Source organism: Pimephales promelas, chromosome 4, assembly GCF_988280905.1.
Source record: "Pimephales promelas chromosome 4, fPimPro1.hap1.1, whole genome shotgun sequence".
Lineage (NCBI taxonomy): Eukaryota > Metazoa > Chordata > Actinopteri > Cypriniformes > Leuciscidae > Pimephales > Pimephales promelas.
The window spans coordinates 2280089-2332500 of NC_142772.1; the positions used below are offsets into that span (position 1 = coordinate 2280089).

Sequence of the window (52412 nt, forward strand, 5' to 3'; positions counted from 1 at the left end):
TAGAAAACAGAGGTAAGATGTTTTGAGACTCTTTGCAGAGACAGGTTTCTGAGACACGTTTGCCCTCTTGTGGTGACAGAGAAAGACGACAATATTCAAAAGCAGCTGTTTATATTTCTGGGCCAGGTTTATCAAAATAGTTTTTACATGACCATTTCTGCACATGCTAGCCGGTATCATCATCTGTATTTTGGGTTACTTATGAGATACCAAGTCCGATCAACATGCATCCCTGCTCCGTTTTGTATGAACTAAATTCTTAAAGTCACCATGAATTGTATATATATATATTTAACGGACTATTGCAGTGTTTTATATAAATTATCCGCGCACGTCATAATTCACGTGCCTCGTAACTTCCCCTCCCTTGCAGCGACATTTCTTCTCTGATAACGTGTTTACTGGCGTGAGGGCGGGGCAACCCATCACTCACATGAGATCCACCAGTGGCAAACCACAAACCATCCAATCAATGGGCTATATGCACGCATAAATTCCACATTTGACGCAAGGATGCTCGTCCATTTCCGGTTGTGGAGATTAAAGCGGAGGAAAACCGAGGAAAACGGGATTATGGCAGAGTCTTCAAAATTTACTGTCCTCCCGCCTTTGAAACGAAACGTACATTTTAGATGTAATATATAGTTATATTTATCTAATATAATTTTAAAAAGAAGCATAAACACAACGAGGGGTGTCTGTTTTATCTGTTTTTGTGACTAACGTTTCTTTAGTTGGAGTATAAAATTCAATATAAATTCTCGGTAATGCATTGGACTCTACGATCGGCGGAAGTTATCGAGCATCCTTAATGCTTCACCGGAAATACCGCCGTGCATAGAGCCCATTCCCCATAGAGTGCCGTCACTCTGTAGGCAAAACGTGAAAGGGAGTTAGCATTTTAGCATTACGGTTCCCTCGCTCTAAAGCCTATGGGATTTTTGAATGGGTTTTTGCTAAATCGCCTGAAATAAGGTCTCTGGTGAACAGAGCCTCTAAATATTTTCACGTTTTGATCTCTGACATAGAACACACAGTTATAACCTGCTTGTGTTTTTTTTTAAACTTTATTGTGTCTGATTGTGTTTTTAAAATCTTTACATAGACTTCAAAATGTATACATTTTGGATTAACTTGTAAAGATTATCTTGCTAGACAAAACGTGTAAGGGTCACAAACCTTTGTTAAACACAGATCTTATTTTTTGCGATTTTCCAAAAGTCTATGGGGGAAATGCATTGCTTTTCGACCGAGGGAACCCATGCGCCGCTAGCTTCCGGGTTGTCCTACAAAGTGACGTCATCCCTTCGGCACTCTATTGGCCTTTTTTTAACCGCGTTCCAGAAGCCGTTTCACTCGGATAGTCACAGTAGGTTAGAAACTACTATTGCAAATTCTGTTTCATGCTAACTTTTAGCAATTCAGGTCCTACGGCTGCGTTCACACAATGGTTATGAACACATTGGGGCTAAATACGGTTGTTATTCCTTTGTTGAGTGCTTTGTGTTGGAGCCAGACTGACAGACTCCTACTTTGAAAATAATGACTGGAATGATGCTAAAAGTCAGACATCAGTCAACCAAGATCAATGGGCTATATGCACGCATAAATTCCGCATTTGACGCAAGGATGCTCGTCCATTTCCGGTTGTGGAGATTAAAGCGGAGGAAAACCGAGGAAAACGGGATTATGGCAGAGTCTTCAAAATTTACTGTTCTCCAGTCTTTGAAATGAAACGTACATACGTTTAGATGTAATTTTATATATAGTTATATTTATTTAATATAATTTTAAAAAGAAGCATAAACACAACGAGGGGTGTCTGTTTTATCTGTTTTTGTGACTAACGTTTCGTTAGTATAACCATGGAGTATAAAATTCAATATAAATTCTCGGTATTGCATTGGACTCTATGATCGGCGGAAGTTATCGAGCATCCCTAATGCTTCACCGGAAATACCGCCGTGCATAGAGCCCATTATCTAATTGTCTTATTAAAAAGATATTTCAAAGATGACGAGCATAGCAAAACATTTAAGTTATAGCCTAAGGCAATATACAAAGATTCCTTGATTTTGTTTGTTTCCACTCGTCCTTTTAAAGATAACCCAAGCATTTAATGCTGAGGTCTTCAACCTTGCTCCCGGAGATCCCATGTTTAAAGGAGAACACCGGCACAAAATGAACCTTTGGTGTTCTGATAAAACATCGGTAACTAGTCAACCGTTCTCTGAGTTTTGTTTTCAAGATAATCGAATGTCAAGAGTTTAATCTCTAAAAATTGTTTAACGCTAGTATATGGGGGCATTTACTAAGTAAAAAGAAATCGCTAGTTTATACCACTAACAAGGCTCAAAATAGCCCCACACTAACACGGTAGCATAATGAGGGTCCATACATGCAAAACGAAGCATTGAGAACATTGTAAGTGTACAGACCGTTTAATAAGAAGATACTTTATGAAGACAGTTCACTTCATGTATTCAGACAGGAGCCAACACGACAAGTCAAACCACGACCGTCGTGCTGAGTGAGCAGCGAACTTCTGAACTGTACGAACGGCGTTCGGGATCGACTTATCGAGACTGTTTTCCAAGATGGCTCCTCCCCGGTGGAAGTAAGTGAGGCAAGGGCATAAAAAAGTGGACTTAAACCAGGCCACTGTCCCTGCAGAGTTTAGCTCCAACCCTGATCAAACACACCTACCTGTGAGTTTCTACTGATCCTGAAGACCTTGATTAGCTTGCTCAGGGTTGGAGCTAAACTCTGCAGGACAGTAGTCCGAGTTTGGGGAACCTTAACTTAAACAATTCCTATATCCAACCTGGTTACGCTTGTGATTTTCAATGATCCTGAAGAGCTTGATTAGCTGGGTGTGTTTGATTAGGGTTGGAGCAAAACTACAGGACAGTTGATCCCCAGAACAGGGTTGAAGACCTCTGATTTAGTGTTCATGACTTTTTTGCCATGTGAACATGAAATATTCACGTTGGTTCATGGCACCATCACCGTCCTGTGGTTCACATTGAGGTCAGAAGCAAGAAATTTCAGTTGTCACATCTGAAACGCAGTAATAATCCACTTTACAACTGGAAAATATCAGGTATTGGCAACAGCATTCCCATTAAACCCAACTGGTACTATGTACAAAAAAGGAAATCAACAACTTGGTAAAGAGGTACATGTTTTGACTCATTTGCACATCTTGACAAGTCTCTCTCTCTCTTCGGCAAAATAAACCTAAAAAAGGGCATGCCATTTAAAACCAGCAGCTTCGCAAGTATTAAGAACACACCAAACGCCTTTGTCAATGGTGGTTTAGTTAAAATTGCACAATATTGTGTGTCTTTGGTCGCCAATCTTTGGTCAAACATAGCGGACACCAAATAGTTCAAACTCTTGTTATACATGTTTCTTGTTCACAATCATGAGACTAAAACGAGTGTTTGCTATGGTTATCTCAGTCAATTCCAAAATGTTGGGGTGCGTACCTCAAGTGTTTGGGATTAACAACCGTATTTGGTGTGACTTTTCAAAATACCAACAACAGCAGGGCATAACGACAGGTAACCGAAGTCAGTCCCCATTTAGGCATGCAAATATCTTCAAGACATTTGAATTTACTTGAAACGATTCATATATGTGGTCAAAAACTCTTCAGTTCTGTTGTCCCCCCTTGTAGACCCACACGCACACCTCACGTTAAACCCATTTCAGTGGGATTGGCAACTACTCGACTGCGGTTTTGTTCATTTAGCTCACATAACTGATCTCTCAATTTGGTTGTGACTCCCTTTTCTCATTCTTTTATAACTGATCAGTGAACGAACGAGAACCAGATTTAGCACTCAAAACAGGACTGACAACTGTATTCTGCTGTTGTGTGAACGTAGACTATACGTCTGTAGCTCTCTGCCACTTTATTAAAGATAAAAAACTCTTATATTGTCTGCATGCATATCTGTATACTCACATAAAGATGTTCAAGGCATTAACAAGACAAACTATATAATACTAAATCACACCTTTCCTTGGAAAAACTACTGCAAAATACTCTTGAAGATCGTTTATTTTATCATGGAAGTGAAAATTGTTACTTCTGTTCGTTGACTAGAACAATATTGAAATAAACAGTTGTTCAAAGGCAGTGGGCGAAACAGTATGAGATAACTACAAATTTGTTTGGAAATGGCAAATATTCACAATGACAAACTATACTTTGGTCCTAATCTAGGCATAGTTTTCTCTAGTAGTTAATGTTATCTCTAATCTAATTACCTGCTGAAGATAAATGAGGAAAACAAGAGAAATCCAGTGCATAAATAATGAAATACTTGTTTAGCTTTATCCTCTTCAAATGCATTCAAACAATAATGCAATCAGCCGCTTCTGTTCAGCGAGGTCAATACTGAGACAGTGACAGACAGTTTCTGCATTTCATAGCCCTATTCCCACTTTTTCAGAAAAAGAAAACAAAAAGATAACTGGACCAGAACTTTACACAACATCAGATCATTCCCATACACTTCCATATCCCAATATCATTGGAAATCCAATCTTGGGGTTCAAGTGGCCGTTTCAGGTATTGCAAGGTTGTATTGTTGAAGGAAAAGATCCCAGTGAGCTGTAATGGGGGGAAAGGTTGCTACAAAAGGTGCAAGGCATCGAAGTCAGCTTGAGAGTGTAACTTCTGCTACGTAACATTTATTGCGAGAACTGACAAAGAAGTAAAATAAATAATTGCAAAACAGTTTACTTAAGAGTGACCCAAGTATAAATTTGAGCTGAAACTCCTGAGTCTGAACAAGAGCTTGACACACTCAAACCGGTTAACTGAGATTATTGAATCAGGGCCTGCCTAAGACAAGACTTGCACCTCTACAGCTTGACCTGCCCACCGATAAACCGCTAAAGAGAGGTATTGTTCAGCTGTCACAGCAAAGAGTGTTTGTGGTTTTCATAAAGGCGTAGTCGAAAATAAAATGGCTTTTTCTAAGTACCCCGTTTTTTCCTTCTCTAGATGGAAAGTTGAAGCTGAATTTCAGAAAGAAAAGGATGGACGAACCACATACTGTTAAAAACGTCACAAATTTAAACCGAAACATCGAAAACACGAGTTCACGTCCGCGCCCACCGGTAGACTGTATTTTCACCGAGTTGCTCTGTCGTCCTCGCCAAGGCCAAGCTATGGACTGAGAATTAGCTGTCAATGTACCTTTCCTTTGTAAATCTCTATCATGTGCCACATTTACGGACACTTACGGTAAATCAAGATGTTCGGAAGGGGTGCATCTGCTTCAAAAAGTCTCCGTTTCAAACAAACAGTCTATGGTGCCATTAAGCCCTGAGCCGTCTCAAGCAAAATTACTCTTGAGGAAGACCAGCTTGTTCATCTCCTCCGCGGAGACCTGCTGCTTTTTCTTCATGGCTAAGGTCTGCTCGCAGATGCGCACGCACTCCCCATGCACAGCTACAGCCGGTACAGCCAACAACCACAGCGCTAACCGCGACAGCCTGGGGTATCTGTCCATGACCGAACTCCAGTACTGCAGCAGGTCTCCCGTGTCACCGAACAGTGGCTCGCCGAGGTACTGGAACAACTCTTTTCGTACCTGTGGCTCTTCAGCGTCGCACGGCGGCCTCTCTAATCCACAGTCCAGGCGGCCACGCTTGGGTGCCGGCGGCCCTTCGCTATCCCGCTCGTCCACAGACGTACCTCCAGAACCAGCGGCTCCCGCTTCCCTCATATTAGCAGCCATGTCACACACCCTTGAGATAATATCCTCGTGCTGGTACGCGGGGACTGGCCTCAGCTTGAGCTGCGGGTCCAGGATCATTGCAACCTGATGGATCCGTTCCACCTTGAAGTTCTCCTTCAGGGCTTCTAGGAAGTAGTGGCAAAGCTTACTGCCAGCACCCACTTCGCCGGCTTTAGAGGTGAAGAGTTTTTCAAGACGGAGGTAGACGGGAAGGACGTGTTGGATCGTTGGGGAGCGTTCCACACTCAGCTCCTGCGCCGCCTGTCTTAGCGGCGCGAGCAAACACGCGAGCGTGCCAAGAAGGTGCTTATTCAGGCCTTGCAATAGTGGCACTGTGCTCTTGGAACGGCCGTACGCTTCGCAAGTGGCCTCGAAGTTCTCGTGAACCTTGAGCAAAGCCTCTGCGACTGAATCCCAACAGGGCGGAGCAGTAGACTCTTCCCCAGCTTTCCCTTCATTGCTGAAGCTGGTCGTTGCAGCGATGTCGCGACACGTGGCCAGGAGCTCACCGAGTTCATGGAGCCCTCGTGCTTGCAGGCTGCGACGACCGAGGACAGCCTGAACCGTGGCTGTTAGAGAGCAACCCGCGCAGCGGAGGCCGACTCCGGTGCGACCGCAAAAGGCCAGCGAAGACAAGCGCGGCTCGGTCACGTAGACCGTACGGATTTCTGACATGACAAACTCCGACAGAACATTCTGGACCCAGTGGTGTATCTGCTCAGGACTTTCCCTTAAAGAGGCCTCCTTGAGTCCCAGCACATAGCGTCGGAGTCGCACGCCCTCTACTTGATACGCTGTGAGCAAATAGCAGGAGTCTGGTCCGATAGTCTGAGAATGGCAGGTCACTGCAATGCCCAAGGACGAGTTGGAACCCAGGGCGCAGGTGACTTTCACTTTGACCTGATTGTACATACGGGGGAGCTGTTTTAATGCCAGCGAGCTCATATCTCCCAGGGCTTCGCGGATGGAGTATGCCCCATTGCGTGAACCCGTGTCCACCAGGGTCTGTGCAAGTTTTAGGAAGTCTTTGCTGCTGAGTACGCCAAGAAGGCCGAGGTCTACGCACATTACTCTCAGTAGACGTTCAGCCACTTGTTGTCTCTCCTTTTCTGGGAGTAATCTGTTCTCTGCAAAAGCAGAACAAGACCATTTGATTAGTTCGTTATCTCGACAACTAGTTAAGTGACCATAAGGTCATCCATACATAACAGCAACAGTTGCAATCCATCATTTGAAAACAAAAGTACAGTACCTAGGAAGTAGGGCTGGGTAATAAAAATCGATTTCTCGATATTAATCGATTCTCATTTTTACGAACCGATATCGATTCTTAAATCTCAAGAAGTAGTCATCCTGTTTCATTTGAATGAATGGATCATTGTATCGCGGCTGCGCGCATCCAAAAAAAAAAAAAAAAAAAAAAACGCAAAAATCTTTGTCCTTCGTTACTATTGATATGAAACAAAGTCTCAATTTTCAAATTACGTCCATTTTCTTTAGAAATTCAAAAACATCAATAACGTTTTGGCGCTGTGGCGTGAGATCGCTCTGGAGAAGCAGCAGCGCTGATCTCTCTTCCGGCTTAATAATACCAGTCACAGCGCCAAATAAACATGAATGAGCATCTGAAAGTGTGTTAAAAGATAGAGTACAACTTATCCAAATCCGTATCATGTCACATTGATTCGCTCAATCAGCGTTTCAACCGTGGAAAGACGTCAACAGCTTGTAATCAATGTCATGTATCGTCATATTTACCTCAGAAAACCCACATCAACTCGTTAGTCAGCTAGAAAAAATAACTCTAGAGAGGAGCATTTTGCTAAATATATACACCATATTACATATGCATTATAATCTTAATGTTCTTCAATATTTAATGCATATTTGAATAAATCTGGCAAGTTTTTATGACAGCCACCATTTAAATGTTTATATTTCACATAATCTTCTTATTATAAAAATAAATAAAAGTGTAATTTAAGTGTTTTTATAGCTACATCACAGTTCATTGTTACCTTCATATTAGGCTAATGAAGCCTATTAGGCTACAACTAGACTCCCATAGTTTACAGCATTAGTTAAGAGATTTGATTTCCTTGAGAAAATTTGCCATTTATTGCAACTGATATCCAAAATAATGAATATTGAATCGAAATCGATTCGAATTGCAAGCTTGTGAATGGAAATCGAATCAAATTGTGAAATTTGTGTCAATACCCAGCCCTACTAGGAAGGATATATATGGCATTTTTGCATTTTAAAAATATGTAGATAAATCTTGAAAAGTGTGTGTTGTGGATTAATCACCTCAGATTTTTAAATAAACATGTCGAAAATCCATAAGGACACCTACATTAAAGTTGCAATAAGCAATTTCTGAGAAACACTGTTGATATTTGATACAAACCCAAACAAACACACCCCTCCCCCCAAATGCACAAACACACAATGCAAGATTGGACGTCTCTTTATAATAGCTGAAGCAAAGCAAACATTTAAGTATAGTGTACTAGTAGGGTTGGGTATCGAGAATCGAGTATCGATTGGAACCGGGACTAACTTTTAGTTTTTCCCGGAATCGTTCAAAAGTTAAAATTTCAATTCCTAGTTTCGATATTCACAGTCCGCCGAGTGGAAGAAGAAACCGCTGAACAACACCAACGAAGAAGCGTCTACCGGAAGTGGTGGCATAACCGCGCGAGTTAAACATGAGTAGCTTACGTCGGCGGTCCAAAGTGTGGCTTCACTTTTCGAAATCTCGGCAAAATGCAAAATTTGTGACAGAAGGAGTATTTCCTTCAGAATTTCCGTATTTCCTTACTTTTTTGACCCTGCCTCTTAAAAGAATCGAAATCGAGAATCGTTAGGAACCGGAATCGAAACAAGGAATCGGAATCAGAATCGTTCAAATTCAAACGATACCCAACCCTATGTACTAGTACAAGTTTATACAAGCAATTCCGTATTAGCCGCTCCAGACAGACAATAGCTATGTTTCCATCCCCTTTTTTAAATCTTTTTTTTAATAAAAAATAAGTTTTTACGCTCGTTTGAGGTGGTTTTTGACTTGTGCGAAAAAGAGTTAACGTGAATAATGGAAGATGGAAATGCATTTGCTGAATGGGGGCGTTATTATACTGGTACTGGAATGGTTTTAAGTGTGATTTGCTTGAACATTGTATTTATATTGAACTATTCTACTGAAAATAAAATCAAACACATTTAGACCCCAAAGGTTGTTAGTCCGTGCTCAATATGATAGTTTTACCTTACAAATTCTACATGTCGTCTATTAAATTAATTTTAGTGCTTGGTCCGATCCACTTTCCACAACGTTTCTCAGAAATAGCTTACTGCACCTTTAATTTACTTTGGAGCAAACAAACTTTAACATCAACACTTTTCCTGATTCTGGTAGTGGTGGTAGGAAATAACTCACGAAAAGACGGTGGTACGTGGTTCCTCTGTTGTGCCGGCTGAGGAGGAGATTTCCACATCTGCTCCTGTGTGGCCACAGGCGCTTGGGAAGGCTTCGGAGAATCATCTTTAACATGGTTCTCATTATCAGCTAAAGGGAATAAAGACAACTCGCTATGTACTCATTCTTGGAAAAAGTGAGGGTATTCAATGAAAACCAACAAGAGAAATACACTGAGGTGAAAACAACTCAGAAATTATGATTAATTGATCAAGGTCCACAAAGAATAGAGCTGATTTTGACAGAAAATCTGCATATTTGACCTATGTATTATAAAATTAACCAACATATTTCATAGATGTATAGATTTTCCATAGATTTTTGTTTGAAACAAATTAATTTGAAATTTTCATGACTTTTCCTGGCCTGGAAACACAATTTTCACCTAGAAATGAAAATGTTGTCATCATTTACTCACCCTCGTGTCGTTCCAAACTTATTCTTTTCTTTTCTTCTGTTGAACACAAAAGAAGATATTTTGAAAATTGTTTCAGCTGTTTTGTCCATATTATAAGTCAATCTGACTGAACGTTCATCTCCGAAATCAAAGTAAAGGTAGTGTGAAATTGATCCACAGTCTTCTGACGTGACAATCACTTTAACAGAAACAGAAATGTAAGCTTTTATTCACTCCCAAATCAATGCATGCATACAACAGCTGAGATTTGAGGTTGCCATATTTGTTGGTGTACGTGTACGTTTGTGCTTTGATTTATAAATTGAGGCATACATGTCTGTTTGGCTCGAAAGCTTGAACATTTTAGGGATCCATTGACTTTCATAATAACAAAAACAGCTGAAACATTCTTTAATATATATGATAATATATCCTCTGTGTTCCGCTGAAGAAAACATCATAGAAGTTTGGTATGACACAACAGTGTTTAAATGATGAATTTGATTTGGGTGAAATATTTTGTGATGACAGTGTTAAACAAAATGGCAATGTCGGGAGTGTGCGCTTGAACAAATGACACGAGAAAAACAAAAGTGGAGTTTTTATGGAGTTCATGCATGTCTATGAATATCTGATGTGAAGATAGTTAAAGGAGTAGTTTTCTGATAATTTACTCACCCCCAAGTCATCCAAGATGTCCATGTCTTTCTTTCTTCAGTCGAAAAGAAATTAAGGTTTTTGATGAAAACATTCCAGGATTTTTTCTCCATATAATGGACTTCAATGGGGTCCAAACGGTTCAAGGTCCAAAGGTTCAAAGGACACCAGACGATGAATAAGGGTCTTATCAAGCGAAACTCGTTCATCAAAATGAACAAATCTTTTTTCGAGTCACTTAGTTCATTTCGTTCGTCGAATGAACCAAATGACTCGAAAAAAGATTCGTTCATTTTGATGAACAAGTTCGAACAGGAGAGTCACGAATGCTCATCACAGAACAGAGCAAGGCGACCATTTGAGCTTATAAAACTTAAACTTTGTTATTTATTTTTGAAATGACGGATCATTTCGCTAGATAAGAGCCTTATTCATCGTCTGGTGTCGTTTAAAGCTGCACTGAAACTCTCATTTGGACCTTGAACTGTTTGGACCCCATTGAAGTCCATTATATCCTGGAATGTTTTCATCAAAAACTTTAATTTCTTTTCGACTGAAGAAAGAAAGACATGGACATCTTGGATGACATGGGGGGTGACTTTTTAAAAGTGAACTACTCCTTTAACAGATGTAAAAAGCACATGATGCAAACAAACTCAATATGCAGTGCACACATTATACTGTCTGTAAAATTGTGCCCTTTGCATTGAACCGAGACCCAAGTGGTGATGCAAAGAAATAACGGCAACAAAACAGAGCGAGTCCAAATTTGGATGAGCTCAAAGCTGAAAATGGTTTTCATTTTCTGGGCTCACTCACCAGCATGGGACTGCATGTGCTCCAGGAGGTTGTTGTAGAACTGGAACTGAATTCCACAGGCTCCACACGTGTAGGTTTCTGGAACGAAACGTCCAGTTTCTCTCAGAACACAGAAATGTTCTCATAACAGAGCCTCACTACATACAGCTAACAAATTTAGGTCAGCATCAGGCATTCAGGAAAAAGGTTTTTACGTCAAGGTTAAGAGACCTGCATGTTTTGAAAGCCATGCAAATGGGCATGAGTGAGGTCAGTCATGATTTACAAAAACCAAAAAATGGACTGTATGGAGCATGAAATGAGTGAATCAAGTGAAGAAGGTAAAACTGATTTCCACAATACATACTCTGAGGGCTGGGGAGGGAAGCATAGGTCCGGCTGTTTGGAGTATCTGGAAGACAAATAATTCATGTCTCAACACTGGGACTGAGTTCAATAATACACTGTAAAAATGAATATGCTTTATCTAATCAATAGAATTGTGGAAACAGATTACAAGCAATATTATTAATTAAATTTAACAAATTAGAATTGAGGTTAAAAGCGGATTACACCCAAAAATATCTCACTAACAGACAGACGTCAAAGATTAATTAAGAACTCTTTATTTTATATTGCCAACATTGAAGACGCCTGATGATAACGAGCAGAATCACTGAAACCTAAAACAAACACCGATCACCATAATGGCGACTTCAATTTATGTTTTTTTTTTTTGGTTGTTGCAAGTTTTACTAATTTTTAATGGTTAACTTTTAAGGAATTAATTTGTTGCCACAATTTTTTTGATTAGATAAAGCATATTCATTTTTACAGTGTACCATGGCCCAAAATTAACAGGACACTTAAGTCGGACATTAAGCCTCCAGTATCATTTGATCAAATCTCTAAGGAATCTAAATTATCAAAAATATTGTTGGTTTAACTTAAAACAGTAAGTAATCTGGTTGCCTTAAAATTTTAAGTTGATTGAACTGGAAAAAGTGAGTTAATACAATGAAGGAGATTAATTTAAATCATCAGAAACTCAAATTTATATGTTATCTGAACTAAATCAATTATTTAAGTTGATTTGACAAAAGAAAAAAATGTTGTGATAACTGCACTGTAAAAAAAATATTGTTGGTTTAACTTAAAAAAAAAAAAAGTAACCTGGTTGCCTTAATTTTAAATTGATTGAACTGGAAAAAGTGAGTTAATGCAACGAAGGAGATTAATTTAATCATCAGAAACTCAAAAATAATAAGTTATCTCAACTAAATAAAGTTGATTTGACAAAAGAAAATATGTTGTGATAACAAATCTTGAAAATATGTTTTTACAGTGTAGTAATCTACAACAAACTGTTGTTTGATTGATAAATCATACCTTAGAGCAAGTTAAAGTGCAGAGTAATTATAAAAACGTCCAAATTCAGCTCGTGGTTCATGTCTTTTTGCTGTAAAATCTTCACTTATCTTTATAAAGCAAATGCAATCAGAAAAACGTAGTAACATTACATTTGTTTTTAGAAAATCACATTCAATCGTGAGTCTCTTGCTCATCTCTCAATCATTGTATTGCATTGAGTTATGTTTTAAAATGTTAATGCAAGTATCAGCCATACTGTTATGAAGATTTCACTGCTTTATATTACAGTGCACAAAATTGCACACAGTTTGAGACTAAATAAATTCAGGGTGTTTTTTTCTTGCGTTTGAGTTGCATATTCTCACTATATGACACAATACGAGTCATAAAAAAAAAGCATGATGCATATGCATTAAATATGCATTTTTTGTTGTTGTTGATTTTGTCTAAATGCTCAATAAACAATGAAAACAGGGCAGGATATTAAGTGTTTGTGTACATTATTCTCTACTTTCCCAGCTTTGATCAAACCCATTTTCTTTGACACTCGTATTTGAATAGTTGAAGCTCATGTTTATATAATTTCATTTTCTACATTGTAGAGATGTAATATTAGACAAGTCTGTCAAATGGTGTGCCGTCTTCTGATCTTTTAGTCTGATTTAGTCACATTATATTGGACAGCGCAGCAAACCCACAACCGGTAAGCAAATGATGTTACACAATTCACAAGTGAAAAATTTTACCCAATCATAACAATAATTGAAATGTAGCCTGTTAAATCTTGGAAAATGTACTTTGAAAATGTAATTTGACTGTTTTGAAGCAATCAACCTTGACAAACATGAGAAAAAGAAAAAGTGTTGAATATTATGTGCCCTTTAAGAGACATTATAGTGAATACGAGGATCAAACTCATTTCCAAGTAAAATGCATGAAGATTGCTTAATTTAAAGGGGAAACTGTGTGATTGCGGAGAGAGACACTGCACACCTGCACATTATGACAGTAAAATATCACTCTGAGCAAAGTGCAAACACTTTACGAGACTCAAATATCAAAGGTGAAAGATTTCAGAGATTTCAATGTCACTCACCACTGGAGTTCTGGGAGTTGTTGATGTCGGCGCGACTGGACTGGCCGGACTGGTTAGACATTTTCCCTTCCATTTTAAGGCCAAAAGTTCCTTCTGCAGTGCAAAAATCAAAAGCAGATTAAGTAATACATATACGTCATACAGCCCGACCGATAAAGGATTTTAAAGGCTGATACCGATACAAATATTTTGGGGTTTTAAAATCCGATATTCCGATATATCGGCCGATATTTTTTTTTATTATTATTAAATATTGTTGGATTTCACACGTGTAAAAGAAAAGCTAACTTTTCTGCACAAGATACTCCTCGCAAGTCTAAATTACATTTTACAATGCAGGGACTGTAACTAGAGATATGCTAGTTATAAATACAGTAATCATTACTTTATTTAGGCAGAAAAAGTATATTGTGGTTTCCAAGTTCATTAATGTTAACGTTAGCGGTCTTCCACTGATATATATATATATATATATATATATATATATATATATATATATACATATACACACACACACATATACATATACACACACACACATAAACATACATATACATCAATTATCAATTGTGTGTATATGCATGTGTCAAATACATCAATTGTGTATATATGCATGCATATATGTATATATATATATATATATATACACATATGCATGCATATACACACACACACACACCAAAACTCATTCACGAATCAAAATATGACATATTTTGGCTTCAAAGTGGAGAAAATCATTAAAAACCCAAATATGTTCACACGAGTTCATTAAGTATAAAATATTAAATGTATGCAATTTTTGTTCAGAGGTAAATGTTAGGATATCCAGATGTTTTTACTGAAAATGGGAATGATAATTGAGAATTATTTTGGCAGTTTAGAAAAAAATGCTATTGTTTGACAGCACGTGATTTATAATATAAAAAAAAAAATTAAAAAGGTAATTGGGACTTTTTAATCTCAAAAATTGGACTTTACAACTCACAATTGCATGTTTACATCTCAATTCTGACTTTATATCAGAATCAGATGGGTTTTATTCTGTGGCGGAAACGAGCTATAGCAACTTAATCATGAGTTAAGAAATCTTGTCATTAAAACGTACATCTATTAAAGCTTATATAATTTTATAACGATTGCTGAACTTGGATTAAAATCAAAATGCTTCTAAATGGTTTAAAATCATTGTTTACTTCAGCCTAAAAAAAAAAAATGGTACCTTATTCATGGAAAGTGTCAAACAAGTGGAAACTTATTTGATAAATGCTATTTATACATCCCTGGCAACGACTATGCCAATAATAGAGAGTCTGAAATGTTTCCTATGCATAAGATTAATCATTGACAATAAATCACAGGCATTTATCAAGTCAGAAGAACATTTACAAATGCAAAACCATGACTCTTTAAAAATTTGAAACAAATCGAAATTTAATTCTGGTTGCACCACTACAGTCTCTCTGACCCATTTCTATATTTTCAGCACACTTTAAATAGCTTTCAATGTCAAACTCTGCAGCATCTCCTCAATGCAGGACTGAGAGAAAAATGAGAGGAGAGACGAAGGACGAAGATAATAGGAGAGCGAGTGCAGTCACAATTTAAGGTTCATTGCAGACAGGAATTATGGTCTTGGTTATTACGTTTCATGAACAAGCTTGCACAATCTCCATATCTAATGATTAAAGCTGTGTAGACCTTATAGATTAGACACACATCTATTGCTCTATTTCATCCATTCGCAGATGAACACCACAAAACACTGAAGTGAAGTGAGCACTTACTCATCGGAGCGTGAAGAGCCACATGCTCCTGATAGGGGTTGAAGTATTTGTACTGTTTCCCACAATACTCACACGTGTAACTTCCGGTTTCTTCAAGACACAAAATACAGTCATTAGTTAAACATGCATCAGTGATTAGCCAAAGACGCTTTACCACAAACTTTCCACTTAAACCATCATTTACTCACCCTCATGTCAATCCAAACGTATGCATGACTTACTTTCTGAAGAAGAATGTGTTTGTCCATACTATGAAAGTCAATAGGGTCCAAATCTACATTGGAACCCATTGGAGAAAAAACAAAATCGGATTCAAATAACAAATAAAACTGTATTCAGCTTTGCAATGACATGAGGGTGAGAATATAAATATTATTTTTTGGTCCTTTAAGTCAGTGGTTCTCAACCAGGCAGACCTCAACAAATCATCAAAAACAAAGCTTAAAACAAGCTAAAACAACAAAAACAAGTTTATTTGAAGAACCAGGTTTGTGCGGTAGCCTGATTATGTTGGTTTGACAAAGCCAACATATTATTCTAATATTTAAGCTTCTTCTGAGCTCAGATTTAAAGAGTATCTTATCATCAACAACATGCTAATTCATGCTAACAACATGCTAGCAATGCTTGCTAAATCATGCTATCAATATATTATGCTAGCAATGTGCTAAATCATACCATCAATGTTAAAACATGCTCCTTTAATCATGTTAACAACATGATAAAACTTATCAACGTGTTAAAACATGCTAATAATCGTCACATGTTCAAATGTGCTAACAATGTGTTAAGACATGCTAGCAAAGGTTTAAATCATGTCAACAAAATTACAATTACTTTAGCAACATGTTAGAACATGCTAATTCATGTTAGAAACATGCTGAATCATGCTATCAATGTTAAAACATGCTAGCAATGTGCAAAATCACGCTAACAATTTGTTACATAATGCTAGCAATGTGCTAAATCACGCTAATAATTTTAAAAAATAATTCTAGCAACATGCTAATCATGTTACCTGCTGATGTTAACAACATGATAAAACTTATCAACGTGTTAAAACATGCAAACAACATGCTAATAATCGTTACATGTTTAAATGTGCTAACAATGTGTTAAGACATGCTATCAAAGGTTTAAATCATGTTAACAAAATTACAATTACTTTAGCAACATGTTAGAACATGCTAATTCATGTTAGAAACATGCTGAATCATGCTATCAATGTTAAAACATGCTAGCAATGTGCAAAATCACGCTAACAATTTGTTACATAATGCTAGCAATGTGCTAAATCACGCTAATAATTTTAAAAAATAATTCTAGCAACATGCTAATCATTACCTGCTGATGTTAACAACATGATAAAACTTATCAACGTGTTAAAACATGCTAGCGACATGCTAATATTGTACCATGTTCAAATGTGTTAAGACATGCTAACAAATGTTTAAATCATGTTAACAAGAGCAACATGTTAAATAATGCTAGCAATCCAACAAAATGCTACTCGTGTTAATCATGTTATCAAAAAAATATTAATCATGTTAAGATGCTCATCATGTTAACAACATGCTAAAACATGTTATCAACGTTTTAAAACATGTTAACAACGTGTTAAATCATGCTAGCAAATCATGTTTTTGTTTGTTTGTTTTTTTAATATTTTCTGAGTAAAACCTTCAGACTTCAAGCTGTTCAAAAGTTATTTTAAACTTTCAGGCCAGGCTGTCAAGCCAACATCACAGTTTGTCCTCAAACGTTACTCATCTAGTTTCAAGAGTGTGTTTTTTAATGACCTGGAAAAGACATGCATTTAATAAAATTCATGCTAGCAATGTGCTAAATCAGGCTAGCAATATGCTAATCACCTGATTCATTCTAACATGCACATGTATGCAAGTAACATGCTAATCAACATGTTAGAAACATGCTAATTCATTCTAGCAACATGTTAAAACATGCTCACAGTGTGCTAAATCATGCTAGCAATGTGCAAAATCATGCTAACAACATGTTAAATCGTGCTAGCAATGTGCAAAATCATGTTAACAACATGTTAAAACATGCTAGCAATGTGCTAAATCATGTTAACAACATGTTAAATCGTGCTAGCAATGTGCAAAATCATGTTAACAACATGTTAAATCATACTAGCAATGTGCTAAATCATGTTAAAAACATGTTTAAACATGCTAGCAATGTGCTAAATCATGTTAACAACATGTTAAATCATGCTAGCAATGTGCTAAATCATGTTAACAACATGTTAAATCATGCTAGCAATGTGCTAAATCATGTTAACAACATGTTTAAACATGCTAGCAATGTGCTAAATCATGTTAACAACATGTTAAAACATGCTAGCAATGTGCTAAATCATGTTAAACATACTAACAACATGCTAATCATTAAAAAAATTACTTTATCTAAAACTTCAAACTTTTCAAAATTATTTTCAACTTTTTAGACCTGGCTTTGTCAAGCCAACATCAAACTTTAATTATAAGAGTGTGATTTCAAGTAGAACTGAAAAAGACATGCAATAAATAAAATCTTAAAACTTCATGGGCATTTTTATATTTAATATACAGTTTTGTGTTTATGCCAAGCTCTAAAATATTTTATCGGGTATAGAAATTGTGAGTACAACATATTTTGAAAATTATTATCCATAAATCGCATTCATTGATTAAAGAGAGTGTGAACATTGAAAAGCATTCAGCTCTAAACACTTCTGAAATCATGCAATTAGATTTACAGAAAGTAGCCGTGTCGGGCCTTCAAATATCGTTGTGGACGATGTGGGGCCTTGGAGTCAAAAAGGTTGAGAGCCACTGCTTTAAGCTGCAATTTCACAACCATAATCCTACATTACATTTTTTGATTGCAGCCTATTTTATCACTTTCTTTCTTTCTTTCTTTCTTTCTTTCTTTCTTTCTTTCTTTCTTTCTTTCTTTATTATTATATATTAAATAAATAAATATACAGTATATATATATATATATATATATATTTATATTTATTTATTATTTATTCACTTCGGAAATTAAATCACAATTAGAAGGTCTGGGTTTTAAATATAACCCGGTTCCCTGTATGAAGAAACCGATGCGGTGGAAACTCCACCCAGGAGTGATGACTTCAGTCAACACGAATATAGGGAATGCATTGACGTCACTTTCCCGCCGGAACAACCCCCCTCAGTCTGACTGAGTGGCAAAAGATCTGCTGCGTGACTGGATTTAATAGGGGAAACTGCGAAAATGCGACTAAAACGAACAATTTGATCAATTTAAACTAAATGTTGGACTCAATATAGTGTTACAACTTACTAAAGATCCCGTGATCCATGGATATAGACATGCAGCCAGGAATCGTGTTGCCTGACATTTATGTTTGCCTGATTTCCACACCAGGGAAATAAAAGCAATATAGACCTAAAAATAAAGCAAATTTGCCTGTGAACGCTTTATATAAATATAATATAGGTAGGTCTAAATCCGAATGATGACTTATATCAGTGTTAGCATCATATTGTCCAGCCCTTTTATAGTTTTTTTTTTTTTTTTTGGTCAGTGTTTATTAAAAAACATCCAATAATGCAGAATATGCAATGATAAATAATTAATTGATGAGTTGTTAATATATAAAACAATACAAAATATAGGCCTATGGGTATGGTTTTTACAGCTAAATTCAGCATATTGACACAAAATGATAACTGCAAATCCAGCTTTCGCTGACTGGAGTATACCTCCGATTTTTTGTCAAATTTAGTTGTATCGCAAAGCTCTTCCCCACTTTATATGTGTTGTGTTTATTTTTCGTGGCATTCAAGCTGAAAACAAATACAGCCACTCAGTCTTTTTGGCACTCACTGTGAGGAACTGCAGGCCGACGGTGACGTCACGTGCATACACTCTATAAAACCACAGCAATTTAATGGCAAATAAAAAAATAAATAAAAATAAAAAAACAGCAATGTAATGGCTGATTGTGCCCATATGCGCATATAACTGAGGGATCAGTATCATGTTCATCAGATTTTCAGATGAAGGAGCTACTCGAATCATTCTGCAGCATATCATTACTTCTTTCAGGGAACTGGGATTTAATACGTAAACCAGACAGATCAGTCACTTCACCGTTCAGCATCTTATCCGTTAAAGTCCCCAAGAAATCATAATTGACAATTCTTATTTTTAGGGAATATTGCGTATCTAATGATTTATCTACGCACATCATTATTATTTTTTATTTTTTTTATGTGCCTCGTAATCTTGCATCAGAATAACTTCCTCTTGCAGCATCTCTTATCTTCTATGATGACGAGGGGGCGGGGCAACCTGTCACTCACATGAGATCAGCCAATAGCAAACCACAACCATCCAATCAATTCCCAACAGACAAAATTAAGCCCCGCCCTTCATTTTTTTCTTGTTTCAGAAGTCGTTTCACTCATGTTTCCAACATTTGGCTACTAACTAACAATTTATTTTGCAAACACTTTAAAAATAGCAACGTTGATATGCACAAAAAGGTGGAGCAGTTTGACCCAATCCTGGTTATATGGACACAAGCTTAAACGGTATATGATAATTAATTTGCATGATTCTACACTGTAAAAAAAAAAATCCATGTCAAACAAACTGCAATTTAAAGGTTCATCAAGATTAACTAAGTTAAACCAACAATAATTTAACATTGTATACATTTAAGCAACAATGAGGAAACTTTGATCATGTTTTCAGATTTTTGCAGTGTATTTTGGTCATCACTCCGGGGTTGAGCTCATAATATCGGTTATGGTACCGACACGGCATCAAAATGGCCGACATGTCACGTCACAGAGATTTGGAGCACTCTTACTTGGTCCCATTTTCTGGTATGTTTCAGTCTCCTCTTTTAGGTCTTCTACAGGTATCACATGGTCATATGGATCTGAAAGACAACAATAAAGAGGATGAAAAGTTAGTGTAGGCAACCCTTTTCACCTTTTAGCACACTCATACGCGTGTATAAGATCTGCAAGGATGACAAAAGTACTGCTACACCCAATGGGGGACTGATCATAGGTGTTACCAATCTTAAAAACTAGTGTTTTGACATCACAAATAGTGAAAGAGTGTTTACAGAGAACAAGAGCAGAGGAAGATGAGACTTTATTGCATCATTAGTATCTAAAACACCATCTTAGAAAATTGTGACCTGTGCTGGCAAAATGAGCAGATTTTCACAAATTAATTCACATTCTCCATTTATGTATATTTGTTAGAATCTGACAAAAAAATTAATAAGCTACACCTGTTTGACATCGATAGAGACAGCAAATATCCTAGCAAACATACCTTAAAATCACTTGTAATAACACCAAATTGAAAATAATGTGAAAATAATGGTTAAACTTTATTTTAAGGCGTCATTGTATGCAAGTACTGACTAATATTAAGCAACTACTTACTATAGGGTTGGGATAAGGATTTGATTGAGGGTTAGTTGCATGTAATTATGCATAATTTACATTTATTACTATGGTAAGTACACGTAACATATGCAACAAGGACACTGCAAAATAAAATGTTACCAAAATAATTATGTGAAGAATATTTAACGTTGTTATCCAAGCAGTCAGATTGAAAAGCGTGTCACCCATGTGGAAAAAAATATGCAACAAAATGAAAATATAAATAATAACAATAAATACCAAATTGACCATCTCATCAACAAGTTTATAAAAAAAATGGCCAGATTAATAGTGATCAAAACAGCTGCCTTTTAATACAGTTTCAGATTGTGTCCATGCCCACCCATTGTTCAAGATTTGCTACATTAATGTCCAATCATCTTGTTTTGGTGGTGGCACATCATCACTGAAGTAGTCATTAATAAGTTGAGCAAAATGTCCCATGTCAATTCCTCCGACAAGATCCGCAGACCGACTGAGCGCTCTCACGACCATATCCATTACAAAACAGGCATATATTGATGAAATATTGAGTTAAAATCTTGAAAATTTGACATTACTGACGTGATATCACAGATATCACCAGGTCACCATGATTTTGCCAAGTGCAACATATTTTATTGATCCTGGAACAACATTCCTGTCCCTAAATGTAGTCCTAACCCTACACATTAGTTATTATTTACATATTAGCTTGGGTTTGAAATCACATTTCACTGATTCAGACTCATGCCATGATCGAGAATTCACTGAGAAGGACACCAAACGTGTGCAGAGAAGCGAGTGGAGAAAAACATTTTTCATGGATTGTTAAAACAAAGGAAAGACCTCCCCATGGAAAACATGCAAATAAACATCATTTTAGATGTTTAATTGCCATTTGGAGCATTGGGATCGCTAGACGAGGGCTTAATGAACTCATCTTTGATAATCCTCAAATTCGACCAACATTGACATATTTCACTTGTTTTGCCTGTAGCTCGACATCATCCCGTGTGCATTCCCACTCATTTTGCCGGCACGGGTCACAATTCATCTTTCATGAAAATGTCATCGGTTTTATTGCCACTGGAGTTACAGCCCTCGCTTCATTAGTGAAAGAAAATAAGAAAAGAAAAATAATTTATGATCAGCAGCAATTAATGTCAAGATGTTTATACATAATTAGTAGGGCTGGGTAATAAATATCGATTTCAATCGATTCTCATTTTTACGAACCGATATCGATTCTTAAATCTCAAGAATCGATTAGTCATCCTGTTTCATTTGAATGAATGGGACATCGTATCGCGGCTGCGCGCATCCAAAACATCGCAATAATCTTTGTCCTTTGTTACTATTGATATGAAACAAAGTCTCAATTTTCAAATTACGTCCATTTTCTTTTTAAATTCAAAAACATCAATAGCGTTTTGGCGCTGTGGCGTGAGATCGCTCTGGAGAAGCAGCAGCGCTGATCTCTCCTCCGGCTTAATAATACCAGTTACAGCACCAAATAAACATGAATGAGCATCTGAAAGTGTGTTAAAGATCGAGTACAACTTATCCAAATCCGTATCATGTCACATTGATTCGCTCAATCAGCGTTTCAACCGTGGAAAGACGTCAGTTAAACAGCTTGTAATCAATGTCATCGTCATATTTACCTCAGAAAACCCACATAAACTCGTTAGTCAGCTTGAAAAAATAACCCTAGAGAGGAGCATTTCGCTAAATATATACACCATATTACATATGCATTATAATCTTAATGTTCTTCAATATTTAATGCATATTTGAATAAATCTGGCAAGTTTTTATGACAGCCACCATTTCAATGTTTATATTTCATATAATCTTCTTATTATAAAAATAAATAAAAGTGTAATTTAAGTGTTTGTATAGCTACAAAACAGTTCATTATTACCTTCATATTAGGCTAATGAAGTCTATAGGCTACAACTAGACCCCCATAGTTTACAGCATTTAAGATTGATTCTCTTGAGAAAAATTGGCATTTATTGTAACTGATATCCAAAATAATCGATATTAAATCAAATCGAATTGCTAGCTTGTGAATCGAAATCGAATCGAATTGTGAAATTTGTCTCAATACCCAGCCCTAATATTTACCATCCGCTTTTATGGGGAAAATACTGTATGTTTAGCAGGATCAAAATCAACAAAGTTTCTAACTGTTAATTAGGAACGTTTTTGGTAAAAGTGATTGACAACTTAAAAAGAAAAAAGAGAGCAGCTTTTTTCATATTTTCCCCACTAAATTGAGACATTTTCCCACAAATATAGTCCAAAATAGGACCCAAAACACTTCAGCACTCAACCTTCAGAAAATGTTGACCGTCTACCAAAATGTAGTATGTTGGAGATGAAACTAAATTTGATTTACTTCCAAAGTCATCCACTGCCATTATCAACCTTGGAAAAGCCAGGAAATGTTTTAATATAACTTTGCAGAATGTCAAGTACTCCTAGGATGACTTCAGGGTGAGTAAATCATGAGCTAATTTTCATTTTAGGGTGAACTATCCCTTCAAAGAAAAGCATTATTGAGCGAACGACACTTAATGACAGTTGTCATAAACCCTACTTCATATTCAAGACGTATGTCATGTCATGGTTACGAAGGTGTCTTATGCACACCCCTTCAAGTAAAGTGTTACCAAAAAAAAATATGTTTTTTGAGGGAAACATTTCAGGATTTTTCTCCACACAATGGATATTTCAAAGGTAACCAACATGTTGAAGTCCAATGCAGTGTAGTTTCAAAGGGCTTTGAAGAGCTTCAAAGGGTTGTGCAGGAACCATATTTTGATTACCAAAAACCAGGACACTCGGCCTAGCAACTCAAATGATAGTCGAAGTTTACTCAAAGATGCCATATTAATTTCAATACATTTAAATGCCTCCTCTATACGGATAGAAAATTGTTATATTACAAGACACAAATTCAGATAAGGAAATAAGGATAGAAATAAAGTCTTCTGTATTAGAAAAATAAATATATGAATAACTAAAAGAAATCCCTCCAAATTTAACAAAAAATAGCTCTCACAAACTTACAAAAACGAACTGGGAAAATCTATTTATATACACAAACAAACATCCAACTCTGGTCACAATAGAAAAAAGAAATAAAAGACAGAATACAAAGAGAGTCGGCAGAGCGGTTATCTCCTCTCCTCGCTTGTCCAAATCTAAACTCAGATTTCTATAAAACACAAAGTGACCGTTACACGCGTCCTGGGAAAACCGGACTGACTGTCACCCTATACTATTATTACAGAAATACTAATATAAATATTATCATATAGCCCTTTATGCTCCGAGACCAGCAGCTCAACATTCATCTTGCCCATAGATATCTTGCCTTGCATCTTCCTCGTCTTCCGGCAGTGTAGACGGTGGCGTATATCTTCTTCGCCGTTATGTATGTGTGCTCGGAAAGACCGTTTTGTCTATCTCACGACCAATTTGTACGAATTCGTACGAGTGATTAAAAAGTGGCTAATTCGTACTAATTCATACGACGAATTTGTATGATTTGTCCAAACCGACGTGATGGGTAGGTTTAGGGGCGGGGTCAGGGGTAGGTAATTCGTACGAATTCATACGAATTGGCCAATTCGTAAAATATGTATGATTTCGCAAAAATCGTACTAATTCGTACGCTTGAGGTCCAAGCGTGCCGCACAAGCCCTCAAAAGTGAAGCCAAAACGTCTCGATCGCCCCCCTGTGACCGGTTCTAGAATAGCTCATAAGCCCCGCCTCCCCATGTTATTCAATGGGACGCGAGACCAACTAAACAATTAAATTACACTTCACATATCCTTTTTCCAAAGATAGTTTCTGTCATTTACTGTAGTTTCCGTTATGTTGATGTAATTTCAAGTGTTCGTTTTTAAAATAAGTTTGTTTTTAGTTAGTTATGCGATGATAAAAACGGTGCTCTGACATCATGATTGACAGCTTCTCTGTGCGAGGAAGTCACTGAAGCACCATCAGACTTTTTTTAATAATGGTGATCATGTGGTTAGTAGTTGTATTAACCTTATTTTAACGAGGTTCTGCAATCAGCAGACATCATTGAAGAAGAACGAAGCAGACAGAGGACACTTAATGAAAGTGCGGCGGGGCGTGTGCTTGCGTTTGATTCAGCGCGAATGAGGGCGTGGCCTTGATTTTGCGGCTTTACTTCCTGCTCACGACTGGTCCCGAAACACGCGAGTGCGTAGACTCAAGTTCCAAGATGTCCGCGTCATATCGAGACACTGGCGGCTTCAGTTCTCTCAGATAGAAAAGAGCGAAGGGGCATCGTCCATCTTTTTTTACAGTCTATGGTGAGGTCGTACGAATTGTTACGAATTAGCCACCTTGTAAAATTCGTACGAATTCTCGTGAGATCAGGTTGGTTTGAGTGTAGTAACACAAGTTGTGTTTTACTGTAACTTTAGAAGCACCAGACATGTGATCAAAAGCACCAATCGCATTGGTCGGATAGTTTTTGACACGGCGCGTCAAACCAAAAAAATGAACCAGAGTCGTTTTTTGAAAAATGACGCTTTTATGCGTGGCGTTTTTCGCGCCGGTGTGCGCACTCACATTGGCGCCCTTTATTTAGTCACAAGGCGTTAAACGTCTGCTAATATCGCGCAGTGTGAACAGGCCTTTATCTAGTGAAACCGTCGGTCATTTTCTAAAAAAATGTAAAAAAAAAATAAAATAAAATAAAAAGCAGTGGGCGGTACTTCCACCTATGTCCAGCATGACCTTTGCAACGTGATCACGTAATGCGTTGCGGACAGGGGCGTCGCACCCGTGGGGTATGTGGGTGTTTTAACACCCACACTTTTCCCCGTGAGAGTGTTCAACACCCGCACTTTTTCTGCAGTTTTTCCGCAGTTTTACACAAACGCCATACTACAGTCGCTCCTCCGTTTCTCTGGCGCTCTGTGTGTGCGCTGACTGCGCTCACTGCGGCTGCCTCCTCTCAAACATGACAGACACCGGCTTTGAGTGTGACCGGCTGTTGATTGGCTGTTCTGCCTTAAGTCCCGCCTCTCTTGATGTGTAGATGTCTCGGTCAGGTCGTGCTGAGGAGGCGGGAACTTATGGTTGTTTACATCTCTCTTTTCCAGGTACTTTGAATGAGCGTTTATGCTTTCAAGGTTTTTAAATAAGCTTGATATGTGTTTGGGAAGATGTTATGTTTATGTTTTATTGACATGTCCACAGTTTTCGTTATTATATTTCATATTTTTATCATATTTCACACACGATCAGCATGGTGTTCTGGTGTTTTCTCCTAAATAAAAGCTCAAGGGTTTATTTCTTACAAGTGAAGAAATTAGGACAAAAGTATTGTAATTTTCATAGCGTAATATAAATATAATGTAATGTAGACTGAGACTCTATATCATAAATAAAGATATTTGAGCCAGAGATCGAAGCCAGTTGAAACTCTTAATTTTGAGATCTCAATGTGCTCCAGATTGATACTTTTAACCTTAAAATGTACAAAATTTTCTTGCGGGGGAGCATACCCCCGAACCCCCCTAGAAGAACAGGGGTCTACGTAACATCATGCCCAAATTTAAATGACACATCCATCCCCCAGACTTTTCAAAAGCTTGCTACGCCACTGGTTGCGGACCAGCACAAGACGAACAACTGTGGTTAAAAAGTATATATATTTATTTTTTTATTTTTTTTTGAAAAATGACCAATGGTTTCACTAGATAAGACCCTGTTCCTCATCTGGGATCGCTCACAACCCTTTGAAGCTCGTCAAAGCCCTTTGAAACTGCATTGATTTGGACTTCAATAAGTTGGCTAGCGTTGAAATCCGTTGTTGTTTCCCTCAAAAAGGGTAATTTCTTTTCCACTGAAGAAAGAAAGACATGGACATCTTGGATGGCATTGGGGTGAGTAAATTATCGGCAAAGTTTAATTTTGAGGTGAACTACTCCTTTAAGCGATTTAAATTTCGTTCATCAGTTCATTAAAGCGAAGTGTCTAGTCTTGTTCGTCTTCTTTTTTTACCAGATATTCTCAATAGGGTTTACAATGTAAAAACCAAATGGATCAATTGAATACGGAGACATTTTAAACATGTGCTTACTGACATAGAATAGCAAACCAAGAACTATATATATTACAAATGAAAAGAGGGAACACACAGCTCACCATCAACAGCATGGAGGTCTCGGTGCTCCTGAAAACAGCTGTAGTACTTGTATTTTTTCCCACACACGTCACACGTATAACGGAAAGAACCTGGAAAAAAAACAAAAAACAAAGACTTTAGATATCATTTTGTGACAGAACTCTCTCTTTCACAAAGTTTTATCCAATTTATATAGAAATGTCCAGGACAATTACCCCAAAATTTGCCCTATGAATAAGGAAATGCGCAACTCACTATTGATTCCCAGAGATGCTCCTTCTCCTGAAGCCGTACCCTCGGCCTCTAAATAAAACCACAGATATAGAAACCGAATTTTATGATTCTGGTTGCGATTCAGACTTCAGTTCATTAATGATCCCTTTCCATTTCAGTACTTTTGAAGAAGCGTTCACCACCCAATAACTGATCCGAACTACACTTCCATTAGACATCCAGATGTTTTTGAAAGAAATTCATGCTTCTGTTAAAGGGACAGTTCACTTTGAAATTAATTTTTGGTATGTTTTATTTTACCTCAAGGGCATCCAAGATCTAGGCGTCTTTGTTTCCACAGTATTTTCAATTTTGATATTTTTAGGTCAAACCGTTTGTGTCTGTCAGTCAAATAATGGAGGTCTATGGTCACCACCTCAAAGAGCATGCACAGAGAAGTCCAGATTAAACCTGATTTAATGACTCGTAAATGTAAGTACACACTGATGGCCTAAGACACGAAACGAGCGGTTTGTGTGAGAAAACGAACAGTATTTATATTGTTTTTACCTCTTGTAATCACAGCCACGTCCAACTGATCTGAGGGCGCGGGCGCCCTCAGATCAATTCAATTTTTCAATTCAATTTTTCAATAAAAATTGAAACTACTGTGGAAACAAAGACACCTACAATTTCAAAGAAACTATCCCTTTAATAGGATATTTCACCAAAATTGAAAAATCTCTCATCATTTTCTAACCCTCATGTCATCCCTGTATATGTATATGACTTTGTTTCTTAAGATAAACACAAACGGGTATTTATAGGAAAATAATGCATCTCTTTGAGCCAATATAATGCCATTGAATGGCTGACGCTCAAAAGAACCACATGCTCTAAAAATTGCTGGGTTGTTTCAACCCAAATTTGGGTCAAATATGGACAAACCCAAATGTTGGGTTAAAAATGCAATTGAAACATTTGCAGTTGAAAGTGAAAGTTGAAGTTGGGTTAAAATTTGAAATTACATTTTGAACCCAACATTTGGGTTTGTCCATATTTGACCCAAATTTGGGTTAAAACAACCCAGCATTGTTTTTAGGGTGCACAAAGCGATTGTGACGGTGACCCCAGTGGATGAATCAATGTCTTCCGAAGCAAAACAATATGTGTGAGGAAGAAAAATACTTTAACCGGCTCAAAAGAGTCAGATGTTTGCTGTTGTGAGAAACCATCCATATGACAGAGAGACGTGAGAATGAATCAGTTCATGACTCCAACTAATAACAACTATCCTAAATCAGATTCAGAAGGTCAAGAATAGGACGGCACCTGAGTGAGCTCGCACATGCGTCTGAAAGCAGTTGTAGTATTTGTACTTTTTGCCACATACTCCACAGATATAAGAGCCTGTAAGAGAGAGAGAACAAAAAAACGGAAATTTCAGACAAATGTGTTTCAAGTGTTAGTAAGGTGTAATTACACCTACAAGGTAGAGAGAAATAAAGAGATTTCATTCAGATATTTCTGCAAATATCCACTTCTCAGTTCTATATAAAATAACTAGAGGCCATTTGGCATTTTTTAATGTGTTCCTGTTTTGCAAATGGCCACTGAAAACAAGTTAATATCTCAGAAAATGTAGTGCTTCATGACACTTTAATAAAAAATGTAAAGTTTCCCTGTAGCCAATAATTTTATCTCTTAAAACTCATCTTTGATCACCAAGAAGGGTACTTCCCTGTTATCCGGACCCCGCGATGGCCTACCCCTAACCCCGCCCCTAAACCTACCGTCACTGGGGTTAAAACCAATCAGGGATGATTGCCTACCCCTAACCCCGCCCCTAAACCTACCCGTCACTGGGGTTAAGACCAATCAGGGAAGACTATAGTTCCTAAATGGTATATGGTGGGGTCCGGATAACAGGAAAGTACCCCAAAATGACATTAAAAAATGTTAGTAACACTTTACTTGAAGGGGTGTGCATAAGACTGACATGACACCTTCATAATCATGACATGACATTTATTATGAATATGATGTTTTATGCATGTTTGTGACAACTGTCATTAAGTGTCATTCGCTCAGTTATGACATTTTTAATGCAAATATGACATAGTTTTTGAGATGTCTTTGTTATGACACCTTGACATAAACCAATACATCATAACCTGTCAGTGAGAACTTGACATTACTAAGACAACACGACCTGTCATAAACATGACATAGCAGATTAATTATCAAACTTAAGAAACCACTTAGCTTTATTGGTTAACATTACATTAAACTGTCAGCTGGTTGGTTTCGACGTTGGCTGTAATGAAGCCATACTGTGTCATGAATATTGTTCTTGATATTTTTCTAATTTGTTATTAAAAAAATGTTATAATGGCCTCATTTTAAATCGTGTTTTTGGTTCACTGCAATTTTAAGGAGAAAATACTCAGCAATGGTGTTGACTTATGAATTTACACATGGTTTAAATAAATGAATGAATTAGGCCTTCTACTGTACACCCAAAGCGCTTTACAATCATGTCGGGGTCTCTCCTCAACCACCACAGTCCAACGCCGCCAGTGCGCTCACACACCACAGGAGAGAGAGTGATAGAGCCAATTTAATGGATGGGGATTATTAGGAGGCCATAATTGGTAAAGGCCAGTGGAGGGACTTTGTAACCCAGGTGGTTACACCCATACTCTTTATGAGAAGTGCCATGGGATTTTTAATGACCACAGAGAGTCAGGACCTCGGTTTAAAGGAGTAGTTCACTTTAAAAAGACTTTTGCTGATAATTTACTCACCCCCATGTCATCCAAGATGAACATGTCATTCTTTCTTCAGTCGAAAAGAAATTAAGGTTTTTGATGAAAACATTCCAGGATTTTCTCCATATAATGGACTTCAGTGGGAACCAAACGGTTCAAGGTTTCAGTGCAAACTACAAACTGTTCAAAGGGCTTTAAACGACACTAGACGAGCGAAACAATCGCTCATTTAAAAAGAAAGACAAAGTTTACATTTTATAAGCTCAAATGGTCACTTTGCTCTGTTCTGTGACTCTCCTGTTCGAACTCGTCCATCAAAATGAACAAATCTTTTTGCGAGTCAATTCGTTCATTTCGTTCGTTGAATGAACCAAATGACTCGAAAAAAGATTCGTTCATTTTGATGAACGAGTTCGAACAGGAGAGTCACGAATGCGCATCTCACAACAGAGCAAGGCGACCATTTGAGCTTATAATACTTAAACTTTGTTATTTATTTATTAAATGAGCGATCGTTTCGCTTGATAAGACCCTTATTCATTGTCTGGAATTGTTTAAAGCCCTTTGAACAGTTTGCAGTTTGCACTGAAACGGTCTTTTGGACCTTGAACCGTTTTGGACCCCATTGAAGTCCATTATATGGAGAAAATATAATGTATGTTAAACATCCTGTATGTTTTCATCAAAAACCTTAATTTCTTTTCGACTGAAGAAAGAAAGACATGGACATCTGGGATGACGTGGGGGCGAGTAAATTATCAGCAAATTTTTTTAAAAGTGAACAACTCCTTTAACGTCTCATCCGAAGGAAGGTTTCTCTTGAAGCATATTAAAAATGCCACATTTTCACCACAAAAAAATTCTGTCAATCAATCAATCAATCACAAACATAAAACAGAATATAAAGTAATAAAGCAGGTGGAGACTTCAAGTTTGCATTACCTTTTCCCTGATAGTCATATTTACTAGGGTTGGGAATCGTGAGAAATTTTCCGGTTCCGGTTCCGATTCCGGTTCCGCCAAACGATTCCGGTTCCGGTTCCCATTCAATTAAAAATATTAGTAAGAGAAAAATCCACAATCCTTTTTGTGTTTATTTCTTATAGTACTTGACAAATTAGTTTAACAGACTGGTAATGTAAACAAACTCAAAATATTATTAAGCAATCTTTGCAACAATATATATATATATATATATATATATATATATATATAAAGGAAATTAAAAAATTCTGCATTCTCTATAATAATTTAGACCTCTCCTTTATTGTATCTCCAACAGTGAAGAAGAATACCCTCTCAGAAGGAGTAGAATATGCTTTAACACACATATGTGTGTAGAACAGATTATTTTTTAAAACGGTTTGAATGATTGATTTATAAAGACTTTACGTATTTCATTACTGGATAAATCGGCGCTCTAGCAGTTAATAAACAGAACTGCATGCGTCTTGCGGAAGAACATTGTTGCCGGAGCTACTTCTCTCTGTTTATGTCCATGACGAGTCACGCAGGCATTGGGCAACTCCGCAGCAGCTGCGATCAACAGTCTAAACAAGAAGTCCGAGTATTAACGCTTATTACAGGCTTTACGTAGTGATTCAAGATAAGACAAAAACACGGTTTGAAAAAAAAACATTATGATGCACTCGCTCATTGTGTATATTTTGTAAATTCTGAACACAAAAAATATACGGACTGCATCTGTTTTGACCACTACCGTCAATGTTTACTCAAACTATAATCTCTAATTCTGTAACGGAAATCATTTGAATATGTGAAACAAATAAATATTGAGACTGTGTGATTGTAAAGCAGTTTCATATCGACAACTGCTCTCTCTCTCTCAGCGCAAACAGATTTGAATGTAGGCTAGAGAGTGACTCGGCGGTCGGCGCGCGCAGCGTGCGTGTGTCTGTGTGTGACAAATGCAGCGCGTGTGAGAGCAAATCGCAACTTCAGTGGTGAAGTTTTTGTCATTTAGGAATAAGACGGCGTCTTCTACTCCCAGCACTTCGCCCACATGATGATATCGCATCGGCATCAGAACCGTTTTCGGAACCGAAACTTAGGAATTTTGCACAGTTCCGGTATTTTTTCAAAAACACAACCGGTTCTGGAAAAGAACCGGTTCTCGGTTCCCAACCCTAATATTTACACAGAGTTACACCGACAACCTTAGTTTAAGGTTTTTGAAAGAAGTCTCTTCTGCTCACCAAGGTTGCATGTACTGATATAAATACAGTTTTGTATTGTAAAATATTTTGACAAGCAGTGTCAGTGTGTGTATGAGGGATACACATGGCACCCATTTGTAGAATGTCTCATGACTAAAAACTATTTCATACCTTGTGTTTGCGAGTTACGAGAGCTCCCCAAAACCACACAGATCTCAGCCGGTATGTTCCCGTCACTCGCTTTGCCGTTACTGGCCACAGACTCGGCGGTGGACGCCACCTCGGTCTTCACGGAGACCGAGGGAAGCTTCGGGGAGGTTGTCGGGACCGCTTGCGTGGCTCCTGCCTCAGTCGGGACCACCGCTGTGTCCTTCGGCTCCTGGCTGGGGTTAGGAACCTCCTGACAACTCATGACTCCACGACTGCTCAGCAAGAGCAAAGGAAACTGTGGGGAAAAGAAACAGGCGGCGGCATTTAAAAAAAGGGACCAAATATGCTTGATTAGGTGTTCAAGCACAAAGTGAATTTGCAAGAAAAATAAATAAATAAATCCCCTAAAACGCATCGTGCAGCCCAAACCGTAAGGCCTAGAGAGTTGAAACTATCAGAGTATGAGCCCGATTGGCCCATAGGTGGCGCTACAGCAACCAAAAGTACTAAATTGCTCGTAACTCCTAGACCGTTTGACTTAGCCTCAAGTTTTTACACCACAGTAATCCGTGGCTCAAGACGGACAAGATGTATATTTCCGATTTGGATTTAGGTACAAAAAAATAAAAGTTATGTCAAATTATGTCCAAAACCTACTTTTGCGAACTAGTCCCTGGTTTTTCGCCAGATCGGAACCAAACCAGTCTAGGCCTATTCTCTGGACTGTCTAGATCAATAATTATCGACAAAAAGTAGAAATTTTGCATTTGGTTGGCTACAACAGGGTCATTTAAAATGTGATCCATGGCAAAATACAGCCAAAAGCCAATAAATCCCAAAGGAAAAGTCAGAATGAGCATGTGTGTCATAACATGGTTAGGAAGCATGCAAAGTTTCGTGAGGATCAGTCCATAGGTGGCGCTATAATCGTCAAAAAGGTCTCATTGTGATTAGGTGTTCAAGTGCTGAAAACCTATTGTATTTGCTAGAGAAAAAAATTCCCCTAAAACGCATCGTGCAGCCCAAACCGTAAGGCCTAGAGACTTGAAACTCAGCCAGATGGTAGGGCCTCAGATTGAGGAGAACCTATCAGAGTAAGAGCCCGATTGGCCCATAGGTGGCGCTACAGCAACCAAAAGTACTACATTGCTCATAACTCCTAGACCGTTTGACTTAGCTTCAATTTAACTCTGATTTGGATTTAGGGCCAAAAAAAAAAAAGTTATGTCGAATTATGTCCAAAACCTACTTTTGCAAACTAGTCCCTGGTTTTTCGCCAGATCGGAACCAAACCAGTCTAGGCCTATTCTCTGGACTCTCTAGATCAATAATTATCGACAAAAAGTAGAAATTTTGCATTTGGTTGGCTACAACAGGGTAATTTAAAATGTGGTCCCTGGCAAAATACAGCCAAAAGCCAATAAATCCCAAAGGAAAAAGCCAGAACTTCACAAAAATTGATGAGCATGTGTGTTCTAACATGGCTAGAAAGCATGCAAAGTTTCATGAGGATCGGACCATAGGTGGCGCTATAATCGTCAAAAAGGTCTCATTGTTATTGGGTGTTCAAGTGCTGAAAACCTATTGTATTTGCTAGAGAGAAAAAAATCCCCTAAACAGCATCAATGCAGTCCAAACTGTAAGGCCTAGAGACTTGAAACTCAGCCAGATGGTAGGGCCTCAAATTGAGGAGAAACTATCAGAGTAAGAGCCTGATTGGCCCATAGGTGGCACTACAGCAACCAAAAGTACTAAATTGCTCATAACTCCTAGACCGCTTGACTTAGCCTCAAGTTTTTACACCACAGTAATCCGTGGCTCAAGACGGACAAGATGTATATTTCCGATTTGGATTTAGGGACAAAAAAATAAAAGTTATGTCAAATTATTTCCAAAACCTACTTTTGCGAACTAGTCCCTGGTTTTTCGCCAGATCAGAACCAAACCAGTCCAGGCCTATTCTCTGGATTGTCTAGATCAATAATTATCGACAAAAAGTAGAAATTTTGCATTTGGTTGGCTACAACAGGGTCATTTAAAATATGGTCCCTGGCAAAATACAGCCAAAAGCCAATAAATCCCAAAGGAAAAGTCAGAATGAGCATGTGTGTCATAACATGTTTAGGAAGCATGCAAAGTTTCGTGAGGATCGGACCATAGGTGGCGCTATAATCGTCAAAAAGGTCTCATTGTTATTAGGTGTTCAAGTGCTGAAAACCTATTTGCTATAGGAAAAAAAATAAAATCCCCTAAAACGCGTCGTGCAGCCCAAACCGTAAGGCCTAGAGACTTGAAACTCAGCCAGATGGTAGGGCCTCAAATTGAGGAGAAACTATCAGAGTAAGAGCCCGATTGGTCCATAGATGGCGCTACAGCAACCAAAAGTACTAAATTGCTCATAACTCCTAGACCGTATATCATGATAAATCATGTTCTATTCCATCTATGATCTCAGTGGTTAAATGCTTGCTACATAAAACTTAATGTATTTTGATTTTGTGCGTACGCAACGTTTATACATCAGGCCCCAGGCATTTTCCCACGCACATATCGGGATTTATAAAAAATTAGATAAGTGCGCACCGTAAGGATGCTCTTGACACTCTTTTAGAAGAGTGTGTGTTTTGGCGACACCGATGGTGAGCAGAAAGATAATACATGATGTACGGTGTGGTGGAAAATTTTAAACGGAATATTAAGCCAACCATGTTTTGACATTTGACCTCATTTAACCAGCTGAGTATCTGAGACGATGTACTAAGGCATTCTGTACTTCAGATGAATGTATGTGTGTCAAACACCTGACTGTGTAGAAATAACAAACATGGGAAATGGAACTAGACAGATGACTGAGTTAGAAACATTAAAACAAAGTCTCCTCTACCCAGTAACAAAACAGTCTACCTATGAAGAACCAATGAAATTAATGTCATTACGAGTCCTAATCATAAATACAGTGCATGTTCACAATAACATTTTAAATAATAAAAGAATGACTTAACCCTCGTGCTGCATTAGATTTTTAACACCGTTGAGTGCATTAAGGACCAAAAATGGCCACATATTAAACATTGCCTAAAATATTATATATTATTATTATTTTCCACTTTTACCAAGTTAAATCTTTTAACCAGCATCAGTCCTCATCATAACTACCAAAAATGTATTCAATTTCAGGATTTTAACCCTTTATTACCAGTTTTGTTTGCGAAACCATCGATTTGTATAAGAGGAAAAAACACAAAAATTCAATTATTTTCAATAAACTAAATGCAAAGAGAAAACTTTAGATTTGGATTATCACAGTCCCACTTTGCAAAAAATCCCACTTAGCGCGTTAGAGACCAAAAATGGCCACCTATTAAACATTGCCTATTGCCTAAAATAAGGTGCATTTCCACCCATAGGGAATAAATATGTAGTGACGTCATCTGGTGGAATACACTATATAATGCAAATATAATGCTTTTGCTTCAAAATGAAAGGATGTTTGTGCAAAAATCATGTTTCATGTATTACTGACAGCCTCAGATTTAAACAACGTTTTAATGGGTTTCAATGGGCCATTTTTGGTCTTTATGGTGCTGAGTGTTACTATTTGATCTACACAGTGTGTGTTATACATATTTTGCAAAATGGGATCACATTTTTTACATGCATCCAAAAAGTCACAATTTTGCCAAATTTCATACCATTTGCATTAAAACAGCCAAAATGGTCAAAGAAATTAAACTGCAAAAGACCAAAAATGTCCCTAATGCAGCATAAGGGTTAAACTATGTTTTACTTCTGATATAAACATTTCGATTAAATATGCCATTCTCATTAATGGAGTTAAACACTTAAACTACATGAAATCATTACTGAGAAGTTACAAAAAAAATGTATATTCAATAAATATCTAAATATACATTTGTTGTGGATGCATGCTTTCCTCTGGCATGCTGTGTTTTAATGTTTTAACTGATAGCTAATAGCAGATTGTCTGAGAAAATTGTCTATCTGTTTCCATTTAAAATATAAATCAATTAAAAATACTATTTGGCCAGTGGAAAAGATTGAGAAAAAAACTTTCTCTAAAATGTATTTAACACTATTTGATTTATTTATTCAAAAACAAGGCAAGGAAAGGCTACTAAAAAAAATGTTTGTAATAATGTGACGGCACATCCGCATTTCACATTTTCCCAACGTCTCGTACTATTAAACATGAATAATCATATGCAAATGATATGCAGATGAGTAAAGTGAATATAAAGTGAATTTTTCGCAGGTTCTGGCGTACGAACGGTTTTATAAATCTGAAAACTTTTGTGTGTACTCAAATTGTGCCTTATGTGCGTACGCACACTTTAAGGATGAAATCTACGCAAAGTTTTATACATGAGGCCCCTGGACTGCTTGAAGACCGCTAAATGCCGCTTGCAGCTTTATTTATTTTTATTTTATTTTTTTGGGTGGATGGCTTTACCGCATAAAGGTTTTCATGCTTGAATGCTCACTAAGCATTTTTCTTTTCCGTTTTATTCCTCATATTCTCCATTGTTGCGGCTCCTCTCTTCCCAGTCTGTCAGTATCGCTCTGTTTACTTCCTGTCCCCTCCTTCTGAAAAGCACACTGTGCTCTGATTGGTCGGCTGGAGCAGTGTGTTGTGATTGGTCGAGCGCTTCGAGTGTGTTTGGGAAATGTCCCGCCCCTTTCCAAAAGTGCCAGTTTAACACACTACTAACTAACTCAACCAGGCCCCGCCCCTTTATTCTGCGTATGAATTATTATAATGAGGAATATATTGTGACGTGTTCGTTCCCGGGAGAAACACAATTGAGGTTTTTTTACTTAGAGAAGAACTGGAGCTTTTTCATGCTCATACAGCAACATTACACACTAAAGAAAGAAGAACATGTTAAAACTAAAAGCATAATAGGTCCTCTTTTAGTGCCCAAATATGAATTTGGGGAAATCAATGTCTTGTAAAGTATTAAAATACAATAAGAGCAAGATTAGAGAAGAACTAGGAGCAATCAAAACAAATTCAGAAACTCTATACAGTAGCGTAATCTAATTTCGTAATGCAGAGGAACTGTTTTGAAGCATACAATATTTCCCATCTGTGTGGGAGACATTCATAACAGTTCAGAATTATGTTTGAGAAAACTACAAATGTATATGCATTACCCAGAACTCTCTGCAGAGACATAAAATCAACTTGATACATGTGTCTGCAATCTACAGCTCCATCTATATCTACCAGAGGCGTTTGCTTTGAGGAGGAAAGAGAGGCAGTTCCTTCACAAAAAATAAACACAAAATAAAATGCTAAATATCATTCCCATTTTGCGATCATCAACATCATCATCAGCTGATAAATTTGCTTGTGATTGTGAGGGGTTAGACATAACAGATACTGGAATATTAATTATTTTACAACCAGCTTTCTTTTTCAGGTCTACAACCATTGGCTGTGTCTGAAACCGAACACATCCTACTTGCATGGCATGCAAGAAACAGCGCAGCGAAAAAAGTAGTAGCCTACGTCTGAATGTATAGTATTCATAAAACAGTCGGTTAAAAGTCCTCGGATGACTACTACTTCCACGAGACTCTAGTGAGCATTCAATGGACACTTTACTTCACTTTATCCTATGAGGCCACAGGAGAGGATTAATGAACAACACTGCATTTAGGCACAAAATTATCTGCACTGTCAAAATAAAAGTCATGCTTATGTAACTTATTGGCCAATGCTGAAAAAAAAAAAGTAGACTAATTATTTATATTTGGCTCCTAAACGCAGGCATACCAGAACGCCCATTTATTTGAATAAATATTATGTTAAAAAAAATATAATGATTTCCATTACACGAGTGTAGATGTCGTGTAATGCAAATAATTTTTACATATTCATACATAATATTTATTTACTTTTTTTTTTTTTTAAATGGACAATAAAAATGCCAAAAAGAAACACAAACAACCACCAACAACAAATATTTATTAATAAATATTATGTAAAAAATATATTTAATTGCAGTGTTTAAATTACAGTGTTTTAAATTGAATTATAAACTTTAAATTTAAAATTATTTACAGTGTTTAAATTAAATGTTGTAATATGATTTATTGAATGAGTTGACTGACGTTCATAGAAAAATATATCAACATTATGTATACATATGTGTGTGTGTGTGTGTGTGTGTGTCTTACCACTAATATGGTAATAACAATAATAATGTTGATATATTTTTTATGATTGACGGTCAACACATTAAATAAATGATATTACAACATTTAATTAAAAGACTGTAAATAACACAAGCACAACAATTGCTGGAATTAAATATATTTTTTCCATAATATTTATTAATAAATAAATATTAATTTATTAATAATGATTTCCATTACATGACATCTACTCTTGTGTAATGGAAATCATTGTTTTTTTAACATAATATTTATTTGAATAAATATTATGTTAAAAAAAACATAATATTTAAATAAATAGGTGCTCCCGTATGTCTGCATTTAGGAACTGTGTTCTCAACACTGTCAAAATAAAAGTCCTTCTTACAACACTTATTAGCCAAACAGAAAACGAATTGGCTGATGCCAATAATTGAAGAAATAAAAAAAGTATATAACCACTAATTACAACATTTATAATAATAACAACAATGGAAAACAAATCATGCATAGTCTTCACTATATTATCTAGCAGTAGCTGTGTTTTGGCACATATTAGTTGGTTTCTAAAAACAAACCAGCCCTTAGCTGATCTTACTTGGTTTCTGAAATGTGGTTCTCTCTAGCTAAAAGACCTTTCATTAATAGAGCGAAAAATCGAAAATATACAATAAAAGGTAAATAAATAAAACACCAAATGAGCATGCCTTGACTGAAACGTCACGATCACGACTAAAATTTTAAACAAATAGAAAATTAATAATTTTTAAGTTTACTAATTTTTAAATTTACTTTTCTTCTTCTTCAAAAAAAACAAAAACAAAATATCATCGTACAGTGCAGATCGCACCTCTTAATTACACATCCTTCACAAAAAAAACCAAGAGGCATTATTAGTGTGCACAGGTGCGCTCTTTCACCGATTCATTTTGAAAACCGACTATAAACTGCGGTAAGAGAATTTCAACACTGTCATCTAATGAGAATTTATTACTCTCAGGCTATTTCAGGAGATGACTGGAAGAGATTAGGCTGACAGCCCTAGTTTCCTTGAACCAGAATACAATGACACGTTCCCATCATGAAAAACCCTGTACCACTTTCATAAAAATGAATCATGTGGAAAAAAAATATGAATAATTTCCTTTTTTGTTTATTTGTTTTTTTTTTCTTTTTACTATTTTACATTTAAATGGAAGTGGTGAAAAAAAGAAATATTGCCTCTTAAATTTCATCTGAAAGAGTGGGCACCTAAAAAAAAAAAAAGCCTTTTCAATTTATATGCTAATGATCTCCGAATTAAAATTTAATAACTGGGAGATATTGAAAAGCGCTCTTGAATTATACAAAAAATAAATCCTGAAAGAATAGACTAAAATTAGAAATTCAGGGCAGCACACAGGCCAGAGCTGAGCCCTGATTAAATTTTTGATGGAAATCAAAATTACAAAACAAGCAGGAGATGAAAAGACTGAACCTGGTCTGTGATGGAGGGATATGCATGCATGCGTGTGTATATACAGTATATATATCTCATTACATCATTTTATGTGTTGTGTTTTTATTACTTTTATATATGTTAATTCATATTAGGGTTGCTCATTATAATATATGGATTATATATTTTTTTTTAAAAATGACTGTATTCATAATTTCATTGTCCACCTTTTCGTTTTGTTGGATGTTTTATTATTTTTCCCCCAGAGATGTAATCGTCAGAGAAAGACGAGCACGTGTGCGGTCGGGTGTTATTTTTATAGCCTGACTGTTATTATTTTACCCGATGAAGACACTGCCATACACTACAAATAAGGGTTACATGATCTATTCCTCTGCGTCATCAACATGAAATAACAATATTGTTGCATAATACTTTCATGTTTAATGTCTATTTAACATTTTTCTAGTGATAACGTGCGTTTATTAATGGTTTAAACAAAATTAATAAAACTAAACTAAGAAACTGATCCATGAAGGAAATCCCTAAAAGTTTCTAACTCTTGTTTGGACCCCATTGAAGTCTATTGTATGGAGAAAAATCCTGGAATGTTTTCATCAAAAACCTTAATTTCTTTTCGACTGAAGAAAGAAAGACGTGGACATCTTGGATGACATGGGGGTGAGTGAATTATCAGCAAAGGTTTTTTCAAAAGTGAACTGTTCCTTTAATTTGATAGCCTAAAATAAATAAGTTTAAATTGGCATTCTCTTGATTTGTGCTTGCAAAAATTCTGCTGAAATGTACAAATAAATACTCAAATGAAAATGACAACATTTGTTGCTATTATAATTTTCAGCCATAAAATCATGATTATCAATACAATAATGCAACATGACGAAAATGTGTTTTCAGGGACTAAAACTGGACTAAATGCATTTGAAGCATGCATTTGAAAAATGCATGAATGAAGCGAGTTGACAAAAACAAATCCAAGCTGGTTTAGATCTGGTTCAGCGGGCTCACAACCTTTTCCTAACAAGCCTCAAAAAGACAAACAAATCATTTAAAAAACTTAAGGTTGCAACAATGCGCATCAGATATCTGTCGACTGATTGGCACAGTTTGCAAAAAAAGAAAAAAAATGCTTTACTCACTATAGTATTTTTGTCTCGTTTCCAGTCCAAATATCTAAACTTCATGGGATTTACTAGATGAGTAAAATTACATAAGATATGTCTTGTTTTCCAGGGGACTTAATCAAAATTAAGTGAGTTTTTGCTTAAAACAAGCTAAAACATCTGCCATTGGGGTGAGAAAAATAATCTTAATCAAACAGAAACAAGATTATTTTTCCTCACCCCATTAGCAGATTATTTAGCTTGTTTTAAGCAAAAACTCACTTGATTTTTGATTAATTCCCCCGGAAAAAAAAACAAGACATTGTCATTTTTACTCATCTAATAAATGCTTTGAATTCTAGATCTTTGGACTGGAAACAAGACAAAAATGCTAAATGAGAAAAGCATTTTTGCAGAGTAGCAATCTCTAACCTAGAAGTTATCATGGGGATAAACATGAAACAGGTAGCAACTGAAACCAGATTCATGCAACAAAAGACAGCAGTATAACTAAATATGATCAAGTACATTTGACAGGACTACGACTAAAGACTTAAAAAACATGCTAAATTTTAATCCAAAATTCGAGGGCGTTTGGAGCGTAAGTGCATGGGATTTAGCAAGTGCCCCTAATGATAAAAAGGTGAGGAAATATAGCACAGTTATTGTAAATCTGCCCAGAACCGAGCAGAAAGACACACACACCATCAAGAAGCCTACGACAAACACAGTCCACCATGAAATTACACGTACACAGACTAACTCCTACATGAAACATGTGTTGCTCTTTATTTTATAATACGTGTATTTACCTAAGAGAGGACTGGTTCAGTAACTACATGAAAAAAAAATGTGGTTGCTCTTTATTTTAAGTTACACTTTATTTTATGGAGTCATGATTGCAGTGTAATTATTATATATTTAAGTACTGATACACTCTAAAAAAAATTCTGGGTTGTTTTAACCCAATTTTGGGTCAAACATGGACAAACCCAGCCATTGGGTTATATTTTTTTAATTACACCAATGTTTGATTATGTCCATATCTGACCCAAACTTGGGTAAAAAAACGCATTTTTTAGAGTGTAATATTAATAAACTACATGTACTTATTATAGGATTATGGTTTGGTTGAGGGTTGCATGCCACTCTAAAACTTGCTGGGTTGTTTCAACCCAAATTTGGGTCAAATATGGACAAACCCAAATGTTGGGTTAAAAATGTCATTCAAAAGTTTATAGTTGAAAGTGAAAGTTAAATTACATTTTTAACCCAACATTTGGGTTTGACCTTATTTGACCCAAATTCGGGTTAAAACAACCCAGCAATGTTTAAAGTGTGTAATTATGCATAACGTAATGCTAAATGTAACAAGGACACTGTAAAATAAAGTGTTACCTTATTTTACAGTATGAGAGCACTGTTAATATAAGGTAACTACATTTTGGCAAGGTTGGGTAAGGGGTTGTACCTAGTTTTTACACTCTGAAAACTGCTGGGTTGTTTCAACCCAACTTTGGGTCAAATATGGACAAACCCAGTCATTGAGTAAAATTTTTAAATTACATTTTTAACACAAGGTTTGGGTTTGTCCATATATGTCCCAAAACTGGGTTAAAACAACCCAATATTTTTAAGAGTGTACACAGTTATTGTAATGGACAGAATAAGTACTTAGTATGTAAATGGGGAACAGGACTGCCAAATAAAGTGATACCAAAAGTGTAAAGGGCAAAAACATATTCCCCAGAGCAGCGATTTTGAGTTGGGATGCAGACGTGAATAAACTTGTATTAAAAACAGTAGCACAGTGATCACCAATTGAGACTATAACCAACCAACGCCGATCCAATCACCAATTCATTTTCAAGCTAAAAATGCAACACACTGCAAAATTACAGACATATTTAGTGAAATGTCATTTATTATGATTTTTAGAGCTTAAAAGTCGTGCAACCTATCGATTTTCACTGAATGGGAAAATAAAAACTCTTTTTTTTGTACTCCACAGACTATAAGGATCCCGTAAATGAGTGAATTTTTATTTTTGGGTGAACTATTCCTTTACGTCTAAGTCACTAACCGAATGCAAGCACATTTGCAACACTGACCATGTTTGTGCAAAAGGTCAGATTTTCTTGCTTCCACTCAAGCACATAAGATGCTCTTTGGAAATTTCACAAAGCATGCTGGGATAACATGGATCATCAGTTGTGAGCAATCGCATGGAGTCCATGTCAGTTTGCCAGTCAAAGCCAAACCATGAGAAAATAATATACATATAACTTGTTGTTAATGACTTGTATTTGGCCTTTTGAAGTAAAAGAAAAACTTTTAAAACAACCTTTTAATAATACGAATCGAACGTTATATATAAAGACAAATGAAAAAAACAACAAAAATGTAAAGAAATATTAGAATTTTAAATAGTAATCTCATCATCATAAATTATGTATTACTCGAAAGATTAAACGCTTAAATATGAATCTCTGAAATTGGCCATTGTGTTCTCTTTTAGCGAGCTCATTTTTCATGATACCAACTTTAACAACTTGGTTAGACACGTGGCTTTAATTTTCTAGCAATTTGAGTCCAAATTATTTTTGTAAAATATACATTTTGTGTAGTTTACTTTACAGTAAAGCTGCTTTCACTTTCACTGTGTCATGAATTGCCACCCATTTTAAATTCAGATGTTCGACACAGGCAGTTAAAAGGTTAAATATTAAAATAAATCTGTCAAATAATAATCCCCATGGCTTAAAGGGATCGTTAACTCAAAACTGAAATTCCTGTCATTATCTCAGCCCCGTGTGGCTCCAAAACTGTCTGCATTTCTGTACAACACAAAATATGACTTCACTGGAAAATGGCTTCATGTTTTTTTTTTTTTCTATTGTTTGTTTTTGGTCAATAGGTTTTAGACTCCATGGACTTTGATAGTATTTGTGTTGTGTTACACAGAAGAAAGGATGTCACAAGTTTCTACCAACACAAATGAATAATAATAGAAGGGATACTTCAGGATTTAGCATTAAGCTTTGCATTAGTAGAAAACCGTGCTTTCCACCCTCATATCCCGTATTTTTTGTCTGAAAAAAATCCTCAGATGATGCAAAAATTGTCACTTTACATCATCGGAGGATGTTTTGTTTTGTCCAGAGGCTAAAGACTACAGTCAGTAGTAGGGTCTGTCCCGCATGTCCTCAACCCGCCCATCAGAAACGACCTTAAAACAGGGCTTTAATTGTTAAATACCGAACTTGTCCTTTAAAAGGTGAAAATATATTATATAGACTCATTACATGCAAAGTGAGATATTTCTAGACTTTATGCGTTTTAATTTGGATGATTATGGCTTACAGCTTATGAAAACCTCAAATTCAAAATTAGAATATTGCATGAAATCAATGAAAAATGTGATTTTTTTAAAAACAGAAATATCAGTCCTCTGAAAAGTATAGTCATGCATATGTACTTGGTATGGGCTCCCTTTGCATAATGCGGCGTGGCATGGATGCTATCAGCCAAACATTCAAATTTTTCGAGTTTCATCTGTATACAGAAAAATAACTAATTTTTGCCATTAATTTCCTCTCAGAGTCCTGTGAACTGTGGCGGTTTAGAGAAAGCAAGAGTTTGTAATGAGCAACAGACTGTATGGAGTCAATGTAGAACATTATGAAATCTACGTTCCCAGAGTGATGCAACGTTAATAATTACAAGAAGAATAAAAAAATAAGGCCCAAATTTACATAAAGGCAGTTGGGCTTAGCATTATCCTACAGAGCCGCAATATCAGAGAGTCATTTTGTATTCATTGCTTTTGGGAAAAAGCAGGACATAAATGGAGTTTCTAAGGGATTTAAAGGAAAACACAGCATGCAGCATCTGCGTTAATTTATAGCTTAGTTGCTTCATTTTATCAAAAATATATACTGTCGTCATGTTGAACACTTCTACGAATTTTTTTAATATATATTTTCATGGTAAAAACTTAGTCACACACAGTAAATTACAAATGGTCATCAAATCAACCATATTATAATTTTAAGAGTCTTAATTGACCTTAACACACAGTCGTGTATGTCTACAGTGGTCCTGGGTTTACATTTACAATATTCTGAAATATGCCGCCAAGTGAACAGACTTTCCTTGAAAGGGACTTCGTTGTAAACAAAAATGTATCGAATTTCAAAACGGTCCTAGCGAAACTGGATCCTGCATGACCCAAGAAACACCAAGATCAAGATTTAACCCGTAAATTTTCTGATCAACATTTAAAAAGTCATGAGCAAAATTTTCAAATCTCATGGCCTGTAGGTGGCACTGTTCCTAAATTTGGAGCATCCTCTCAGATCAAGATGTTGATGAAGTATACCAAATTTCATTCCAATAGATCAAAGTTTTCCCAAGATATGGCATATGATCAAATTTGGGTCGACACGGTTAGTTTCACATCATCATACACTCTTAGAAGAAAAGGTTCTATATAGAACCTTAAAAGCGCTACGTATTTGGAACCCCTAAAAGGTTCTATACACTCTTAAAAAAGGGTTCCTCTGGGTTCTATATAGAACCCTGGGGTTCCATACTTGGCCAATAGAACCTTTTGGTTCTATATAGAACCATTTTGGAGTTCCATATATGAAGCGGGGGATGGAACCATTTCTTCGAAGAGTGAATCTTTTGAACAAAAGTGAATATCGACATTTTGCTCAGTCATTTCATTTTGCTCGAGTCAATTTAGGGAAGAGGTGAAAACAAACGGATTACCGTAGATTTACAACAGCGACTACTGTAAAGAGGCGGAGTCTTCCGAGTTGCCATAACAACAGAAGTAAGTTTAGGAACTATCTCTGGCCAAACTATTTAAAAATGGCGGGGTTATACTCCATCTGGCATGTGCAATGATGACGATTCTCTCTGACCAATCAGCAGTCGGCATTGTTTTTACGTCACATTTTAGTATTAGCTCAGCTCGCTCAGAATTCGCTGGAGGTGATACAAAAAAAAAAGTACCCGAAAGCAGTTACAGGTACAACTTTTACACCGTGGAAAACCAAACAAAGCCGAGGCGAGCCGAGTCGAGCTGGGGACTGTGTAGCGGAAAAGCGCCAATAGACCCGAAAAACAATTACAAATGCTAATCGATCTTCGGTGATTATGCAAAACTAAAAGATTTTCTTTCATTTAATGAGGCTTTTCTTTTATTATGATATGAGAACATAAATATTTTATTTTCTGGGGTGTGGAGGGGCCTATTAAAATTAATTTTAATTCAGAAATAAATAAATAAATAAAAACATCAAAGAGCAGCATTAAATTAATTACGGTAATGCATTTTTGGAATAAATTGAACCGAACCACAAAAAAAATTTCCCCTTTTAAGTCCAAACAATAGCTTTGTGTGAAGAACAGAAAAAAAAAAGGTTTGATTAAAAAAAAAAAAAAAAAAAAAAAATCACTTCCACTGAGAACAAAAAATAATTGCAGCAGTCCAATTGGGAAATGATATTTGTAAATGCATGAAAGGAAATATGACTTTAACTTGGCTCTTTTTCAAACATAGACATCGCACGGCTTCAGACGAGACTACTTTACGACACTTCTACGGTGGTCCTTTACGCAGCTTCAAAGCTGAAGTCACCATAAAGTAAAACGGGAAGACCGCCGTCAACTCCCTCACGTGGTTTGAAACATTGATGAACACGTCCCGAGTAAAGGAGGATTACCTTGTGGTGCAGAGCTCGAGGAGTCACCGCTCTCTTCTATATCTCTCTCTCCCTCCTGAGTTCAGCCAAACAAGAGGAAGATCTGAAAACAAAAGGGTCAATGGGTTAAAAATTAGCACTTGTTTCAACTTACATCTACTGACATTGAAATGCAGTGGAAAATTACAGAGCTCAGACGCCTCGCATGGAAAATCCCTAAATTTATTACACAAAAGGGGGAAAGGCAGGCTTCTGAAAATTTCCATGAAAATTCTATTCTTAGATTAGTAACAGTTGGAGGGCAGAGTGTGGGTTTGGTGTTTGAGCAAATCCCGATCCACCAATATAGACACTTCCGACCAAAGCATTTACAGATCCAATTAAACCGAAGCATTAAAAAAAATGCTTATACATTTAAGCAGCGATGTTGTTTTCCTTAAGAAAGCAGACGGGAAAAAATGAATGGAATTTATGTGGTTCCAAAGTTCTAAACACATTGAAACCTGGGATTTTATTTCAGTTGTAAAGATTTAGGGTTCTTAAAATGTTCAAAAAATTTCTAGGTCACATTTTTGTGCCATAATAACCTGATGATTCATGCACGCAACGTGGTTTTGCCAAAAACTAGCAGAGTTTATAATGTCATTATAGAAAAGGGCGAAACAACAAATGCTAAGAAATTCATAAATTCATCTGCATATTCCTATTCAAGCTCTCTAAAAGTGTTATGCTGATAAAAACATTTGAAATTAACCTATGAATTAATGTTGCATGAAAATATAAAAATGCGAAAGAGAAGCATTTGCACTACACTGTAAAAATGATTATTGCTTTATCTAATCAAAAAAAATTGTGGCAACAGATTACAAGCAATATTATTAATTTAATTAAATTTAACAACTTAGAATTAGGTAATAATTAATTCCTTAAAAGTTAACCATTTAAAATGAGTAAAACTTACAAAAAAAAAAAAAACATTAACTGAAGTCACCATTATGGTGATCAGTGTTTGTTTTAAAATGGCGGTTTCCGTGATTCTGCTTGTTAACATCAGGTGTCTTCAATGTGGAAATATAAAATAAAGAGTTCCTAGTTCTTAATATTTTTGGGTGTAAACTTTACTAAATTTAAACGGTTAACTTTTAAAGAATAATTTGATTAATTATTACTCAATTCTAATTTGTTAAATTTAATTAATAATATTGCTTGTAATCTGTTGCCACAATTCTATTGATTAGATAAAGCATTTTCATTTTTACAGTGTAGTGCTCTGACTTTTTGAGCCCACTAAAGATGAATTTCTTTTTTTTTTCATTTGCATCAAAGGAACAGTTCACCTAAAAATAACAAATTCAGTCATTTACTCAACCTCATGTTGTCCCTGGTCTATACAACGAATGTCAATGGGGTCCAAAGCTGTTTCATGTCGCACAGAAGTCAGTCAGCCACACAGGAATGACATGAGGATGAGTAAATGACAGTAAATTTTTCATTTTTTAACTAAGCCTCTTACATGCTGAGCCCCTTTTTCTAAAATTAGATGAAAACCACAGGTCATAAAGCATACTGCATTTGTCTCATTTGTGTATTCAAGTAAGGGAAACTGATAAAACTATATTTCCACGTCCATCTAAATAGCAAGTGTGTCAGTGATTACAGCAACTGTTGAATTATTATCAGTGGCGCATTTATACATTTTGCAGGCACAAGTATTGACAGACATATTTGTTTTGATTTTTTCCCTCCAGACAGACGAGATTAAAAACAGGACCTGTCATCAAATTTCATCTGCAGCCCGATTTTCGAAAATTACAGAAAATAAAAGACTGCTGCCCAGAACAGGAAATTGCTAGGCTATTTAATGCAAACAGCAAACAAAAATGACTATTTTAATAATAAATAAATAAAAAAACGGTTGACTTTTTTTCCTCCTTCAATTTTCACAATATACTTAATTTTGAATTTTCTGTTCCATGCCAGTTTTTCTGTGCATTTAAATTGAAGTTAAAAATATCCTCACTTCCCTCGTGAAACAACACTACATTTGACTGCTTTCTGTTCATATTCTGCACCCTCTGTCTGTGCATTACAATATTGGCAGTTGGGCTGTGCAAAAAGAAAACAGAAAATCAATATGTGCGTGAAAGGAAAAATGCCAGCTGGGAAGAGTGGCTTGTAACACATTGAGAAAATTTGCTGCGTTACAAAAAAAAAAATGAATGCAAAATAGCATTAGGAAGTTTGTCTGAAACGTCAACAAACGAATCAGTCTAATTCACAAAGATAATAAGAAGTGTCGAATATGTAGAAAAATAAATAAATAAACATGCCTGCAAGCAAAATTAATTGCAATTTCTTAATTTTTCGAAATATCTACCGACAGGGGGCGCTAAATTCTCTGCAAAAACGAAAACGACATTTACACTCTGATTTCATCGAAAATAAGCCCGTCTTTCAGTAATCATACTTCCATCACTTTCACCTGCATCAAAGTTCGGCGCGTGGAGTTGTGTCGCGCGCGAGCGAGCGGCTCGAGACACGCTTTCCATCCCGTCGCCACAGAAGAGTAGGGCTCAAAAAATTCACAGGAAAATTCAGCAAACATGGCTGCTGCGTGTGCTTTTTGTGTTTTCAGATTCTACCCTACCCCGTCTGATTTCAACTCCACTCCACAAATCTGCTGCAAAAGCCTCGTCTCGATCCGAGCACACACACTGCAGGACACATGCAACAATTCACTGCAACACTAACTCGCTGCAAAACTTTATTTCGAAAGCAGATCCGCAAAAAGAGAAAAAAAAAAAAATCACCGGATCCATGCAGTGCACGAACACATTCAGATCTGAGAGAGAATTGGGATTGGATCTTACCGCGCGCACAAACACGAGCTCCGGATGATTGCGATCAAAGCGCCCGTTACATTGTATCATTTGTGAATGAGGAAAGACGCGCGCGCCACTTTGTTTCCTCCCAAAATGATGCGGGTCATGCGGAGAAATTTTCTGGGAATGAAGAAATCCTCCCCTTCGGGTCTCAAAATGACGAAACGAGCGGGTCTTTCCGGGGCATTTTTTTCCCTCTCTCTCTCTCTCTCTCGCTCGCTCTCTCTCTCTCCTCTAGAAACAGAGCTCCAGAAATTGTTTTCAGTGAATTTGCTTCTTCTCTTCCTGATGTCTCGATGCAATAGAAATGTTGCGGTCTGCCCCACGGACACACTCATCCGCCATCATGCTAGGGCAGGTTCTCAGTTTGCAAATCCATTAATTTCACACAATGCCTTTATGAAGCTGATATCACGTCAGCTGACCCGCGTTTGGGTTAGAAAAGCACACTAATTTGCCTGTCGGTTTCAATGCAATAGTACATTTTAGTGATTTTTTTTTATTATTTTTTTTTTATGACCAAACTTTTTTTTATGCCTGAATGTGGGAAAAAAAACTCTTCTGTTAGACCCACAAGTTACTTGTTTTTTTTTTTTTTTTGGTCTGAATTTTAACTAGAGCATTTTTGGCCAGTTTTTGTTTTGTTTATGTAGTGAGGCAAATATTAATGTCTTGATTGACAGAAAATAAAGATTATATCAGTTGCACTGTTTTGTAGCAAAAACCATGAAAATAGCACAGCTTGAATGAAAGGACTTTTAATGTGTTCTGTGCGGTTTCCTTTTCCCTTCTTCACTGTTCGCCCGCAGCGCCTCTAGCGACCAGTCTGAGGATGGACAGAAACAAATGCAATTCAGGAAATTTGTCATGCAAATTCTAATTTTCAACAAAAACAAAGAAAACGTGTTTTATGTGAATTCTCAAATTTAGACGCTTGCCAATACAACCTCACACATCACATATCCTGAAGTATTTTATTCAAAATGAAAAAAAAAAATCATGAATTTGCTCTTTATCCTCCAACCCAGATTTTATTTCTTATTTGTTAAAAAAAACTAACAATGCAATATATTTTTGCAGCATCCATTAACCTTCACTCTAAAAAAATGCTGGGTTGTTTTAATTTTCGGTCAAATTTGGACAAACTCAAACATTGGGTTAAAAATTTAATTTGATTTAATGTAACCCAATGGCTGGGTTTGTCCATATTTGACCCAAAATTGGGTTAAAACAACCCAGCATTTTTTTTTAGAGTTTTTGTTAATGTTAGTTAATTAAAATGTTCATGTCGGTTCACAGCGCATTATGAACTATTATTAAGTGTGTTTAGTTAATATCTGTTGATATTATAAGATTAATACATTTCTGTAGACGTATTGTTCATCTTTAAATAATGTATAACATTTTTATAAAAAGGATATATTTTTAAATGAAAAATACATGAATGTGAGAGTGTCCTAGTATTCGGGATGTTCATGTTTTGTTTTACTGACAGTCGCTATATGCACTCAAGCTGGCATGGACTAGTTAGATCTAGTTAAATTGTAGTATATATATAAAAAAAAAAACGTTATCCTGAAAACACATTTTACTAGTTAAAACCAGTTTGAACTAGACCAACAAGCCAGAGAAAACTACACTCTTAGAAGAAATGGTTCTATTTAGAACCAGAAATGGTTCCACCCCCCGCTTCATATATGAAACTCCAAAATGGTTCTATATAGAACCATTTTTTTTGTAAAAGGTTCTATTGGCCAAGTATGGAACCCCAGGGTTCTATATAGAACCCAGAGGAACCCTTTTTTTAAGAGTGTATAGAACCTTTTAAGGTTCTATAGAACCTTCATGCTTAAAAACTTACAGTTACTTTTAATTTTTGATAATATTTACACTGTAAAAAAAAAAATCAGTTAAATTTACGGGAAAACTCCGGCAGCTGTGGTTACCAGAGTTTTCCTGTTAAAAGTACGGTAGCAACATTTTAGGTTTTACAGACTTTGACCGTATTTAATTTTACAGCAATGAACCGTATTTCATTATTTGATATAATGTTAATTTACTGACATTTTGAAGTATTAATATCTGTTTTGTTCAATTGTAATACACCGACAGCCATCAATCACAACAATAATGAAAGTCAAATGATCAATCAAAGCTCATCATTATCAGCTCTTCCACAAGAGAGTTCATACTACTATATAGAAGCTGCACAGTCTCATTCACACAAACATTAAACACCATGGTAATGTTGAAATTTTAAAAATGAAATAAGAATTAATTTAACAATGTTAAATGTAACATAAAACCCTAATGAACATAACTGATAAGAAAAAAAAACAAAAAAAAAAGTATGAATAAACAGTTAAAATACATTAAATGTGAAGTGTCACGCAGGGAATTGTGGGAAAGTCAATTTACATTTTTTCACTGTAAATTATACAATGACTTCTTCTTTTTCACTTCCAAAAACTGTAAATTTAACAGTATTTTACAGTAAAACTACATTAATATATATATCACAGTTATTTACCGTATATAGTAAGGAAAGGTTCTGTTAACCAATTAACAGTTTTTCACTGTAGCATTTTTACAGTCTTTTACTGTTAAAATCACAATCATTTTTTACAGTGTAACCCAATGGCTGGGTTTGTCCATATTTTACCCAAAATTGGGTTAAAACAACCCAGCACTTTTTAGAGTGTGATGATTTGTTTTGTACTTAGATTTAAACAGAGAACTATCCCTTTTTGGAGCCTCTGATCATGTGAATCTGCAGAGTCCTGCTCTTCAC

At 36.3% G+C, this 52412-nt stretch overlaps 1 protein-coding gene across 5 annotated transcripts; it reads right to left on the reverse strand.

Moving 5' to 3' along the window:
• Positions 1-1586: 1586 nt before the first annotated feature.
• Positions 1587-50052, reverse strand: znf618 (zinc finger protein 618). Of its 5 annotated transcripts, none has more exons than XM_039693781.2 (14): positions 49610-50050; positions 46761-46842; positions 32308-32581; positions 28521-28598; positions 27231-27278; positions 26996-27085; positions 20217-20288; positions 15344-15433; positions 13560-13652; positions 11460-11504; positions 11114-11191; positions 9659-9694; positions 9202-9330; positions 1587-6886 (listed from the first exon to the last, which is right to left on the reverse strand). In XM_039693781.2, exons 3-14 carry the CDS (start codon positions 32546-32548, stop codon positions 5355-5357), a joined length of 2532 nt encoding a protein of 843 aa, XP_039549715.2. In that variant the 5' UTR covers positions 32549-32581; positions 46761-46842; positions 49610-50050; the 3' UTR covers positions 1587-5354. The 5 variants fall into 5 exon arrangements, with proteins under 5 accessions (XP_039549715.2, XP_039549716.2, XP_088985930.1 ...); XM_039693782.2 differs by lacking the exon at positions 49610-50050 and adding an exon at positions 49222-49463; XM_089129804.1 differs by lacking the exon at positions 27231-27278 and having other exon boundaries at positions 49610-50052.
• Positions 50053-52412: the final 2360 nt, after the last annotated feature.

Bases quoted from the DNA above. Each gene is read 5' to 3' on its own strand.
- znf618 (XM_039693781.2), bottom strand. From the start codon at position 32,548: ATGAGTTGTCAGGAGGTTCCTAACCCCAGCCAGGAGCCGAAGGACACA. The intron at 11,505-13,559 runs GTGAGTGACATT...TTTGTCTTCCAG, and splicing joins CAACTCCCAGAACTCCAGTG to ATACTCCAAACAGCCGGACC. The intron at 9,695-11,113 runs GTGAGTGAGCCC...TGTGTTCAACAG, and splicing joins GCACATGCAGTCCCATGCTG to AAGAAAAGAAAAGAATAAGT.